This window comes from Phaseolus vulgaris, chromosome 7 (assembly GCF_051622355.1).
Source record: "Phaseolus vulgaris cultivar YP4 chromosome 7, ASM5162235v1, whole genome shotgun sequence".
Classification (NCBI taxonomy): domain Eukaryota; kingdom Viridiplantae; phylum Streptophyta; class Magnoliopsida; order Fabales; family Fabaceae; genus Phaseolus; species Phaseolus vulgaris.
In genome coordinates this window covers 45,330,179-45,391,126 of record NC_143504.1, presented here as the reverse complement: position 1 = coordinate 45,391,126, position 60,948 = coordinate 45,330,179, and the positions used below count along the sequence as shown (strand labels likewise).

Genomic DNA, 60,948 nt, shown 5'->3' with positions numbered 1-60,948 from the left:
TCTAATTTCTTTGTATGCTCCTTCTCTTTATTTCCCTTCCTTTTTAGTCTTTGTAGTAACTCCACTTCTTTGTGTTATAGATTCTTCTTGAATTGGGATCGTATCATTAAGGAGCCTAATGTATGCCATGATTTGCACAAGCCTAGATATTGCCCATACAATTGGTGTTGTAAGTCGATTCTTGTCCAATCCTGGCGAAGAGCACTGGAATGCAATAAAGTGGATATTGAGATATTTAAGGGAAAGTACCAAAAGATGTTTATGTTTTGGTAATGAAGATCCTATGTTGGTAAGATACACAGATGCAGACATGGCTGAAGATGTAGATTCTAGAAAATTCACATAAGGACATCTTACTACTTTTGCAGGGGGAGTTGTATCTTGGCAATCCAAGTTACAAAGATGTGTTGCTTTATCAACAACTGAAGCAGAGTACATTATCACATCTGAAGCTGGAAAAGAGGTAAAATATATCAAAAATCTCTTGCATGATTTGGGTCATGTTCAAGAAAGATATGTTCTCCATTGTGACAACCAAAGTGCAATTCACCTAACTAAGAATCCTACATTTCATTCTCGAACAAAGCACATTGATTATCGTTATCATTGGATACTAAATGCTTTAGAGGATGGAGAGTTGCAACTAGAGAAGGTTCATACAAATGATAATTGGTCTGACATGTTGACCAAGACAATTTCAGATAAGAAGCTAACAGACTATTGTATAGGAGTTTGATTATTGATACCCCTTAATTAAGTCAGGAAGGGAAAGGTTTGTTGGGAATCCCTTCTTAATTTAACGGGGACCATGACCAATGAATCTTGGTAATTGACCCATTGAATATATTCAATGATGGTCATTCCAAAGTCTTGAAATTATATATCTCTTGAAGACTATGAAGTTCAACCTAGAAAGTTCAAGATAGTATTTTCAAGATATCTTGAAAATGGGATAAACATTAATTATCTACTATTTCTTTATGAAGAAGTCTTCATCTCCTTCTCTATATAAAGGGAACTTGTGAGGAAGAGAAAGGAAAGTAAGGAGAAGAGCAAAATAGAGAGAAATGAGAGGATAAACATCCACCATAATGTGAGATTAGAAATCCTAGTAAGATGCTAGAAAGACTTTGTATTCAATCCTTCTTAGGTGGGATTAAGTGTTATCCTCAACAGTGAGAGAAAAAAATATTGTAATCCTATTTTCATAGTGGAGACATTTTTTGGACTATGTTAATAGAAAAAGGATAAACTACAATAGCTACCGTAACTAACAAATACTAGGATAAAAAATCTCTCTGCCTTTATTTCCAAAATATCTCACTTATATATGTGAGTTTTAGGTTAACAGAGATTGGGCTAACAGAGACCCATTTACTAACTGCATTGCCCCTATTACATTATGTAATTCTTCATCCATGAAGGTTGTTTTTGTTGTCTCTTGGGCCTCCCTATAACGTTAGGCCCTTCTCTATCAATGTCATATGCTAGAAAATCCACTTTGTCCTCAAAGTATGAAGAGACGTTGTTGCAAAATGGGTTTGCAAGAGTTGAGTCGTTATTAGGGTTTGTGTGTGAGTCAAGAGGAAGTGGAACGTTCTAGAGGCTAGGTAATGTGTTAGCAGTTGCAGGTGGCAAAGGTACGCGAATTAGGCTTGCAAGCTTTGGGCCGCAATTAGGATTTGAGTGTCCGTCGGGTTAGGTAGAACCTTCTAGAGGCTAGGTAGCGTGTTGGTGGAGGCAAGCGCGAGTGGTAGAGGCACGTGACTCTGCGTAAATGTTGGACCATGTGGCATTTCCTGATTGGTGGGCGCGTGCGATGGTGTCAGTGGGTTTGGTGAAGTAGGGTTTGTAGAAGATAGTAAGTTCAGAAGTGGAGTTAAGTTAAATACATTTTCTGGAGGTGTCCCTTTGAATTGGCGGAGGAGTGAAACATGAAATACAAGGTGGATTTGTGACGAGGGGGGAAGTCAGAGCTCGTAGGCGACCGTGCCTTTGTGGCGTTTGACGCGATAGGGGCTAGAGTAACGCGGGGACAACTTAGGTGAAGGACAACACTAGTGAAGTGTTGTCGGTGAGGTTGAAGACGAAGCCATACCCAATCGCCGACAACGAAAGAGTGATCTGTGCGGTGGTTGTTTGCTTGGTCTCTCATGTATTGGCGGTTGCGGAGGAGGTTCTGTTTCAAGAGGTGAATGACAAGGGTGTGCTCTTCTAAGAGTTCCGAGACCGTGGTGCCTGTTCGGGGTGTGTGGAGCATGTCTATGGTGGTGGGCGGTGATCTTCCATACACAACTTGGAAGGGAGAGGTTCCGATGGATGAATGGTACGATGTGTTGTACCATAACTTTGCGAGATAGAGAAATTTATACCATGAGTGAGGCTAGTTACTTGTGAAACACCGGAGGTAAGCTTCTAATCCTCTATTCAATTGTTTGACCATCGGTTTGAGGGTGGTAGGATGAACTGAAATGCAGTTTTGTAACTTGAACAAGGTGCACCAGAAAGTGCTAGTGAATAGTGGGTCTCGCTCCGAAACAATGCTAGAGGGAAGTCCGTGGAGATGACAAATTTTCGTGGAGAACCTGTGGGCGAGGCTTTTAGCTGTGTAATGGGTGGGTAAGGCCAAGAAGTGGGCGTATTTGGAAAGACGGTCGCAGATTACCCAGATCATCGTATGGCCAACAGACGTCAGTAAGTGGGTAATAAAATCCATAGAAATGTCTTCCCACACTTTATTGGGTATAGGGAGTGGTTGGAGTAATCCATGTGGTTTCTTTGGCAGATATTTATTTTGTTGGCAAATAGAGCAGTTTTGGATGAATTCCTTAGTATCTCAAGTCAAATCGGGCCAGTAAAAGGACGTGGCTACCTTTGTCACAGTGGAATTCAAACCAGAATGTCTCCCGATTGGGGAGTCGTGAAATTCCTTGATAATGAGGTGGAGGAAGTCATGGGCTAAAGGAAGAAAAATCTAGTTGCGAAAGAAGAGCAATCCTTGTTTGGTGGAAAATTCATTGGGCAGAGGTTGGTTGCTGGTGTGCAACAATATTAAGTGGCGCCCTTTAGAGGTGGTGAAGTAGTGCTACAATTCCTTGAAAATGGTGGGCAGCAGGGAGGAGATGGTTAGAAACAGGGATGGAGGTTGCAACTCCTGGCGGAAAAGGGAATTAACAACCGCATTAGTTTTTCAAGGTTTGTAAATTATTTGAAAATCATATCCTTGAAGCTTGGTTGTCCATTTCTGTTGGTCCGTGTTTGAATGGTTCAGGACAACAATGTGTTCAAACTCTTTTGGTCTGTGTAAATTTTGAATTGGTTGCCTAACAAGTACTGACGCCATTTTTTGATGGATTCTGTGATTGCATACATCTCCCTTAGATATACCGAGGTCGCTTGGAGGCGGAGACACATTTTTTGTTGTTGAAAAAGGCGATGGGGTGATTGGCCTGGCTAAGCACTGCTCTTATGGCAACCGCAAACGCGTCGGTGTCAATGACGAAAGGTTGGGAGAAATGAAGAAGACGTAGATTAGGTACCTTTGTTATTTCTGCTTTCAATGTTGTAAACGCCTATTGTGTTGTATGTGACCATGTAAATCTTGGATAATGTAATAAGTTGGTGAAAGGAGCGACGAGAGTGATGTAATTTTGAACGAGTTTTCTATAGAATCTGGTGAGGTCGAGGAATGCTCTTAAAGTTGTGAGGGAACGTGGCTCAGGTCATTCTTTGATTGCTATTATTTTTTCTGGGTCAGGGGTCACAACCGCTGGAGAAATGTTGTGGCCCAAGTACTTTACTTTTGTTGTGGCAAAACTGCATTTAGAAAGCTTAGCAAAAAATAATCTGGTTTCTAACAAGTTCATAATAAGCTCTAAATGAGTTAGATGGTCCTAAATTGTGGGGTTATAAATAAGAATGTCATAGAAAAAAACTAAAACAAATCGTCTAAGATAGGGCGTAGGAGGTCATTCATGACTGCTTGAAATGTCGAGGGAGCATTAGTCAAACTAAAAGGCATGACTAGGATTTCATATTAGGCATCGATAGTTCTGAAGGTTGTTTTGTGAGTTTCATCTGGGTTAAGCCTAATCTGGTGATAGCCTGAGTACAAGTCAATCTTAGTAAAAATTGTAGTTGATCCCAATTCATCTAGCAATCATCTGTAATGGATATGGGGAAGCGGTCACGTATGGTGACTGCATTGAGTGCTTTGTAATCTACATAGAAACGCCAAGTGCCATCCTTTTTTTATGAGAAGTACCGGGGAGGAAAAGAGGTTGGTACTGGGTTTGATGAACCCTTCTCTCAACATCTCTTCAATCAAGTGTGTGATAGTGAGGATAATGGTATGGACGCACATTAACAGGGAATGTGTTGGTAAGAGGGGAATATGATGATCATGGGGCCTTTCTGGGGTAGACCATGGTGTGTTTTGAAGATGGATTGATGTTGGTGTAAGATAGCTTGAATGGGTTGGGGTAACTGGTATAGTGGGGATGATGGTATTTGCAAGCTATCCTCCACGGATATGGGAGTTGGGGACGGTGTGTCAACTGATAACAAGTGTAGCGAAGCTATGGTGTTAGTGGAAATGTTATGGCAAACCTGGTGGTAAGTATCTTGAGTTGGGGTAGGTGGAGTTCTAGCAGTGAGGGTGATTTGTTTGTTGAGGTGAGTAAAGGAAATGTTGGGGATAGCAAAATCAGCTTGAATGGGAACCAATGTGCGCAACCACTTAATGCCCAGAACAACATTTGCTCCCTCTATAGGTAGGAGATAAAATGGAACAGTGAAAAGTGAGGTTTAGAGAGATATTTGCACTGAAAGAGAAATGCCTTGACATGTTATGAAGGCGTTGTTACCAACCATGACTATAAAAGGTGGGTTGGGTTGAATGGGGAGGCATAGGTGTTTGGCAATGCGAGGTTGGAGGATGTTGTGAGAGTTTCCGGAATCTATAAGAATTGTGACTGGAAAATTGTGGATGAGGCCTTGGAATTTTAAGGTTTTAGGTGAAATATTTCCTGTAAGGGCGTGAGAAGATAAATGGAAATGGACCATATCTGTAGTGTGAGTGAGATCAATAGGTTTTTTTTAGACCCTCGAGAAGTTGTTTTGTGTCATCTAAGAGTAGCAGAAACCGTGAGGTGGTGAATTTGTGACCTGAGATAAATTTTTCGTCACAATTATAACATAGGCCGAGAGCGCGACGCTCTTGCATTTGTGTGGGACTGAGGCATTTTATTGGTAGGGTTAAAAACATTGGTAAAGGTAGGTGGATGAGTTGGTCTAGGTTTGGAATCTTTGATTTTGTCTTCAATGAGTTTAGCTAGGCCAATAGCTTGGGAGATGGAGTAGGGTTGAGGATGGTAAGTTCTCTATAGATCTCAGAGATAAGACCAGAGATGAAACAACTAAGAATAGTTTATGGTGTCAAGCCATGGACACAATTGCATAGTTTTTCAAATTTGATTTGGTAGTCAGTAACTGTAGTGTGTTGGTGAAGCTTGAATAATTCAGCTTGGTGGTTTGTGTATGAGGAGGGGCCAAAGCATAAGTCAAGGGAACGGGTAAAGGAAGGTCAATCGATAATGAGATGATTGTGATGCATCCACTTAAACCAGCTAAGTGTTTCTCCTTTCATGTGGATAGTCTGTTTTATGGAGAAATATGGTAAAAGTCGAAATATTGTTCTACTTGGAATAACCAATCTAGTGGTTCTGGTCCTTAAAAAAAAGTGAGTTGTATTTTGGGTGGTTTAAGTGATGGGAGAGGGGGTGTTACATTGTGGGGTGGCTCATGTGAACTAGTAAATGGTGAAGACTGAGGGGGAGGTAAAGTAGAAACATGGTCTTGGAACATAGCAAAAAAGGACTGGAGGAGGTCATTGTGTGCCTCTAGATTGGTCTGGCGAGCTTCAGTAGCCTCCATCTGAGTCTGCATGGTAGTGAGGCGGTCTTGAATGGCCTGAAGAAGATCTTCAAGGTCTTTGGATTGAGGTTTGGGAGGCATGGAGCAAGATAATGAAAGCACCAATGATAGAAGAAGGATAAACTACAATAGCTACCGTAACTAACAAGTACTAGGGTAAAAATTCTCTGTCTTTATTTCCAAAATATCTCACTTATATATGTGAGTTTTAGGTTAACAGAGATTGAGCTAACAGAGACCCATCTACTAACTACATTGCTCCTATTACATTATGTAATCCTTCATCCATGAAGGTTGTTTTTGTTGTCTCTTGGGCCTCTTTATAACATTTGGCCCTTCTCTATCATAGGTCTTGTGGATTTTTATGTTTAAAGTTGATAAGATTTTTCCACGTTAAAATTTCCTAGTGTTATTATTCTATTTTTCTATTATTTATTTATTGTTTTATTTTCTATTATTTGTTTATTGTTTTCGTAAATACTCATTTTTTATCTGCACAAAAAAAATAATTAGTTTTGATTTTTCGAAAAGAAATGATCTCATTTCCGTAATAAACGAAAACCATGAAAAATACACACATGTATATATGTATCTTCTTACATTATATACAATAACATCAACTTTCCCGTAGACAACTTGCTATTTTGAAATACCAATATGCAAATTATGTATCTTACCACACCGGTAAGAACTCTGGCTTATGCGGAAAAGAGATGAAAAAAGGATATATAAAGGCAGAAAGAGCATTTGTCAGGTCTATTCAAAGCTTCAAGAATGAACAATGAACCTTTAGTGAACCAGATTCCCTTTAGAAAAACCTCACACCAGAGAAATTAAGTAAGAAAAATCCAAATGCAGCAGACCACACAAGTTGGTTGAAGAATAATAGGTTGAAGTGGAAAAGATATATAGGATGCTTCCACTTTCTGAAAACGTCCTTTCATTCATATATTTAATCCTATTATACCAATTGTGTTTGCGGTTGTTTTCATAGTTGGCTCTTTTCTGCACTTTACGTCATCAGAAAATAAAAAATCTGATTAAATTTCGTACATTAATGTGAACTGCATGTACATGGAATCCACTCTACAGACAAACTCATTACTCTATGAAAAGTGAATAATAAAAGTTCTCCATTATATTCTTCTTCCTCCAATGTCTTTATGTTATTATTCTACTACTTTCTGGTTTTCTCTAATGGCTTCTGGGGCCTACCAAACTTAGCGTGACTTTAATAGATAATTATTATTAATAGTTAACTCCTCGAACGAAATGATCAGATAATAATGAAAAAGGCATGCATGAAGATAAGGTAGTTTAATAGTAACAAACAACCAGCATTTTATTTTTATTTCCAAGTACTTTGTGGGTTGTGCGTTGCATGCTTTCTAGTTTGTCTCACGAGTAGTGAGAATGATCCTTATTAGGTTTGAATTAATCTAGAAATGTGAATTTGACATGTCTTTAAGTCATTACTCAATTTATATATAAAAGATCTAACATTACTTTAATTTAGTTTTAAATTATTAAATTTGTGGTTCTTTCTCCTTTTATATTATTCACCTCATTCATCACCATTCAATGTAAGACTCGTGATTCTACAACATAAATTCTTAGAATTTTCTCTTCGAGTATTGCAAACTTTCACTCCTCCTCAAAAGTGTTTGACACTTAAATCTTTTACTTGTATAACGCTTTCTACATACGTCAATGGTTGGGTTTCTCAAGTGGATGTACCAAAAATAATTATTACCTAACATGGAAGATGTGGATATGATGAGTTCCGACGTACAAGTCCGTTTATATATATGAATCCACATAAACACAATTTGAAGATATTGAATTTATGATTTTTTTCTCCTTATATATTATTTTCCTCACATCTCCATTAAGTATGAGACTCATGTATATAAGTGGGTGCAAATCTCACCTCATGAGCCGGTTTTATGGGGTTGAGTTAGGCTTAAAGTCCACTTTGTAATATGGTATCAGAGTCATTTAAAGTCTATCATAGCGAGTGTTTGTTGGACCTTTCGTGCCACCTGCTATCGGGTCGTTATCGAAACACCCATAATATGTTGTCTCACGCACGAGCTGGATAAGAATATTTGAGTTAGGCTTAAAGTCCACTTTGTAATATGGTATCAGAGTCATTTCGAACCTATCCTAGCGAGTATTTGTTGGACTTATTAGGCCACCCGTTATCGGGCGGACCACCCATAATATGTTATTTCACGCACGAGTTGTCACTCTCGGCGTGAGGGATGTGTGTTGGAGATCCCATATCGACTAGAAATGAGGACAATTCATTGTATATAAGTGAGTGCAAATCTCACATCATAAACCGATTTTATGGGGTTGAATTAGACATAAAATTCACTTCGTAGCTCACACTTAAATTTTTCTCAATTAAAGAATCAAATGTTTTGATAGGTTTGTACTCCGAACTTGAATTCTTCGTAATTGCATAATCAAACTTTTTCATTTGTATAGATTAAAATCAATTTTATTTTTTTAATTAGTTACAATTAGAGTTAGAGAAAATTAATAAAGAAAAATCCATATTTATTCTATCAATAACAAATAACGATTAATGAAAGAATTTAAGTTGAATGTTATATTATAATTGAACTTTCTTTTAGTATAAAGTTTAAAATAATGTGATATGAATGAAAACAAACTCAATTATTACTTAAATTATGTGACAAAAAATATTTCTGATTTATATGATATTTTAATCTGAATATATTTGCAGGGCAACTAGAGAGAGCATTAGCTTGGAGTTTGTTAAGACAAGTTTTAATCACCATTTTAGCTTTACATGGTCCCATGCTTTTTTTTGTTGAGAACATGAACTCAAACCTTATATTTGTGACAAAACAAAGCATATCAACTTTAATAGACACTTTAACTTTGTCAATTTCATTTTTCAGGTCAAACATGTGATTATTTTATTCGTATTTGAAAATATTGGGTCTCAAATGGTTTTTTATTATTAAAATATTTTTAGAGGACTATTCCTTAATTTTTTTTCTCTTATTATTTGTTGTTGAATTAGTTTCAGGAAAACTTTATTTTATGTAAGTAGAAATTTGATGATTATTTTTTTTATTATTATAATAAACCAATCACATACATGAATTAAATTATCAGGATTCAAATAGTTTACTATGCATTTTCAATCAATATGGGTGAATAATTTGAACTTATGAACGGATATTGGAAGTGACCTAAAAATACCATGATTATTTCTAAAAAGAAAAACAACCTTTTGATATAGTTTGATGAAAAACTCTAACTCCTTCACTACCTAAATGGAAATATGTTATTTTTTTTTTGCATAATAATGACAACATCAAACCCTTTTCTCTCAAGTTGATGACTTTTCCTTTAAGAGTTTCAAATTGATATTTGATAATCAAACACATTTTGTGTTTCCACCAAACACTCAAATGACTCATCTATAAACATTACAATTTATCAAATAATTTTTTTTCACATAGAGCTCCACTTGTTCTTGCACTTTCTCTAAGTCTACAATGACATCCTTTGATGCCTCTTTGATTTCCTCTAAGTCATATAGACATCACTGATGCTTACCTCAAAAGGTGACCAAACTTTGAATCCCTTCACTTTAACTCTAAATCCCACAAACACCTTGTTCCTAAATCTAGACTTAAACTTACCATCATCTATATAATAATAAACATGACAAACAAACACACTCAACATTGAGTAATCTTTCAACTTGACTAGTTGTACCTCAACTAGAGTTTTGAACTCTACGACAATAGACGAAGAACAATTCACCACAAAACAAAAATTATGATTGTCAAACTAGAGTGTGGTAACATGCTCCTTGTCCTCCCCAACAAGAATGTTCATCCTCTCAATGACTCTATTTTATTGTGGAGTATGAAAAATAGTCAAATGTCTCACAAGATCTTTATCTTTACAAAAGTTGTTAAATTCTTTAGAGCAAAATTTCAAACCATTGTTCTTACATGATTGATCATCTTTTCGATTTGGTTTAGAGAGCATGTAATTCTTAAATTTCTCGAAGGTCTTTGCTTTATGCTTAATCATGAATACCCACGTGAATCACGAGTAATCATCAATGATTAAGAGAAAAAAGTACACCCAAAGATGGAACTTTCATTTACTCCCAACAATATGCATGAAAACAATCCAATATGGTCTCATCTTATGCAAACCTATAGGAAATCCCTATATGTGATGCTTTCCAAACATATAGTGTTCACAAAAGGGAAATTTCTCCACCTTTTGGTCTTTATGCAACCCCCATTTGGAAAAATGTCCAACCCTCTAACACTCATGTGTCTTAGACACATGAGTCAAATTATAGTATCAAAAAAGGTATTATTAGACAAAGAGACAAATGTAACCTTAATAACGACAAAAAACTTTTAAGGAAATAGAGGTTCCTTTCCCTATATCACTACATCACCACAACATCACTCCTCACCCTTATCACTCCCACCATCCACACTACATATGTAACTTTTCATATCCAAGGCTCTAATGGACATAAAGTTCTTCCCAACTCTGGAACACGCATGATGTTGGTCAATGTAGGAATGTCACTAGCAAGCATCTTTATTTGCATAAAGCTTATACTAATTGTTTTGAAAGAAGCGTAATTGCCCATCAAAATGTTACCGTTTGTCTAACTCATTAAACATGGTAAGCAAGTCCTTTTAAGGACACATGTGAAAATAAACATTTATAATCCATCACTAACCTATCAAATATGCTTAGGTTCAACATTTATTTTCTTTGACTTCTTGACCATCTTGTCTTAGTTGAAGATGACTAACCTTAAAGACAATGCATCTTCAACACTCTTAGATGTCTTGTGGTGAAACTCCCTATAAAGGTTAGACTTAACATCTTCAAGTGTAATGCAAAATTTCCTTATGCTCAGAGAACTCATTATGATCTTGTAGGATGGTGGGAGAGAGGCCAACATAATTATTATTATGCCTCATCTTTCACCTTGATGCATATGTCCTGAAGCTCCATCAAAGATGAGACCTAAGTGGGATACCCTTCTTCATACACAACCTAAACAACCTCTTCTTCAATAGAAACTTGTTGCAAATTAACTTCGTTATGAACAACTTCTTCAACTTCAGCTACAATACTTTAGAGTCTTCTCATCCGCAACTTCATAAAGAACATCATGTGACAAAAGCAACTTAAGGATCATAAAATGAATCTTTTTCTCCATCTGCTATATAATTTGCTACTTTATGTGTGACATGTTTTTGGAAAGTAATGCCTAAACAAGATTCCCATCTTGATTCTGCATAGGTTGAAATTGTTTTTCTTCTTAAACTTCTCAATCTTGGATGTGATGCTCATCTTTCTTTCAAAAATCTCGATCACAAACGTGGAACAAGATCAAAACTAACTTTGATACAATTTGTTGAGCATCGAGTGTTGAAATGAGCCCAAAGAACAACAATAGAAATAATGCAATACTAATTGTGAATCACACAAAGAAAAACACTATATATGTGAATAAAACCATCTCGCTTATTAAACTTTACTCAAATACCATTGTGTTCTACACTAAATACAAATTAACCTTATATAAGATTACAAAATAGTTACATGATATACATATAACAACTAATTAAAATAACATAAAATAATATTTACAACGATTATTGATGAGATCTATATTAAGTCAATAAGTATTCATACTAACAAACCAATAACATAAAAGTGTTCATATTATAACAAACTAGTCTAATTAATCTAAAACTATCTTTTTACCCTAAACGCCCTTACATAACTACACGAATTACATAAAGTGCACTCACATAACTACTAAACAACTCTTCTAACTAACAACAACATGAATAATCATCACACTCTCAATACTAAAAAAAAGTTTAACACACTAAAATTTATCATATTTTTGTTTATAATTGATTAGGTTATCATACTTTTGATAATTGATTAACTTATTAGACTTGGAGAAATGGAATCATTCCATTTATTTTTCCCTCCAAATACTATTCTATAACAATAATCAAGAACAAGGCGTGAAGAAGAAAGTTAACTTACTTAAATAAAAGTATAAAAGTAGAAGTGACGTAAATTGATGTATGGAAATGCAACCGGGTAGTTATTCCACGTAGTTAGACAAACATTGTATGTAGAACAAGTACTTGAGAGTGTGAATATATTTAGTGAAGAAAAAGGGAAAATGGAAGATTAGATGGACCCACAGCACAGCACAGCACTGAAAACTAGACATTGGATGTTACCACTACATAGATCGCAAAGTTATTCTTTGCATTCGTATGGATGTCAATTTTCATGTGCTGAATGTATTGAACAAATATCTAGGGGACAAAAAAGTTACCCACACACAACCTTTTTCAAACCGTGTTTCGAACACAGTGACCACATTTCACGCCGCGACCCAGTCTCCATCACAACCAGCTCCCAACCAATCCAATCTCACTGCTCCAAAACGGTGATTTTCATTCTCCCCACGCTTGCCATAGAAACCACGCCATTTGGATTAAATTTACAAACCCTTACTATAATCTTATTCCGTTATTAACTAATATAATGAAGCAGATTACAGACCAAATGGAAAATTATTGTTTTTTTCTTCTTCTCATAATTGAGTGGGGTAGGCATGGAAAACAAGAGTAATTATTATTGCATATGGGAAAATTTGGCAATTAATTATTATTGCACAGAAATATGGGATTAATATGCAGTAAGTAGCCTCCAATTTTGTCTTTTAAGGAGGCACGCCATAGGGAGGATACATCGCCTTCAGGTATGATATCATAGAGCAACCTATAGGGATATTTAATTGTACAAAAACGTTAGCTTGGAATTAGAATAAAGTGCTTGTATCTAATCATCTCCACCTGTTTGGCTCAACATAAGACAAAGCGGCAGCGTTAAATAATAAGGGGTTGGGTTTGTGTTGGAGATCCGATCAACACTGTTTGTTACCTTACCACATATTGTTTCTACCCATCGCGTTGGAGGAGAGTGGAAAATAAGCTTAATTCGTTGGACCAAACAACCCTTATCTACCACTTCTTTTATTTTCTTTGCCTTCACCACCTACACACTTGACTTCATTTTCTTTCCTATTCTTTCACTTTCAAGGTACTCTTCTCTCTCTTCCTCTCTCTTTCTTTCTATTAAATTCGGTTATGGATTTGCGTAATGTGGAATCGCTTATCGTCATTAGTGTGTGACTACTCAGAATTTCATATTATCTTCTGCTTGTTCGTTGCTTGTGGCTATTTCCGTGTTCAGTTCAGGTTGCTATATGGATTTATTATTTCATAAAAGGTTTTGTTCCTTACGGAATCTGAACCGTCGAATTAAGCGCCTAATCGTCTGATTCTATTAACTATTTTTCGATTATTTTTTTTAGTGTTTGTATGTTTTGAAATTGAAGGTGTGCAGAATTTTTCAGAAACTGGTTGGTTGAGCTATGAGTTTGGGTGGTGTAGTAGGGATGTCTTGAGAAATTGGAATAGCACTTATTACTTGACTGTGCGATGATGTTTAAGGCTTCGGTTTTTCAATTAATTTCAGCAACTCTTTTCGGTTTTTGGCATTTTCTCTGCCTTTGTTAGGACTCGGCAACTTACAACCACTCTATTTTTTGTTGTACTTTGTATTGTTTTAATCGCTATGTATTTTGTGTAATAAACTTAATTTTCCCACGATGTGGCAAAATGTTCAGTTTCAAGACTTTCTGCAGTTTGAAAGTTTAGTTTCCTAGGCCAGCATTTGTCCTTCCGTTTTATGTATGCATATTTTGCATTTCATTTTTGTTTCGTTCTCTTAAATTTTATCTTCGATCTCTTCTTTTGAAGTTTATATTATTGTAGTGGTGGTGTCTGTTTAATTGCTTAATGTTTCCCGAATTAAGACTATTATAGCATGTTTTGGTCTGGCTATTTTTTGAAGGAAGTAGGGTATTTGTCTCTGCTTTTTAAAATTGAATTTGCTTCTTTCTATACTCTATTAAGCTCTCTCCTAGGCGCTTGATAATTATTGTTTGCCCCCCTTTTTACCGATCTTTTCAGGTTTGTTTGTTTATTAACATATATCTAATTTGTTTTATTTTTCTGACTCCTCTTCTCTAGTCAAAAGGACGAAGAGTTTCAAGGATCAAACTCTTGGTAAGATTTCCTATATGCAACCTCTTGTCTTGTAGCTGTTGAGAATTCGGGATAGTTATAATTCTATAAGGAAATATTCCTTTTGATCATTATGCATGTCTGGCCCTGTGGCCACAGTTGATAATTTGGATGGAGCACTTTCTTGTGCAGAGAGAACAAAATCTCTTGATGCCATTTCTGAAATAGACCGTTTATCTATATTGACAAATGGTGAAGCTGGTCATTCCTCTGAAGTTGCTGGATTTAGAGTTGGGGAACTCTCGCTTCCTAATGGAGAATCATATTTTGGGTCCCTTCTTGGTAACATTCCAGAGGGTCAGGGTAAGTATGTATGGTCAGATGGTTGTGTATATGATGGTGAGTGGAGACGGGGGATGACAAATGGATTTGGGAAAATACAATGGCCTTCTGGAGTAATGTATGAAGGTGAGTTCTCAGGTGGCTACATCCATGGTACAGGAACATATATTGGCCCGAATAATCTGACCTACAATGGTCGGTGGCGATTAAATCTTAAACATGGGTTGGGTTATCAAGTTTATCCAAATGGAGATATCTTTGAAGGCTCTTGGATCCAAGGAACACCGGAGGGTCCAGGCAAGTATACCTGGGCCAATGGAAATGTATATTTGGGAAATATGAAAGGTGGGAGAATGTCAGGAAAGGGAACTCTCACCTGGGTAAGTGGGGACGCATTTGAAGGGAGCTGGCTAAATGGGATGATGCATGGGCTTGGGGCATATACATGGAGTGATGGAGGCTGCTATGTTGGGACTTGGACACGGGGTCTAAAAGATGGCAAAGGAACCTTCTATCCAAAAGGTAGCTGTCTTCCATCAGCACAAGAAATATATCTCAATGCATTGAGAAAAAGAGGGCTGTTGCCAGATTTGAGAAAACAGAAACAGGTACATATTCATCATGCTGCTTCAGTTGATATGGGAGATGTCAAGGTTGGTGAGAGTCAGAGATTTTCATCTGATAAGCTAGCCAAAGGAAACCTGTTAAATCTGGAACAATCTCGCAGCAAAAATATTTCTCTTGAAAGGCGCTGGAGTCTTGAGGTATCTATTGAGAAAGTGATTGGACACGATTCAAAACTAGGATCAACAGATTCTATAGCCGAAAATGGAGATAAAGTCCCAATTTTGGAACGCGAGTACATGCAAGGTGTGTTAATAAGTGAGTTAGTTTTAAATAATAGTTTTTCATCAATGTCTAGAAGGGCAAAACAGCTTCAAAAAAAACTTGCCAAAGAAATTAAAAGACCTGGTGAAGCAATCATTAAAGGTCACAGGAGCTATGATCTGATGCTTAGTTTGCAGCTTGGAATAAGGTAAAGGGCACTATCTTGACTTTTTGCACACACATGAAGGTTTAGTTGTAATCAAATTTAACAATGCTCTGTGATTTTTATTTCTGCTTTTTTTTTTGTTATTCACACAAACAAATACAAGATGGATCCATGTTGGAAGGAGTCCCCGTAGGCATGAAGTCGTGTGATTAGAATTTTCATTTTCTTTTAAATGAGAATTTTCAAATGGATGGCGTTTTGTATTTATCAATCATATTAATGGTCAGTTTTGCCTATAAAATAAACATGATTATTGAAAATAAAATTACAAATATGTCATTTTGATAAAATATTTCTGTTTAGAAATGATTAAATGCTGAAATGGTTAATCATCAAAACCAAACACTCTTTGTATATCTGTAATTATTAGTAGTCAAGTGACAATTTTTTTAGTACTTGTCTAAATCAATAATAATTTTTTGCAATTTTCCCACACCAGAAAATAGGAATTCCATTTGATATTGGGAATAACTTGACGATTGAAAGATGTTTCCTCAGCAAAACAAATGTTTGCTTCTTAGTTATATTTCACAAATTTTCTATAGAACTTAGATGAATATTTTTTATTTCCTACTTCTATCAATGCATAATGACTCAAGCGGTAACCATATATAATAAAAGCACTTAATCTACGTACTTTAGAAGAAAAAAAAACGTTATACTGAACTATCCATTATTGCTGTTGCTTGGATTTTATAATAAGTAATGTCAAAACGGGTTCAATATGGCTAGGTATACCGTGGGAAAGATTACACCTATACAGAGGCGAGAAGTTCGAGCATCAGATTTTGGTCCTAGAGCCAGCTTTTGGATGAATTTTCCTAAAGAAGGTTCTCAATTGACACCTCCTCATCAGTCAGAGGGTTTTAAATGGAAAGACTACTGCCCTATGGTGTTCAGGTGAGTATATTGACACTTGTTTAGGCCTATTTCTTTTGCGAGGCCACTGTATCATTCTTGTATTCCCTAGGCATGCATATAACAAAATCTTGCTTTTCATGTGCAGATTTGGGTCTGGAATTACTCTATTATTAGTGTTTTGTATATCTATAGAGGAAGTGTTTATAATATTCATATCTTGAGCACCTAATTCAATAATCTGATAGGGATTTGAGTACTATGGGATGCCTAAGTGTCATATCGAGTAGTATAAGATATTCGATGTTCTTTAAGACCTTTTTTTAGGGTGGGCTATAAGTGTTAGGTGCTTATCAATTGGTAGTAGAACTGCTTGTCGGTGTCTTGAAAAGGGTTACCTACAAAGGGATTTTACCAATGAGGAAGTCGAGTGACGTGTTGGAGCATTAAGTGCTTGATTCTTCCCCCTTAATAGCTAGCTTTTAAGGGTGGGTTCCTCAAGTGCTTGGGTGCTTATCATAATCACTTCCCGCCACTGTAGGCTTTTGTGGAAAGCATCATCCTATTTGACTAGTTCCATTTTCATAAATTTTCCTTTATTCCTCTTGAAGTATCTAAATTTCAATAATTCTAGGGTGGGTATATGATGGAGTTCAAATATGCATTGGAGGCTTAGCATATAGAAGCATATAAGACTACAATTTCAAATATAGAGTTGAATCTCATATTTACTTCTTATTGTGTATTGAAATCACAAAAAGCCATATTCCTAGTTGATGTAGGATCTCCAAAATACCTCGTCTCACGCTGCAAAATGAACATCTTGAGTGTGAGATTAGATATTTATGGGTGGTCTAACGAGAGCCCAATAACGGTGACATAATAGCCCCAAAGAACTTGATTAGGTTAGACTCTTAATGACTCTGATACCATCTTTGTAAGTGAGTTTATGCCTAATTTTAACTCAATCTCACAAAACCGGCTTGTAAGGTGAGGATTGCACCCCACTTATATATTATAATTCGGCTTTATTCCTAGGCGACGTGGGATCTCTAACAATTACTAAGAAAATGAATTCTAAACATTCAAATCCAAGAAATACAAAATAAAGAAAATGAAGGTCTCTTTTGGTGAGCAAGAACATCTTGTCATGTCATGCTTCTAGTTACTCTTCCAGGAATGATGTGTTTTTGTTTTGCTCATTTTCTTCTTCCTTGTTCATGTTCTCATCAGTACGTGTACATCATACTTTTTTATGCACTTCTAAGTATCCATGTCAAATTGGCTAGTTGATAATTTTGACATGAATACTATCATTGAATAAATTTTATCTTGTGTAAGATCATAATCATGCATTTTTTTAATGATAAATATGAAAATAAAAGATAAGGAATAAAACAGAAAATCACTAATCATAATAGAAATTGCCCTCTAACTTTTTACTATTGTGTTTGTATACGTAGTATGGAACCATTGTAACAGCCGCCTTTTTCTCCTTTTTGTTTTCCTTTCATTTTACTTGTGATTCTTATATATGACCTTGTGGCCTGTTGCAGGAATTTGAGAGAGCTGTTCAAGATTGATGCTGCTGACTATATGATGTCCATTTGTGGAAATGATGCTCTGAGGGAACTTTCTTCCCCAGGGAAAAGTGGTAGTGTCTTTTTCCTGTCTCAGGATGATCGATTCATGATTAAGACACTGCGAAGATCTGAAGTGAAGGTACTTTTATTTTATCTGGATCTTCTTCATTGGCATTTATTGCAGTTACAAATATATATAACGGTCTTGGTGGGAGCTTGTTTCTACTGCTGTATTTTGTAGTTCAAAATACATTACACAGTTTGTACCTATACAAATATTGAGGTTGACGTTAATGGAAATCTGCATCTAATAGTATTTCAGATTTCCATACACCTGTTTGGCTTTGGCATCATTATCCCTTATCATTGACGCACTTGCAAAAGGGCTGATGATGACATCATTGTGCACTAGATGATGGTTAAAATGTGACAAATTATAGAAGTATACTAAGCTTGGGATTAAATATCAATAATAGGGTTCTAATAAAACAATATTATATCTACACACACACACACTCATAAAACATAAGTTACATAACAGTCTCATTAATTCAATTGCTATTTTGTTGACTGTTTGCAAGGAGTTACAGTTTCTGATATGTACAGAAACTTGACATACATTATTGTCATGTTGAATTCTCTCTTTTTGGTTTGATTGTATGATATTTTGTGCTTCTCCTAACACTTCTTGAATGTTGAATAAATTCTTGGAGCCTATGCTTTCTTTCTTATTAATGATATTTTAGTGTTCACTTTCTCTTTTCTACTTTTCGTTTTTACTGTATCGAGTGTTCACTTTCTCTTTCTTTTCTACTTTTCTTTTTTACTGTTTTGATTAAATTTTGAAATGTAGGTTCTTCTTAGAATGCTTCCAGACTATCATCATCATGTGAAGACATATGATAATACACTTGTCACAAAATTTTTTGGTCTGCACAGAATTATACCTTCCAGTGGTCAAAAGGTAATATGCATTTTTCTGCACCTGAATAATTTTTTGAGTATTTATCAATTACTATCACCTCAACTTTTATACAACTGGTACCAAAAATTAAAAGAATTCACACCACAATACACAGGTAGATGTCAATAGAGAGAATAGAGAGAGAAAATGAACTGTGAATTTGTATTGATTACTGATAATTGAGAATCTCATCACTCAATGAGTTTCTAAAACTTGCTACTGTAGAAATAACATTGCTATTTATGCACTATAATTTCCTAACTGACTAACTTGTGGGTCAGTTGGGTTTGTTTTATACTAATTTATTCTAGAATACATTTTAGTAATAATAGGCCTCATGTTCCAGACAAAACCCCTGGAAAAACATCCACCTTTTCCTCAAGGTGAAAATGAGGAAAGGCTTGTTGTAGAGTAGATGCTGCTTCCCAAGTATCTTCACAAGGAGGGAGGTTGAGTTACCTGATAAAAACTTCTAAATCACCCATTGCTGCCCTCCTGATATCCAACACTTTTGCTGGTTGAACCTGGAGCTCCATATCATCTGTTAAGGTCAGGGGTAGAGGTCGAATTAGCTGTTGTTAGCTGACTGCCTTCTTTAGGAGAGACACGTCAAAAACCAGGTGAATCCTACTATCCTTTGGTGAATTAAGCTTATAGGCTACTTGACCAATTCTATCCAAAATCTCAATAGGACCATAAAAATGAGGACAAAACTTTTAGTTAGGTCTTTTAGCCAACTAGATCATCTTATAGGGCTGTAATTTGAGAAAAACCCTATCTCCTACAGTATACTCCATTCCTCTCCTATGCTTATTATAGCTTGCATTCATTCTCATTCTTCTCGGGCCTTCAAAACATGATGACTTAAATCATTTGACAACTCATCACATTGTTGAGTTAACTTGTTGAGCTCTTCCACTTTTGAAGGAATGGTTGTCCCTTTCAACAAGGGTGGAGTGTGTCCATACAATGCTTCAAAGGTGTCATTGCACTGGACACATTGTATGTAGTGTTGAACCAAAACTTTGCCCAACTTAGCACATCTGACCAAACCTTTGGTTTAGTTTCTGCAGTACAACATAAATATGCATCTAAGCACCGATTGACCACTTTTGTCTAGTCATCTATTTGTGGATGGTATGTAGAACTGTAATTCAACTGTGTTCCTGATCTCTTGAAGAGTTTTCTCCCAAATTGGCTCATGAAGATTGAATCCCCATCTGATACAATAATAGAGGAGAATCCATGTAAACAAACCACTTCTTGAATAAAAGTGACAACAAATTAAGCTACATTAAAAGGGTGGCTGAGGGAAATAGAAGAGCATATCTAGTTAGTCTATCCACCATAACCAAAATAGTGTCCTTTCCCTTAGCTCTAGGCAGGTCTCAATGAAGTCTGTTGAAATATATAACCACACTTGTGAAGGTACCAACAAAGGATAAACCATTTGGAGATGATGCTTCATACTTGTTAGTTGGTAGACCTCACAACTGCTAACATTCTTTTATTTGCTTCCTTGTACTTTCCCAATACATAATTGAGGATAATCTCTTCAAGGTTCTAAAGAAACCAGAGTGCCCCCTGCATGGAGATCTATGAAATTCTTCTAGTAGAGAGGGGATGTGAACTGATAGCTTGAATAAAACTAATTTCCCGTAGAAAAATAATTGTCCTTTTAATATGAAACCTGCATGTCACTTAGGGTTTGCAATCAAATCATGCATAATAGCTTTTAATTGTTCATCTTGTTGAACCTCCTTGTCACGCTCTACCAATCATTAAATTGCAACCAAGTAATACCATTGGAATCTTCGAGAGAGTTCATCTGCTACCACATTATGTTTTATGGGTATCATACTCAATTAAGTTGGTGGCCCGTCTGAGCTGATCACCTGTCAGTAGCCTTTGATCCTGCAAAAATTTAATATGTAACAATAGTGAAATGATTGCCCAACAAATACTGCTTCCATTTTTGCATTTCTGGACATTAGTCCCTTTCATGCACAAATTTATCTTCGGATTGTGTGGAGATAAAGCTTTACTCCGAAAAGCTAAGGGTCTCCCCTCTTGTGATAATACTGCCCTATAATACACCATTTTCTGTCCATATAATTCAGGATCAATGATCATGTTCAATAAATATAAAATATACTCTCAGCTTATTAATCATTCTAATTGTCCTCTTAGTTATGGAATGTAATTAAAACTGTGCAAGAAAATATTATTTGCTGCATAAATCAAGGGATTCTGACCGTCTCAAAAAGCTTCTTGAGTCTCTGAATACCGTTTGAAGTTACCCTTTTCAGCAATTTAGTTAAAGGGTTTAGACATTCCCATATCCTTTCATGATGTGCCTATAGTAACCTATAAGGCCTAAGAAACCCCCCAAACTTATGATATCCTTAGGCTTAAGCCAACATCACATGGCCTCCAATTTCTTAGGATCTGCAGAAACTCTCATGTGCTAAAATAATATGCCCCGAGTACTCTAGACTTCTTTGACGAAAGGTGCTCTTATTGATCTTCAATTCATTATCACTCAATATTTGGAGCACTTGTATCACTCCACATGATCTATTTATATCAGAATATCATACAAAAAAACCAACATAAACCTATGCAAATAGGTTTTAAACATGTCATTTTCATCAAGTTTTGAAACATGGAGGGGGCATTAGTCAAACCAAATGACATGACCAGAAATTCATAATGTCCTTCATGTGTTCTAAATGCGGTCTTCTCCACATCTTTATGCCTCATCCTTATTTGATGATAGCCAATTTTGAGGTCAAGTTTTGAAAACACTGCAACCCTTAATAATTCATCCAACAACTCTTCTACAATAGGAATAGGGAACTTGTTTCCAATGGGAATCTTGTTCAAAGCTCTATAGTGAACATAAAACCTCCAAGCACCATCCTTCTTTTTTACTAATATAATGGGGCTAAAATATGGGCTTATGCTAGGCTTATGATTCCATTCCATCCTCTAGCATCTCATTGCCTAACTTTTTAATATCAGTCTTTTGATATTGAGGAGTCCTATATGGTTGTAAGTTAGAATTATTGATCCCTCCTTCATTTGGATTGCATGATCCTGCCTCCTTCTCGGTGGGAGTTCTTCAGAGAGGGTTGAAAAACTTCTCGACTGCAACACAAAATGCACATCTGTCCATAATGGAATTTTTGAATCTTAGGTTACAAGATTCTCATCATGTAACCAACTAAGTGCCATCCTTCCAAAGAAACCAACGGTGCTTCCATATTCCCGTCTCCTCTAATTCAGAAGTATCTCTCCAATTTATGGGCTCATCCATGCACACCTTCCTTTCTGCTAAAGGAAGGTATCTCCAATCTTTTCCAGTGATCTTGCAACTCCAATCTAGACTCGCTCTGCTCCTGAATCTGTTTTGTCACTTGTCTTTGATTTGTTGTTCTTCAAGCCTCCTTACCTTCTCAGCATCTGATTATCCATCTTATGAACTATGTTTTCCATCATTTTTTCAACCCTTGCAATGTCTCTGCTGGAATCTTGATTCAGATTCAGATTCTAGCATTTTCTCCACATTTCCATTCTTTCTTCCATTTTCTTTTCACTTATTGAAGTCCTTTACTTGCTTCACTTGCTTTAATTCTTGATGACCACAACTCCAAGATTGGAGCTTTGATACCAATTGATACAACTGGTACAAAAAAGTAAAAGAATTTATAACACAAAACAAAGGTACAGTTAAAGAGAATAGAGAGAAAAAAATGAATTGTTATTTTGTGTTGATTACTGAGAATTCAAGAGTCTCAACACTCTCCCAAAATGTGTTTCAAGAAACTTGCCATTACAGTAATAACATTGCTATTTATACACTAAATGTCTAATTGATTGAGTTGTCGGTCAATTGGGTTTGTTTTGTTTGTATTTCTTCTATACTACACTTTAGTAATAGGCCTTGCATTTTAATACTTGCAATCCCGGAATGCCATAAGGACAAGATTTTTCACGAAGCAAATATACCACATCAAATATATACCACATCAAATATTTGAACCTATCATGACTTAACGTCTTTCATGCAAAATGACTTAATAATCTAGATTTTATTTAATTAGAATGCTAATATTTATACATAATTCTTTATTTTGCAGTTTCGCTTTGTTGTGATGGGAAATATGTTTTGCACAGAATTAAGGATCCATAGGAGATATGATTTGAAAGGTTCATCGTGTGGACGTTCTTCGGACAAGATAGAAATTGATGAGAACACCACTCTTAAAGATTTGGATTTGAACTACTGCTTTTACTTGGAACCATCTTGGCGGGAGTCTTTATTGAAGTAAGTGATACTATATATTTTCTTTAATTTTGCATTAGCTCTATGTTTCTTCTTTATATAAAGATTTTTTATTGCTAGGATTATAAAGAAAATGGAGGATAAGTTGTTCACGACAAAGTAACAAAGGACAAAGAACAAAGAAAATAGACAAATTTGTATATCTTTTAATTTGTATACATGTAGGTTTATGAAGCAAATGTCTCTTTCGGTGCAGTTGAACCATTGACACATTCTAATATTATATAGAATGAATATATACAATGTTTAAGGAATAGGTCTTTTTTGTCCCCCCTCCCTATACAAATGTATTGTTGCTTAATAGAAATAGGAACTGCTTGTTTTTGTTTGAATTCCAAAATTTTGTTCAGTGAGTTTACTCAAATTTTATTATGTACCATGCTTTGTATCAAAATTAAATATTACCTCTTACAGTCTTGGTCATACTCATTGTGCAGGCAGATTGAGATTGACAGCAAGTTCCTGGAATTACAACAGATAATGGATTACAGCCTCCTTCTTGGTGTTCATTATCGAGCTCCCCAGCAGCTACGTCCATACAACCAAAGTAGGACTATAGATGGATTGCCGATTCTTGCAGAGGAAGGTGGGTATTTGATCCAGTCTAAAAAGATAATGATTTGTGATTTGTCTTTGTATGGTTGATATTTATTTTGGGCAGGTATTTTTAAGTATTTATATTGAGGTGTCTAAGATGTTTTCATGCATCATAATGAAACTAATGACCTGGAACAAAGAGACTATAAAGATAACGCCATTCCCCTAATTATTGATGTGACTAAAAGACGATATAAACATGGGTTGTTTTAGTTTCATTATGTAGGGTAGCTGATGAAAATGAGGGCTATTTCTGGAAACACTTTTTTCTTATCCCAAATTGGCTAATTTTTTCCATCTACCTTATTATTGACAATTTTATAGCCTAAAGGTTTTAAGTTGAAGGTGGTGTCAAATTCTCTTATGTTTTTAACTGGTGATTTATTGGTGAAAATCTCTCCATTGTTGCTCCCCTCAAATTGTCCTACAAGTGGTATCTGAGTTGAGGTTTTGTTTTGGTGACCACCTAAAATATGTACAATATAAGATGGGTGTTGGATCTTAGGTTTGTGGATCCCTTGCATCAAAAGTCTTTCTAATAAGGGTCTCAGGTAGTGTGTCTTGTTGTGGTAAATGACGGTACAGGGTAAGAGTCACTACTAAGGTATAAGTAAGAGTCACCACTAAGGTACCCATGAGTAGAAAATGTTTCCTCTTGAAGAGGAATGTACTATTGTGGAAAAGACTCATAAGAAAATGTTTCCTCTTGAAGAGGAATGTACTATTGTGGAAAAGACTCATAAGAAAATGTTTCCTCTTGAAGAGGAATGTACTATTGTGGAAAAGACTCATAAGAAAATGTTTCCTCTTGAAGAGGAATGTACTATTGTGGAAAAGACTCATAAGAAAATGTTTCCTCTTGAAGAGAAATGTACTATTGTGGAAAAGACTCATACTCGAGGGGAACTTGAGCTATGTAAGTAAATAAAAAGAATTATTTTATTGATAAAGATCCCACCAATTACATTTTCATTACCTCTATTTGTAACAATCAAACTTTTGGAAATAAGGAAATAAAAGTATGTTACCATGAATTAGAAGATTCTAAACATATTTTCTCCTAATCACTATGAAGATATTGGAGATATTTTGTCCTAATAATTTTCTATTTATAACACTCTCCCTTAAGTTGGTAAGTGAATATTGACCATTCCCAACTTGCCTGAAATATCCTAGAGTATGAGTTGATGAAGCCCCTTGGTGGAAATGTTTGATATTTGAAGTCCTATAGGAACAAGGGTTGTAACCACAACACCTCTGTCAAGATTATCTTTGCTGAAGTGTGTGCCAATTTCAATATGTTTCATCCTATCATGTTGTACCGGATTATGGGCGATGCTCATGGATTGCATAAGGATGTCATCTTTTATTTTAAGTTTATCTAGTATGATTTCATCTAGAGTCCTTCACACACACCTTGAGCAAAGACTCGAAATTCAGTTTAGGCACTAAAGCAAGATAAATGTATCATGTATTTTGCTTCTTGAGGTTACCATACTTCCTCAAAAAACATACATACTCAAAGGTTCATTTTCTATCAATAACAAAACTTGCATGGTCTGCATCAATGTATCATTAGGGTTAATATCTCTTCTTTCTTGAACAATAGTTCCTTTCCTAGGATTGACTACAAGTATTGAGGAATTTTGTCAACTGGTTGTGTATATCTTTCTCTTAGATCATGCATAAATTGCCTTACCACACTAATTGCATAAACAATGTTTTGTCTCATAATAAATAAGTTTTTCTACTAATATCCCATATTGAATCTTTTCAATAGGAGAACTCTCTTCACTTCCAATTTTATGATTTTATTCAATAGAAACTTCTAAGGTTCTGCAGCTTTACTTACCTGTTTCTTTGAGGAGACCAATTACATATTTTCTTTGGAAGAGGAAAATCTCCAGTTTAGAATATTTTTTCCTAACCTCCAAGTTAAACAACTCTTGCTCCGAGATCAAAGTGGGTTCTTACCTTTTTTGATATTTTTCGCCATAGAATTTGTATTCTTCTTCCTCAATGTGGGTTGGTTTGGTCCTATTTGTGGTGGTCATCACTTAGATCTTGAACATCTTGCAAAGATAGATAATGATAGGAAGAAGAGCTCCTCCGCTTCAAGTGCTTTTTCTATCTAAAGCAGATATAGACAAAAAAGATTTTGTTTCATGAAATGTGACATCCATGATAACTCCAATGATGATAATATTCGTATTCCTTTTTGTTAGAAGGATAACCAATAAATACACATTTAAGAGCTTTAAGATTTAATTTATTGCGAATAGGATTATGAGAGTTAACAAAAGTAACACATCCAAAGACTCGACAAGGTAAACTTGACAATAGAGGAGGAGAAGGAATAAAAGACATTAGAGACTCAATAGGACTAATGTCATTTAAGAAACAAGAAGGTAACTTGGTGATAGGGTATCTTACAATTAACACAACTTCTCCCCTATAAGTTTTGAAAACAAACATTTTGGGCTCTAGCTACTTCTAAAAGATTATGATTTTTCCTTTTTGCAACCCCATTTTATTATAGTGTTTACACATTTTAGTTCATGAATAATACCATTATGAGATTTTTTTTGGAAAATTCATGATTCACATATTCTTTTGATGATTTTTCCAAATTGATTTTAGACCAAAATGAAAAAATTAACCAAGATTTGAAAGACCTCAAAACTTTTCATAATGCATGTCCATGTGACATGAGTACCATCGTCAATAAAAGTAACACTATTTTGTCTAAAAGTAGATTCTAAATCGGTCCTCAAACATCAGAGTGAGTTAAGTCAAATGAGAAATTACTTTTATTATCACAAATGAGATGATGCTTTGACTATTGACAAATATCACATTTACTCAACAATATCTTTGGTAAACAAACAAGAGAACAAGGATTTATTAAGGTTGAATGAGAGACATCTCTAAGTCTTCTATGATGAAATCATATTTGTGAACTTGTCCATGTTTTAAATGTTGCTTGTTGGCTTATAGCCTTTTGTTTTGTTTTGGTCCTTGGACTTCAATAGATATAACCTACTTTGCTCCTCTTAGTAATTAAAATCGTTTTCTTCATGATAAGGTCCTGAAACATTTGTTTCAAGAAGAGAGAAAAAAATTACTTAAATATTCAAATCTTTTATTAGATCCTGTACAGAAATAAAACTATTGGACAGATGTGGGATATATAAAACATTCTTTAATACAGTAGATGATTTTAAAGTTATATTCTTGTACATGCATATGGATACAATATCACCATTTGCAATTGTATTGAGTTGTTGTCTAGTGATTTTGACATACAAATTGAAGAGTATAAAAAATAGAGTCATGTGATCAATCTTTCTTGAATCAAGAATCCAAACTCCTAAGACACAGGTCCAACAATATCGAATGTATTCTTGCCTTTCATGGATAGGATATATAATCTAGACGACTCACTCATTGATTTAACCATTGTTCCACTTTCCTCCTTGTAGGCTTCATACTAGACATTGAAAAAAAAAACACGAAACAAAGAAGTTAAAAAAGGAACCTGTTTGGTAAAAGAACAAAAAACTCCGATGTACTCAATCGGAGCCAAATAGGGCGTTACCATCCCTTGAATTAGGAGGTCCTGACGACATTGTTCGTAGCGGCGAGGCGAGTGGGCTTCATTGCATAACAATGTGTGACAATTCTATTGACAATGCAATTATCGACGTGAGACAAACCTTTCTGGCCTACCATTGATCTCAACGGCAGCAATGCTGGCTGTTTACGTGGTAAGGAAGTAGGGCTCTGTAGGTCCGGAGCTGACACCACCAACTTGAATTATGTAAAGAAATTAAGAATTATTTTTTTTATAAAATCACACCAATCACATTCTTATCACCTCTATTTCTAATACTCAAACTTTAAAGTAAGGAAATAAAAATATTGTTAAAATAAATTTGAAGATTCTAAAAATATTTTCTCTTTATCACTATAGAGGTATTATGTATATTTTTATCCTAATAATCCCATATTTAGAATAATAGGTTTGGCTTATGTTTGGGTTTTCTTCTTAAACTGTAAGTCACGATTATTAGCAGTGTATTAAAACTAGGTCTGGACTGGCTGATCTGAAAGGAACCAAGTCCTTGGCCAGTCCAGTTGAACACGCTGTCTCGTTTTCAGTCAACTCTTAACCCAGTGACTGTTTCTTCCTTCTTTTTTCCTCTCAACTTTATGGTGTTATCCAGGTGCTTCATTTGGTTGACATATGATCGGAGTTTTACTCTACTATGGTTAGGCACCGTAGCATTTTAGAATATTTGTTTATCTTGTCATTATGCTTTCAAGTTTCAACATGATTTATATTCTTGTTTTTTCTACTAGAATTATTAATCATGGAACTGATTAATTTAAAATTTTCATTGATGGTCAACTAACAGACCCTCTAGAGGATGAATCATCCAACTATCCGCAAGGTCTTGTTCTGGTCCCTCGAGGTGCAGATGATAATAGCGTTGTTGTAGGGTCACACATTAGGGGTAGCAGATTGAGAGCTTCAGCTGCTGGTGACGAGGAGGTGGATCTACTTCTACCTGGTACAGCAAGGTATTTTCTTCAATATTTTTACTGGTTTATTTAATGTTATGTATAATGTATCATTTTCAACATCGTAGTGGTCCTTCTATCCTATTTTTATGTTTGATCCATGCACCTCCCAATTCGTTATCATTTGTATGTTCTCAAATATAAACAAATTTGGGATGTTTGACACTTCAACCTTCAAGGATAATTGTGGTGGGACAGAGAGATGATGTACTCATTGCCAATGAACTTTTTTGTTATCATCAAAGAATTAATTAAATTAAGTTTGGAGCAGTTGAGGGCTCCAACCCTTGTAAAAAAACACTATTCCTTACACAAAATCAGATAGTAACAGTTTGAAGACATACTAAGGCAAACATAACAACCCCAAATGAGTCTTAACCTGATGAATCAAGCCAAAAAAGCATTGCTGTCACACCTAAATGTTTACAGCCAAAGGATGCATGCGTGCTCCTGTTTGAAAATTAATTCTCGTTAATCTATCTCAATCGCGTATGAAAAGTGATTTTTGAAAAGCTAAAAGCTGATTGATAAATTTGATGCTGGAGAAAATACATGTACACTGCCACAAATTAAAAATGTTTGCAATTCTTGATCTTTATTAACACACTTCGGTGCTGGAATCTTTATGAATCCTAAACCTCTGTCATGCTCATTGCACATTGATGGATGGACTTGTTAAATACTAGAATATTATGGGATGAGGGTTTTTCCTACTTTTGAATTTGTTATGCAGACTACAAATCCAGCTTGGTGTAAACATGCCAGCTAGGGCAGAGCAGATTCCAGGGAAAGAGGAAGTGCAAATGTTCCATGAGGCTTACGACGTCGTACTTTACCTGGGTATAATTGACATATTGCAAGCGTACAACATGACTAAGAAGATTGAACATGCATATAAATCTATTCAGTTTGATTCATTGTCTATCTCGGCGGTGGACCCTACATTCTACTCACGTCGCTTCCTAGATTTTATTCAGAAAGTGTTCCCACCACATGAAATGGCAGGATAACTGTGGAGGGTTAAAATTCAACCATTCTGTTTAGAGGGTGAACATTCCCACATTTCCTCCATTTCTGCATGCTGCATAATTCACTTTTTTTTTACACTCTGTATAATTTACTTGAATATGTTTATTATAAATATGCTAAGTTTTAATTTTAATCTTTTTTGTTTATTTTTAATTTAGTCTTTTTTAAATTTGATATTGACTAATTCTTGTGCCCTTCACTTAACACCAATTTAGTTATATGATCTAAGAGTATTCAAGTAGAGGATGTTTAACCCGTTGCTTAACAAAAGAGAAATTGTAGTGGAATACATCTTTGTGGCAACAAGAGTTCCTCAAATTTTAGCAGCATTGCTTCTACCAGGAACGGGTGGTTAACTCACTCCGTGGGGACCAAACCTATTATATTTAGCTAAATTAATATTTAATTATAATAATTAAATTATTTTAAAGCTGTCAAAAGGTGAAGTGTAAATAAGATATTATAAAAGTTTGACTGCTTTTATGGTTAATTTTAAGTTTAATTTAATTTTATAAAACTCTCTTAATATTTAATATAGATATTTAATATCTAGTGAATGTTTGATCTTCAATTATGTAAGAACTCTAGTGTGTTGCTTGTAAGAACTAGTTCAGAGATGTTCTAAAAACATATCACATATTTCACCATTGTCTTGTGTTTTGAGATTAAATGGTTTGTGGGTTACAACAATGTCTTGGTTACGGTAACAAATAATTTATCTTGTCACTATTATTCAAATATGTTTTAATTTCACGGAAAATTCTGATATTGACTAGATATGAGTATGAGTATGAGTATGAATTCTCAAACTTATTTTTGTTTTAAATTATTAAAATATTTTCAATTTATTAAGTAAATTAAAAAAAAATATTTTTATTATTCTCTTTAGTCTTTCATTTTGTTTCATTTGAAAAAAATCTTTTTTTCTTTACATAATTTTTCACTAGCTCTCTAAATTATTTGACTCATCGTGTATATATTAAATTCACTAAAAAGGTATTTTATTTCTCATCACAATCTGAATTACACATTGTTTTCCTTCTTTGTGGGTTTTCTTCAAACCTATATTTCATTTCAAGAAACATTAATATCAATTTTATCCAATCAAATTATTTTTAGGGTACATTTGATCAATTTTCTTTTTTTTAATATTTTTATTTGTTATTTTTTTGTCATGTGTCGAAATAAGTTTAAATCTATGAGCCAACTTGACTCACCATGGACTCAAATTGGATTAAGTGAGCTAAATTAAACATGATTCAATTAACTCATGAGTTAAACAAGTTGGAGGTGAGTTAACCCATAACCCAACAACAACAATCCTTTATAATTTTTTTCATATTTTTTATTATAATTATTTACTACTTTTAATTGTGTAGGTTGAGACTTTAGTTTTTTTAAGATCCAAATGTTCAATAGTGTTTGAATGACTTGTGTGCTTACTTTATTTGTTAAATTATATAATTCAATACTTTGACTTTTATTCACTATCCTCATTTTGTTAATTATGGTAAATGTCTAGTGAGATAGGTGAACACTCTCTTTATACTACAATGAATATGTAGGTTGAGTCCATCCACTTTGATGGTATTACAATATAAATATATGAAACAAATTGGGAGAACAAAACATGTTTACATAAACCAACTCACTTATTCCACCAATCCCTGATGATCGAGCCGAGTTACAAAGTTTCTAACCAACAAAAAAATGTGTCAAATGTTAAATTGTGTAAATTCTTAGTTTTTAAGTAATATAAAAAAAATAAGTTTTTCTTCTCTCTTTAGTTCTTAATTTCATTTCACTTGAATAACTTTTTTTACACCATTTTTCATTCTCACTTTCAATAGTTCAACTCATTAAATATCTACTAAATTCACTTAAATTTTCAAAGTAATTTCCGCTAAGTATTTACAAAAATAATAAATATTATAATTATCATTTCAATTATATATAAGTTATTTTTATTTTTGATAAGAAAGTTGTTTAATTAATATTTAAAATAGTATAAAAATTTATACTCAACAAAAAAATTAATATAAATTTATACTTTAAAAACATAAATGGGTATAATCAAACTCCTCTCCTGCCTACCCCCATTGTGATCACTAAAATTGGTGCGTGGCATTGTTGACACAACAGATAAACATTGGAGCAAAGTAAGAAACATTCAGAGGGTACAAGTCTCATTTAAAGGGTGATAGCACATTAAATTTGGATTATAATGCGAGATAAATGTAATTACTGAAAAATATCAATATCAGAAAAGGAATAGTAATAAAATATTTTTCACTTTTATTATTTTAATTAACTTATTTACTAATTTGAAATCCTTACCTACGGATTAATTTGCACGAACACATAACATTGATTTTAGGCAAACTATTTTTTTTTTTAAATACTGAATTTCTTGAATTCATAGGTACAATTAATATGAACACATACGAGGACTTACTTACGAATTACATTAACCTTACCTACCTACTATTTAAATCCTTCAAAATAATTCCTATCTCAAGGCCAAAATTTCTAACAAAGGGAAATTATTTTATAGTTACATATACATAAATTAATACATAGTATGAATTTAGATATGGAACATAAACATTCATACATATATTAATTTTGGTTCGTAACTAAATATTTGTGGATAAACTATCAATTTCTTGTATTGTTAGAGATGGAAACATGTTTAGATCGATTTCATGATCTCATAAATCTAAAATTTAAACCAAAAGTAATAGTTGAATTCATTCAACTTTCTTTAATATAGACTTTGATATATCAACCTAATATTGAAGATGAGCATATAAAACATAAAGCTCATACTCTTCTATTTTACTGAATAATCTTTATGTAATGAAATTTTATAAATGTACATTTTTATTTTGGATGATTGTGTGATTATGAATTTTGATACTATTTAATAATTTGATTTTATTATTTTTTGGATAAATAGTAGGTTTCTTTTAATGTTAAGTGTACATTAACCCTAGTTTTTCCTTTAATAAATACACGTAATAATTATTAAAACTAAACAAACACGTGCTCACTTGTATTAATCATTAATATTCAAACAAAATAATAGAATTAAAGTTGTTGACTAAAAAGTGTATTTTTTGTATTATATTAAAAACAAAATATATTAATATTTATTATACTGATTTTTTATCTTTATTTTTTTAATTCAATATAATTACAATCAATTACCTTCTATAAGGGATATTGTCCTAAAATTGGTCTTAATTTAAAAATTGTGACTATGTCTTTCACCCTCATGCAACTACCATTGTCCAAAGGCCACATAATTGAAAAAAATATCTAGATGAAATTTCATATAAAGTCTAACTATTTGGATATAGATTAAGTGAATTATTTTAAAATTGGACTGATTATTGAATTATTAAATGACATGTGCATGATCTTGACTCAATTGTCTCTATTAAATATTATAAATATGTATATTTTTATTATTAAATAAAATTTTAAAAGTCATCACTATTAAAGATAATTTGGTACACTAATATTTATTTAAAAATTCAGAAAAATGATCATTTTTATTAGTATATATGATTATATTAGAAGTACCTTAAATTAATGACACAAGAGAGTATATGAAAGTTTTCAGGGTTAAACTTTAACAAAAATACAACCATATCCCTCAACGAAAAATTATATTTAGACTGAAAATAAAATGAAAAATACTTATTTTATTTTTAAAAATAATAAATGGCATCATATTGATAATTTTATATTGATATGTTATCAAATATTTTGGTAGGCTATATATATATGTATGTATATAATTTTTTTAACTAAATTTTTTATTTCAACTGGATATTAATCAATTCATACTTCTCGATTTTATTTCAGAACACTGGCTTAAATTACAATTGTAATATTTAAACCATTTTAAATTTTATAAGTTGAGTTATCTAAATTTATAAATAATGTTTAATTGAGTTTTTGTACTGTGTGTTGACCTTTTATCAAAGTAAAATAACATACTAATGACCCATGTTATTTTATTTTATTTTAAATCTTTGTATTTTTATCTGAGTAAAAATATTTCATGCAATGTTAAACAAATGCAAGTATAAGATCCAGATAGTAAATTTATAAATTTAAGGATAACATTACAATTTTCTGAAATGTGAAAAATTCAAATAACTAATCGATCATTTTTACCATTAATATTTGTTTTGTAAGAAAATCAGTTAAAATTTAACACATTTTGTAAATAACTATGTTTCTTAAATAAATTGTTAGATGTTTGATTCTTAATTATGCGTAGAAAAAAATTGTTGAAAAGGAAACATATACTTTAATGATTTTTATACTTGGAAAGAAATTAGTTGCACTATCTATCAACCTTTTTCGGTAACTCCTTAAATATACCTAATGTGAGAAAAAAGAAGAAGCAAGAACTAGAAATTTGGATAAACTCTTCCTTAAATTGAAGAATGGCTTTAAATTTCATGGTGAAGTAAACCATTCCAATCCCTTAGTGGGACACATACTTTGGACAAGATCCCATAATTCCCCAAAATGGCACCCAAAGGGTTGGAATTTCAAATAATAAAACTAAATATCACACATTAATATTAAGTAATTCCATCATGTATGAAATTTTTTTAAATTTAACTAAATTTTAAAAATTAGTTCATATGGAATTTATACTCATTTATATACACTATAAAACGTTCTTAATTTTTATTTAATGTTTATATAATGTTAAATATCCTTATTTTTAGATGAGATATTTGAAAACTATTATTGCATTTTTTTGTGTTTTTTTTCATTATATAATTAACTACATCAAATATTAATCTCTTTCTTCTGAATTATTCCATGATGATTGAATAAGGATTTCTTGTTATATGATTTATCTCTACAATATGTAAACATAAAATGTCTCACTACTAATCATCCAATACAATATGTAATTATAAACAATCATTTATTTTAATATTAATCACAGTTAATATATAATTTTGTGGTAAAGTGTTGTTAAGGAATTTTAAAGCAATTCTAAGTCTTGGTAATGTGTATTGGTAAACAAAATGAATTGTAGGTTGAGTTTGATTCTTTCTTCAAAACTCTTTATTGTGATACTTGTTTCTCATTCTAAATTGTTTGCCTTAAAGTTTACTATGTTGTCAAAAGAATTTTTTACCGTGACAGAAGAGGTTGATAATAGTAGTATAGAATAGGTGTACTGAGACATTGAAACAAATTTCATTCCACTACTGCACTTTGTTCAGGAAAATTACAATTGCTAATACAATAAAGAACATTTCAATCTACAACTTTCATTGACACTAATATAACAAAGAATCCAGTATACAACTTTTAATGATACTAACACAACAAAGAACATTACAATCTACAACTTTTAATCATACTAATACAACAAAGAACAATCCAGTCCAATGTTAAACATCACAGGTACTGTCCATGCAGAGGAATTGACCATGCCTTTCATTCTTCTAAAGGCAGATGCCAACCGTGGCATTTTTTATGGTCGAGCCATGTTCACCGACCTAGACCATATGTCTTAGTCGGTCTCCCACCGAGTCGTCCTTTTTTTACATGTACTCGTTTCTTTTTTCAGACATACCTGTTTCTTTGCCGTTTGATAACTTCACGATGGGTGTCCTTAAGGCGCTCAACGTGGCTCTTACTCAACTTCATCCCAACTCTTGGGCGTCCATTCAGGCCTTTCTCCTGATATGCGATGTTCTGTTCTTTCATCCCACCCCTTTTTTTTTTAAGTTATTATACCTCTCACCCGGTCGAGCCGTCGAGCCTGCTCTGTGGCATTCATTGATCAGTCGGTCGGGCAACATCCTATTCAACTCCTTAACCACTTCGTACAAAAAATTCAAAGAGTGATTTTTCAAAATCTTCGTCTATCTAGAAGTCATGCCGTACTTCTTTGACGAAGCCAGTCGGTCGAGGTTTCCTATGTCTTGGACTAGGAAGCCTCAGAAGTTTAAGGAGTGGCCTTGTCCGACCATGAGTACCGAGAAGCTAGAGATTCTTTCTCTCTTCGACGAGCTCCTGAGGAAACTCCCTATACGGAAGCTCATAGCCGTGTACACAAAAATGGCTCCTTGGGCGGCCTTCAAGGATATGCTGGATTTTTCTAGTCCCGGTTGGATGTTATCTTTCAGACTAACTTGTTTTTTTCATTGTTGTAGAGATCATGGACCAAGACGCTCATCGGGCAAAGGGTTTGTTGGATGCTTTCAAGGAAAGGGTCGCCCGGCGTAAGGGCAGGTCGAGCATCGAGTCTTTGGCGGTCGGGAAAGGGTCGACCAGTGTTGTCCCTTCTAGAAGGAGCAAGAAGAGGTCGAGGGAGGGGCGTTACATAGTCATGACCACCCGCTCCCCCAGGGTGATGTCGACACCACCCACTCCTTGTCGAGCGACGATCAACATTGACTCGCCGCCAACAGATGACTTCAACTGGTCGATCCCCCTGTTAGAATACATAGCCTTAAACAAGATAGGGGGGGTGAACTTTTTATAAGAGATTTTCGAAAACTTTTGAAGGTTCAATGAAATTCTGTGTAGAAATCCAAAAGATGAATCAAGTTAGCCAAGAACACAAACTGTTTTAAAGCAAACCACAGAAAAACAATCGATTGTTTCTTCGAATCAACCGGTTGTCAGTTAAAACTTAAACAACTTAAAAACAGAATTTAAAGGAGTTTAAGAGAAAGAGAAATGCACACAAACAGTTTATACTGGTTCAATCTTACAACAAGAGCTACATCTAGTTCCCAGAAACCACTAGGTAATCCACTAAGCAATCAAACCAGATTACAAAACACCACACACCAAAGTAGTGACCTTGAACCCTTCAAGAAACACACTACCTTTGGCAAACCACACAAGAGTATTGATCTTGAACACCTTAAGAACACACAACACTCCTTGGCAATACAACAACAGAAATACAGAAGGTTGAGAAAGGATTACACTTGATCATAGTACAATCTAAAAAGAATACAATTGCAATCCTATTCCACTCTCACTTGAAAATCCAAAGCTTGATGTGAATCTTGAAATCTTAAGATCAATTCTCTCAAACTAAATTTCTCAAAATTGTTTCTTACTTATTTGAAAACATAAACAAACTATTTATATTTTTCAAAGATTGGTCAAAGTATTTAATGAAGGAGCGTATTCAGTTAGAAATCATTTAAAAAGATTCACCAATCAAAAATTGAATTCTGTTAGGATTTTCAAAGAAACAATTGGTTGAAACCACGAATCAATCAATTGATTTGGTTTGACAATTAAGTCAACCAAGTCAAACAACTTTCAACTTTTTTCAAAACTCCTAAGAGTAAAACAACCGGTTGATTCGATAAAGAACATGTTATTTTTCACTTAGTTGGATAAACACTTAAAAAGGTTTTAATTCACATAAGTTTTAGATTCAACAAAAGAGTGGATCACACTTTAATCTATCCAGATCCCACCCACACACAACAACAACACCAGCCTTTCATCAAACACCTTGGATTTGGATTCTTCAAAGCACTTGATCAACAATCTCCCCCTATTTGATGAAGACAAATCCCTGGTTGCTTGTGTTGATCTTTTTGAATCTGAAACAACACCTAAAAAACAGAAACTATACAATGCAGAGCATCTCTAATAGCAGGTTATGGTTACACATCAACTAGTTTTCTGCATGAACACAAAAGCAGAAAAACCAGCCATGAACTATGCCAAAACACACCAAAACTACAACACCAAACCAAACCAGTATGCAGCAGTTAAATTAGAGTTATAACAGGTTATAGCAGTTTTTAAGACAACACATAAACCATATTCTTCCCCTATTTGTCTTCACAAATAGAATTAGGAAGTGATAAAAACAGAATAGTTCAAAATAAAGCAATACAAGCATAGAAAAAAAATAACAAAACTTGGCTTCAATCTTCTTTCCCATACTGCAGCTTAAAAAGTTGGTTTTGAACAACTTCAATCTGTTCATCAAGGGTCTGAAAACGTGTATCCATGCTTTGAAATCTGTTGTCAAAGTTCTGGAAGTTTGTAGCACAAAGATCATGAAGATTCCTTTGATTTCCATCACTTGTTCCAGCACCTATGTCAGCAGCAGGTTGGTCTTCATCTTGAGCATCATCATCAGCCCCTTCAGCAGCTTCTTGATCTTCTTCATCATGTTCACCAGGTGCACCACTTGAGGAACCACCATGTTCACCATCCTTGCTTACCCATTTTCCACTAATCTTGGTAAAACTCATCTTGCTTAGTGAACCATTGTTCACTTCTTGTGTTGATTTCACCAATTCAGATGTTTCTTCTTCAAGATCTACTTCAAAATAGTTTAAGAATTTAGAAATCAAGGTAGCATAAGGATAATGATAGTCACTTAACCTCATAGATTTTTGCATGTGTTCCTTGATGATATGGATCCAATTGATCTTGACTTTGCTCATAATTCAGTATATGTAGACAACAGCTTCCTCAGTGAGAACAAAATGATTGCTTCCTCTTGGTGTTAGAATCCAAGTTACAATGAGAGCTAACAACCTTTCATTCAACTTCAACCCTCCAACAGAGCAAGTTCTTACTTGTGCTTGAGGATTCTTCAAACAACTTTTATAATACTGAATCTTGTTGAAATCTTCCAGCACACCAATATTCCCTTTGCTGATTCTCAGTCTAACATACTTTAAACTAGTTACAGCAGTCCAAACCTCATGAATAATCTCCATATCCACACATTTGACATGAGAGACAAGGTTATTTACACCAAACTTCAAGTTGGTGTAGAAAACCCGAATAAGATCAGGATAAATGTTCCCTTTCATATCCAAGAACCTCTTTAGCAGTTGTCCTTTGAGAAGATTTCTCACATCATCCAGCTTTTGAATTTTCAACCAGCTGAAAGAGACAACTTTAGGGTTGTTTATCACTTTTCTACTTGTTTCAAAGCGATATTTTTCAATCAACTCATTATCTCCTGAAAAACAGCCTCCAAGATGTCCTCATGTTCTTACAACCCTGGTTTTAATCCTTTTTGATGATGGAGGAGTGGAATCCATGATAACAGAATGAGAGAAAAGGAAAATAGAGAAGAATATGAGATCCAACAAGAGATGTGCCAATGAGTTGTTTTTGTGTAGAAAAACAGTTGCAGAGGGTTTTATAGCAAAACATAAACCCTATTTGATCCTTTGGTTGCAGTGGGTTCCAGTCTTCAAGAAGAGGAATCTGGTCAAGCTTGCACAGTAACCACGTCAGCCCATACCAGAAAAACACATGGTCAACACATGTAGATTTGACTAGTCATAAAGGCACTTGAATTTCCAAGATATTGAATATATTCCTTTTATGACAAGAAGTAACTTCCTCCTGAACCAAATCAGACTCTTATAACTGCTTTATTGACTCATAATTCCTTTAAGATTGAAATCTGTAAAAGATAGAATGCATAAAGAAATTAAGTCAATTTTATGCAGTGTTGTCAGAGAAGAAACAATCGGTTGTTTCGAGAAAACAATCGGTTGTTTCGAGAAAACAATCGGTTGTTTTTCTGAAGCAGCAACAAATTGGAATTTTCAATAGCAGAAAAAAAATGTATTTGCACCACATATATTACAGTTTAGATGAAGGTTTAACACATATTTAGAAAAGAAAAAAAAAAACAGCAGAAACAAGGAAAGCCTTATCCTTTTTTCATGGAGCCTCTTCAATGAGTCATAGTGCATGATCAAGAGAACTTCTTTTGGCTTTTAAGAAGACTTAAGCTGGTACAGAATCCTTAGTACAATTCTAGACAGGATCTTTTCCTTCCATAAGCTTGATCTGATGATTCAAGAGTCCATGCTTCTCTCAGTATTCAACATCTTCCTTTTGGTCATCAAACATAGATTGACTCTTTTTTTATTTTTCTTTCTTTTCCTTCTTGCTTGACTTCTTGTCCTTGCTTTCTTTGCTTCATTGATGCTCTCATGAGCTACTTTAAGTGTATCCCACATCTCCTTAGCAAATTCACATTTTGGGACCCTAAAAAACTCTTTAGAATTTAAGGCAGAGGTGATAATATTTTATGCAATGCAATCAAACCTTGCTCTTTTATTTTCATCGTCATTCCATTGGGACCAAGGTTTTTCAATAAAAACATCATCTTTTTCAAGCTTAGGCATAAAAGGGCCATTTTCAATAGCATCCCATATTCCTCTATCTAGAGATTCAACAAAGATTTTCATTCTAACCTTCTAAAACTGATAGTTCAAACCACAAAACAAAGGTGGTTTGTTAATTGAGGCACCTCCCCAAAAGGTAGTTCTTCAGCCATAGAAAAAAGATTTAGGATCGAAAACTCGAGTAACTACAAGAACTTAACTCTTGATGTCAATTGTTAAAATATATGGCTTTAAACAAGGTGAATTGTTTATAAGAGATTTTCGAAAACTTTTGAAAGTTCAATGAAATTCTGTGTAGAAATCCAGAAGAGGCATCAAGTTAGCCAAGAACACAAACTGTTTTAAAGCAAACCACAGAAAAACAATCGGTTGTTTCTTCGAATCAATAGGTTGTTTATACCGGTTAAAACTTAAACAGCTTAAAAACATAATTTAAAGGAGTTTAAAAGAAAGAGAAATGCACACAAACAGTTTATACTGGTTCACTCTTACAACAAGATCTACATCCAGTTCCCAGAAACCATTGGGTAATCCACTAAGCAATCAAACCAGATTACAAAACACCACACACCAAAGTAGTGACCTTGAACCCTTCAAGAAACACAGTACCTTTGGCAAACCACACCAAGAGTATTGATCTTGAACACCTCAAGAACACATAACACTCATTGGCAATACAACAACAGAAATACAGAAGGTTGAGAAAGGATTACACCTAATCACAGTACAATCTAAAAAGAATACAATTGCAATCCTATTCCACTCTCACTTGAAAATCCAAAGCTTGATGTGAATCTTGAAATCTTAAGATCAATTCTCTCAAACTGAATTTCTCAAAACTGTTTCTTACTTATTTGAAAGCATAAACAAACTATTTATATTTTCCAAAGATTGGTCAAAGTATTTAATGAAGGAGCGTATTCAATTAGAAATCATTCAAAAAAAGATTCACCAATCAAAAATTGAATTCTGTTAGGATTTTCAAAGAAACAATTGGTTGAAACCACGAATCAACCTATTGATTTGGTTTGACAGTTAAGTAAACCAAGTCAAACAACTTTCAACCTTTTTCAAAACTCCTAAGAGTAAAACAACTGGTTGATTCGACATAGAACATGTTGTTTTTCACTTAGTTGGAAAAACACTTAATTTCAAAAAGGTTTTAATTCACATTAGTTTTAGATTCAATAAAAGAGTGGATCACACTTTAATCTATCCAGATCCCATCCACACACAGCAGCAACACCATCCTTTCATCAAACACCTTGGATTTGGATTCTTCAAAGCACTTGATCACTCTTGATCAACAATCTCCCCCTATTCGATGAAGACAAGGGCTTATCTGGGGGGTCCCCTAAGAGAACTTGTTGCACGGTAGCATCAAAATGAGGACCGGGGCCATCATGCCGAGGAGATCTCTTGGCTCGAGCATGAGCTTTTAGAGGCTCCGAGCAACCTAAAACAGTCTCTTGTGGATAACACTGAGTATGCAGAGAGGCTTCCTCGGGCAGACGCCGAGCGAGAGCGTCAGGTCGTGAAAATCGACTGAGAATGCCTTCATGAAGAAAGTTGTGGAGGAGGTGGACAACAAGAACTCGGTGATGCATGCCGAGAATTCTGAGCTGAAGGCCGAGAAGGGAGCGGTCGAGGTGGAGCTGGATAGGAACATCAATGAGACTTTGGAGCTACTCAACCAAAGTTTCTTCCAGGTCGTTCGACAGGCTCACATCCTTTACAACGGTCCACCACCGTCCGGTGAGTTCGACTTGGAAAGCGAAGTGTTTGAGGGTTGGATCTTGTCGAGGAACGAGGTTAGGGCCTTGGAGAGCGCAGTTCAACCCGCAACAACCAAAGGTGCTGAAGGCGAAGATCAATAGGTCTTAGGCTTTTAGTGTTTTGTTTCCTTCGGTCGGGATGTGGCCTTTTATCGCTTTTCCTCTGAGGCCGAGGTGTGGCCTCCTCCTATCTTTCTTTATGAATGTAGTGCTCACTTCTTTTCATATTGTGGCTTTTTTTATTAAGTTAAGTAGAAAGTCAGATAACTTAATTGAACAAAGAAGATTGAACAAGTTAAGTAAGCGATCAGATGACTTAATTGAACAAGTTAAGTAATTGGCCTGATTGTGCTTGTAATGCGTTTTAAGTTTTCGGTAGGGTGTGCCGATTTAGGCTTCGCCTTTAGGGTGTCAGTAGGGTATGCTGGTAAAAGCTTCATCCTTAACCGCACCATGTATTTCGGTGTCAGTAGGGTATGTCAGTTAGGGTTTCGTCCAGACCGAACAAAGGTTTTGCAATACTAGTAGGGTATGCCGATTAGGACTCCATCGAGACTGAACCGAGCTTTGTACGGTGTCGGCAGGGTATGCCAGTTAAGGGTTCATCCAGACCAAACCGAGTTTGTGAGGTACGACAGGGTATGCCGATTAAAGCTTCATCCATATCGAATCGAGCTTTGTGTGGTGTTGGCAGGGTATGCCTAGTTAAGGCTTCATCCAGATCGAACCGAGCTTTGAAAGATACGTGAGCTTTAAATTGCAAATAGTTTGAAGGAAAACACCTCGTTAAAACCTGTCCGATCGAAAACTCTCCTTAGGGAAAAAAGGTCGGATGAGGAAAGAGTGCGCAAATTTTATTGATTAACTATAGTAAAATTTGAGGTGCGTGACATTTCACGTCCTTGGTACAGATTTGCCCGATAATCACTTTAGGTGATACGTCCCCCCAATTGCTACCTCTCGGATGCGGAAGGACCCTTCCCAGTTGGATGAGAACTTGCCTTCATTCTTCCTCGCATTGTTCCTCATTCTCTAAACGTGGTCTCCCTTCTGGAAGCTCCTCGGTCGGACCTTGGTACTGTAACGTCTTGTCGCCCAAAGTTTACATGCTGCCTCACAGTCTTGCTTTTGTCGCGGAGCTCGCTGACCAAATCTAGGATGATCGAAAGACTCTCTTCGTTCAGAGTTTGATCAAACATCTACCCTCGGAAGGTGGGCTCGCCTACCTCAAACGGGATCATTGCCTCGGTTCCGTACGTTAAGTTGTACGGTGTCTCTTGGGTGGACGTTTAGGGGGTGCAGCGATATGCCCACAAGACTTATAATAGTTCTTTAGTTCATCGACCCTTTACTTTTCCGAGCCGCTTCTTCAGTTCGTTTAAGATGACCTTGTTGGCAGCCTCGGCCTACCCGTTGGTCTAGGGGTGTTCAACCGGGGTTGATATGGACTTGATACCAAGGTCATCGTAGAAAGATTAGAGTCCTCGATCGATGAACTGTCGGCCATTGTCGATTATTATTGTGTGCGACACGCCGAACCAACACACGATACTTCACCATACAAAGTTTTGCACGTTCTTGGCGGAGATGGATGCGAGTGGCTCAACCTCGATCCATTTGGTGAAGTAATAGACTCCGACTAGGAGGAATTTTGTCTGTCCTTTTCTTGGAGTAAAGGGACCGATGATATTCATCCCCCATATGGTGAACGACCATGAGGATGTCATGTTGTGTAACACTTCTGGCTTCAGGAGGTGCAAGGGACTGAACTCCTGACACTTGGTGCATTTCTTCACATATTTTACGCAGTCTCCTTGGAGGGTCGACAAATAGTAATCGACCCTGAGGACTTTGGCAGCCATTGTTCGGGCGCCTGAGTGACTGCTAAATACCCCCTCGTGGATCTCCTTGAGGACAAACTTGGCCTGGTCCTTGGTGATGCACTTCAACAACGATGTCGAGTAGCCCTTTCGGTATAGATCTCGGTTGATCATGGTGTACCTCAAACACTGCTGCTTCATGGCTTTCTCCTCTTCGAGCTTGCACGTTCTGTGTTCAAGGTATTGGACGATCGGGGTCATCCAGGTCTCGGTCTTGGCGTTTATGACCGCTAGGCATTCGACCTCTGTCACGCTAGGTTGTCTTAGCCAGATTTGCATGACAGACCTATGGTGACTCTTCTTCTTGGTTGTTGATAACCGAGACAATGCATTGGCACGCTTGTTCTCTAGTCGATGGATGTGCTCTAGCGTTTCCTTCTGAACCGAGTGATGTTGTTGTGGACCAGTGATGGTACCTTTGGAGCAAAGGCTCATTCACTTCAAATTCCCCTTTGATCTGACTGATCATAACTTGGGAGTCGCTCTTGCAAGTTATCTCGCAAGCTCCCATGTTATACGTCAGGTTTAGCCCGGCAAGAAGAGCTTCGTACTCGGCTTGGTTATTGGTGCCTTGAACCCAAACTGGGGGGCTTGCTCTAAGAGGAGGTCCCTCAAGGACGACTCCTACTCCACATGCGGTCTTGTTTGAGGAGTCGTCCACGTACAACGTCCATCCAACCGAGATGTCCAACAAAGGTGTGAGCTCGGTGGAGAAGTCAGCCAAGCATTGGGATTTTATGGCACCTCTCGGCTCATACCGGATGTCGAACTTCGAAAGCTCAATTGACCACCCTATCATTCGTCCTACAAGGTCGGGTTTAGATAAAATTTTTAAATCAGGTAGTTAGTTCTTACCGTGATGGAGTGATTCTGAAAGTATGAGCGCATCTGCCTGGCCGTTAGGACTAGGGAGAGGGCCACCTTCTCGATCATCTAACATCTCGTTTCGACTGCATGGAGCGTCCGACTGACGAAGTATATTGGTCGTTCTTCAGAGACCGTCAAGTACACCATAATGGGTTGGTCACGTCTCGGCTTCTGGATGACTGCCGGTGATGACAAGAAATTATTCAACTATTGGAAGATTTCTTCACACTTCTCGTCCCAATTGAACTTAGCTGCTTTGCGGAGCAGCTACACCATCGGCCTGGTTCTCTCGGCCAGCCGGGGGACAAACTTGGAGAGGGTAGTAAGACACCCTATCAGCTGTTGAACCTCCTTTATGTTCTTGGGGCTCCGTATTTCGGCGATCGTTTGACACTTTCTCGGGTTGGCCTCAATCCCCTAGTGGGTTAGCATGAAACACAAGAATTTTCCTGCCTTAATCCTGAACATGCACTTCTCGAGGTTGAGCATAGTGTTCGTACGCCTGAGGGATTCGAAGACCTCCTAAGGTCTTTGATGTGTCGAACTTCACTATGAAGTCGTCCACGTATACCTTAATGCATCGGCTGCTAAGACCCTTGAAGATCTTATTTATGAGCTGCTGATAGGTAGCTCCAACGTTCTTTAGACCGATTGACATTACCTTATAGTAGTAGTTGGCGTCGTCATCGTGAAGGTTGTCTTCTCCTTGTCCCAAGGATGCATGCTTATCTAGTTGTAGCCAGAGTAAACATCTAGGAAACTAAGGATTTTGTGGCCGACCGCATCATCTACTAGTCGGTCGATGTTAGAAAGTGGATACGAATCCTTCGGGAAGGCCCTTTTAGGTTCGTGTAGTCCACACATATTCTCCATTTTCTGTTGGGTTTGGTGACCATCACCACGTTGGCCAGCCATGTTGTATAACGAGCCTTTCAGATGAAGTTGACCGAGAGTAGCTTCTTGGTTTCTTCCTTGGTTGCGAGACTCTTCTCCTCGCCATGGTTTCTCTTCTTCTGCGCGATCGGGCACGCTTCCTTGAACACTGAAATCTTGTGGGTCATAATATCTGGGCTTACCATTGGCATATCGGATGTCGTCCATGCAAAAAGGTCTACATTCTTCTTCAGCGTGGCGTGCATCAACTCGGCTTCGGCAACTGCTATGGTCATGCCGACACAGGTACTGTGTTCTTCGTCAAGAAGGGTCATTCGGCGCAACTCTTCTCTGGCTTCTAGCCTCTCCTCGGTCGTTCGGGGATTTAGATCCACCAAAGCGACTGTATGCTCCATCGGTATAGGTTGGTCTTCTCTTTGAGGAGACTCTTGTCCTCGAAAGGATTTGCACTTAGAGGATCGATCGTTACGCAACGACTCCACCCTAAAGCTCTCGGCATAACATTCTCGTGCGACCTTCTGACCAACGTGCACCATGACAATGTCTCCTAACGATGAAGGGAACTTCATTGCCAGGTGGAGTGTTGAGATGATCGCCATCAACCGGTTGATGGACAGACATCTGAGGAGGATGTTGTACGAGGTGTTAGCGTCAATCACCAAGTATCTGATCTTGATGGTCTTGTTGTTCTTCCCATTACCGAAGGTGGTGTAAAGCTCAATGTAGCCTTTAGTACCGACCTTCTCACCTGCGAAGCTGACCACATTGTCGTCGTACAACACCATCTCTGCCTCAAGTATCCTCATTGCCCTGAAGGTTTCCAGGAGAGGATATCTACTAAACTTCCTTGGTCCACCAACGTTTTCATGATGGTGAATTTATTGATGTCGATCGATATCACCATCGGGTCGTCTTGCCGATAATCCACACCTTTGAAATCATCATCGGTGAAGGTGATGGGCGATATTCTCGGTTAGAACGACACCACATTCACCTGGTGCACCGCTCTGAGGTGCTTCTTCCGGGCATTGTTGGAGCTCCCACCGCCGGCGAACCCTTCGACGATAGTGTTGATGACTTCCCGATCACCTCTCCTTTCTTTTTCCCACGGGGGTCTTCTTTGTGTGGAGGGTATCCCTAGGCCGACGCTCCGGTCAGCGGTCGTCCCTTACCTTTGGGGGAGTAGTTTCTTCGCTTCGCGGGCTCGTCTCGCTTGGGGATCGTCTCGTGCCTCGGACATCCTGGACAAATCCCTGCAGTTGCCCAACTTGGATAAGTTCTTCTATCTTATCCTTAAGGGCTTGACATTCATCGGTGGAATATCTACTATTCTTGTAGTATCGACACCGCTTCCTACGGTCGGCGTTTTCTGGGCTTGATGACTTCCTAGGTGGAGGAATCAACTCGGCGTTGAGAGCCTCGTCCAGGATTTTACCCCTATCGGTTGTCAGGGGGTGTATCTTGAGAACCAGCTGCCCTGGTTCCCTTCTTCTGTCCCCACGGTTGGCCGATCAGCCATAACACTCCTTCTCCTCTTCCCTCTGCTGGCCTTTGCCCGGGCCTGGTTGCAGAACTCTCTCAGTTCCTCCAACTGCATGTACTTGACAACTCTCTTCCTGAGCTCGTCCAAGCTTGCGGTGGACTGCATACAAAGGCTGTCAGCAAACAGTCCCGGTCATAAGGCCGACAACATATGGTGCGTGGCCACTTCCGGTCTAAGGTTCCGAATGCTCATTTCTACCTTCCCGAATGACAAAGGTTCTCAAAGACTCTCCCTTCTCCTGGTGGATACCAACCAGGGAAATGGAGGTCAGGTGGTGTGGTCCACTAGTGGCAAACTGTGTCTCAAACTTGGACATTAGCGTCGCAAAGATGTCAACAGAGTTGGGAGGGAGCTTTGTGAACTAGGCAAGAGCTCCTCCTTTCAATGATGTGGGAAACACTCGGCACAGGATTGCATCGTCCGAGGTATACAGGCTCATGTGCATAGTGTACGCATCTATGTGCTCATTTGGATCGGTCGTGCCATCATAGCGATCCCTGTTGAAGCCTTTCCACTTGTCTGGTAGTGGAATCTTGATGATAGAATCGGTGAAAGGGTGTCAACGCACTGAATCCATGGTACCGGTCGTGTGGACAGACTTGTTAGGACATGACTCTCCATCCATCTCCTGCGTGGGGACGTTGTCCAATCGCTCTCAGGTTGGGAAGGGAGGTGAACAACCTACCAACAAGATTAGTCGGCACAATGAACGGTCCTTCCTCGATCAACTTCCTCTTCATATCCTCGTCCTTCCTGCGAAGAGCTTAGATCTCTTGCTCGTTCTTTCTGCTCACTTCTTCATTACTTTTTCTCAGCTCGACCATCTCTCTCTGCAAAGAAAACAACAACGTGGTCTGGTCAGCTTCGGTCATCCTCTCGCTTGCCATGCTTTTGGTTGATACCATCTACTAGTGTTCAAAACTTGATTTCTCTCGGCCCCATGGTGGGCGCCAATTTTTCTCGTGTGAGGGTTGGGGCCTGGAGAACTATTGAGAGGATTCTTCTATCTCCTTCTGTCCTTTGGTCATACTGTCCTCAAGTTCCCTTCCTTCGCTTTTCCTTCTTGGTCATATCTCTGACGCTCAAGTCAACAAAGACGTTTGGTACTCGGTTCTCAGAGCATTGTATATGATGACATACTTGATTCTTGGAATAATGTTATTTATATTACCTTTGGTGGGCTTTCCTTATTGGGTCAGGCTAAGGAGTTGGATCGTGCTTAGGGCTGCATTACCTACCTCCTAATCACCGATTAGCTTCGCTCACCTTGACTGAACGTAATTAGATTTGAGTTGTCGATCAGCCCAACGAACGTGGGCCTTGATTATCTTCGGTCGGCCCAATAATGAAAACCGAGACGTAATATCAGTCGTACTACCTTCATCAGTACAACAATATACATTTCAATAAACTAAATAAACTGATAAAAACAAAAATATATTATGATTTCAAAAATGCAGAATCACAATTATTGATACCTAATAGAACAGAGCCATATTCATTCTTCTTGCCATTCATGGAAGAAAAAACACCGAATGTAGAAATGTTGGCCTCAATAAGAGTCTTATGCACATATAAATGCTATAGAAAAGGCTCCAAACTTCACCAAATTTTAAATGACATTTCAAATTTAAAAATTGAATACACTTATCTTCTTTAACTCAATGCTATTTCTGTCCATTGCTGCAGATTTTTCACCATTACACTTTTGGCTAAAAAATGAAATTTGCAGACTTGGCGTGAGAAAATAATGGTTTACCTTCTTTCATTGGTTTTTTTTACCACGCTGGTGATTTTTCAACACTCCAATTTTGACTTGAGTGAGAAAAGAATGAAGGAACCACGTCTGTGTTTACATTTTGAAAACCTGATGTACATGTGTCTTCGTTACAACCAAGCACGCAACAGTATTTACACGATTAAAATTATGTAATTATGATATATAAAGACTGAATTGACAAGTAAAATATAAAAATTTCACGGTTAAAAAATACAAGGAATAAAAAAAGCACTTTAGTATCTAATAACTTAATTGATATCTTTAAATTTGAGGAATTAAAACCGTAGCATACACACGAACGAACCAAAAGTTGCTAAAATATTACAACCTCACAATATGTTAATCAATACCTACTAAATTAATTTGACAATTGATTAATTAACTAATTTCCGTTAAATGATTTTTTTAAAAATTGTTCACAATTTACGTCAGCATTAACAAAAGTGACAGAAGAATAATTCCAAAAACAAAAAGGTTGTAGTATAAAAAGAAATTAAGAAAAGAATATATACGTTGTTGTTTTGTTGTGGTGTTGTTGTGGCGTGCCATCTGATTATTGTTCGTTAACTCAGGCAAAGGTAGCCGTTTTCTTTAGCTTCTCTTTCACTCTCTCTCTCTCTCTCTCTCTCTCAAATGGGAAAACATCAATGAAAGATGCTGCTAAAGTTGTACCCTGTTGTATAATTACAGGCTACCTTTTCTCCTTTCTTTTCTCTCACCCCATTTTGTTCTCTCCCTCTCTCTCCCCACTTCCATAATATAGGTTCCTTTCTTTCTACTTTTCACTCACAAAGATATACATATATACAAACACAAACACTTTTTTGAGAAGCACTTCATTGTTGTCATCGTAATCATTGAGAGAAAGAGAGAGAGAGAGAGCAGAGAATGAGTTCTTCTTCTGGTCAGAGCAGTGGCTATGATCTCTCCTTCAAGATCTTGTTGATCGGTGACTCTGCTGTGGGAAAAAGTAGCCTCCTTGTTAGCTTCATCTCCAACTCGGTTGAAGATATTGCCCCCACAATCGGTATTTCATTAAAGCCTCTAAAAAAACATTTTTTTTCTCACGCTTGATCCCTCCCACCTACGTTTTTGGACTTAACCATACAAATATAACGATTTTTTGTTTAAAAGAATAAAAAACGGAGAATTGTGAACTTCTCATGTGGGTTTCATGTGTGAGGTTGGGGACCACTTATGACCGTTTTGAGTAGCTGTTTTTTTACCCTTTTGAGTGAGAGTTCTTCTATGTACTATGTTTTCACTCTGTTATTACCCTTTTGCTTAATACTTTGGTTATCTGATATCATTCTGTACAAAATAACTGTTCAATTTACTTTTTGTATCTGCTTTTATCAAGATATTATAGTTATGATGTGATGTAATGCTATTTGTTCTTCTTCTGTTGTTCTGTGTTACGTAGGTGTTGATTTTAAGATCAAGGTGTTCACAGTAGGTGGGAAGAGATTGAAACTGACTATTTGGGACACAGGTAATAATTACTTGAATATTTAGGTGCTACACTTGTTCATATGAATGTTACCATTTTTAAGTTTCTGGCTTCATGTGAATTGATGCAAACTAGTATATGAAATGTTCCTTTTATTGTCTTTCTGTTGAATGATTTGTCCATTGACATGTATGGTTGATTGAAGTGGTAATTTCATGCCTAATAATATTACATCTATATTGCAGCTGGACAGGAAAGGTTCAGAACGCTAACTAGTTCTTACTATAGAGGAGCGCAAGGAATCATTCTTGGTATGTTAAAAAGGTTTATGTACACTTTTTTTTTCTGTATCGGACTCATTGTAGTGGTTCCAACTAGGACTGAACTCTTTTTTAACGCTTAATTTTATAGATCCAATAGGGACAATATAATTTTTCACTCGGGGCATATATGACAAGCATTTTTTTAAGGAATTATAACATTTGTTGTAAACCTTGTTTTAGAGCAGTTTCAGTAACTCGATTGGTTTTCAATTTGAGATAAGGGTAGTAAATGGTTTTTCAAGACTTCCCCTGATAGTTATTGTCTTTGTAAGCCACCAGTTTGTGATGAGTAAGATGACTAATGTATGTTTTTGAGCCATTGCTAGTAACATGTTTAATCCAACCTTTCAACTTTTATATATATAAATAAATATTTATTTTTTTCTTTTAGTTTATGATGTAACGAGAAGAGACACCTTCACAAACTTATCAGAAGTGTGGTCTAAAGAAGTGGAACTATATTCAACTAATCAGAATTGCGTGAAGATGCTAGTTGGAAATAAAGTTGACAGAGTAAGTTGTGTTTTATTCTTGTGCTATAATATATGATCCAAGGAAATGAATCAGCCGGTGATTACTGTGAAATCTTTACACAATGAAGTGTTTGAAAATAAAAATTATGAAATACAATGAAATATGTGGCTCTGAGCTAGTCTTCACTCTGCATTAAGAAAATGAAACACTGCTCAAGTTCGGTCTTCCACATATGTCTGCATGTAGCATGTTTTTTACTGAACTCCGCGTCAATTCAGTAAATATTGGGATGATGCATGTACTTTAGACAGAAATAAGTGCCATGTAGAACCTTTCATGTAGTCAAAACAACATGAACCTGTCATTAACAGCAATTTTACTGGAAACAATCTTACTTTGATAAACTTTTTCAGAGAAGAAAATATGGAGATAAAATAAATTGAACTTCTTTATACATTATGATCAACTTAAGTACTTAGCTTTTGTAGAAGTTCTCCGATCTAAGTTATCTAAAAATGGAGATACATAAATTGATTTTAACTTATGAAAGGAGTTCAATTCATTTTACCCTTTAATTTTCTTCAACTGGAAGTGCTAATGAAGAAGTTTACCATAACAAGGTCTAAACTTGAATGTAGTGGTAGGAGTAAGACCTTGGACAAACGCTGGCATGTCAATTCTCAAATATGAGGCTCCTTACATACAAAAACTTTATAATTTTTTTGCAATAAACTTTAAGAACATATACTTCTCATGATTTCCAGTTCTTGTTATGATGTATTCTGTTGAATAATTTCTTTAATACTTGATTTCTTTCTAAGGATTCTGAAAGGGTTGTGACTAAAGAAGAGGGTTTAACACTTGCGGAAGAGTTGGGATGTCTGTTTTTTGAATGCAGTGCCAAAACTAGAGAAAACGTGGACCGATGCTTCGAAGAACTTGCACAAAAGGTATTAGTTGAAGCATACTATTTATCAATTGATGTTTGTTCCATGTATACAAACTTTTTTTCTACATAACTTTGTTGTAGGGGAACACAGAATACAGTAACTTAAGTGTAAAACGCATTTACATAATAATAAGAATAAATGAAAATCAATGCTTTGTTATGGCAATTATAATTCTCGCATAGAGAGATTTTGCAGGTTATAGATTATTTAATAATGCTCAATCTTGAGTTGCACAGAGAAGGGAAGCTTTATTAACTCTGTTGAGTTTTTGTCTAATAACATCTCAGCATGTTCAAAAAGATATCAGTAAGAATATTATTTGTCTAATAGCATCCTAACATGTTACAAATGGTCTATTGCTAGTGCTTTATTGTGAGACAATCCACAGATAAATAAGTACCTAATTTTTGTTTAGGGGATCAGTAAGACTGGGCTCTGGAGGGTGAATTCTTCATCTGGGTTCAAGAAATAAAGCTAATATTCTAAAAAATTTAAAATTTATATTGGAAAATCAAAATAATGTTGGAAGATTGGAAATGTTATTTGTGATATGTGGATGGAAGTGAAGTGGTGATATTCTTGCATGTAAATTATTTGCTGTGCATTGCTTTTTCATTTTCTATAGTGACAAATATGGCACCATTTCATAGATAATGGAAGTTCCCAGTCTTCTGGAAGAAGGATCTACAGCAGTGAAAAGGAATGTTCTAAAGCAACAACAGGAACCCCAAGCATCCGAAATTGGTGGTTGTTGCTCTTAATTGCTGCAATGTGTAAATTGAGTCATAATTGGTCCTATTGTTGTAATTTCTCTGTATACAATAGCTTCTTATGTAATTTCTCTTATTGTTGTATTTTCTTTACTGAATTAATGGGCAATTGACAACAATAGTGCCTAGTAGCTGGTGTAAATTTCTGTGTATTCTGTTATTGTTTCTGCCCTAAAATTGATCTAAATCCCAATATTATGCAGTTGCTGCTTTGTGTGTACCTCTCATTTTACATTATATATCATGAAAATTCTCTCATTTTAATGTTTTGATTGGATTGGAGAGAGAGTTGAAGATTGATTGAAAATGAGAGACTTGTGAGAATAGGAATTAACTGAATATTAAGACCTTTTCTACAACAGCTGGTTAATATGTGAAGCTGAGATATGAAGCAGAGATAACCAAAAGAAAATGAAAATGGAAAAGAAGTGTGAGGAGTAAGCAACTGAATAAATTAAAGGGGGAAAAGACCATTCCAGAATAAATTCTAATTTGTTCTTGAAAACTCCTTTTTTAATGATAAATCTCATTACATATTGTTCTGGAATAGTCTTTATATGTAAGAATACTAAATTGCTTTAGGAATATTTTTGAATGAGTATTAATTCATTTTGGAATGGTTTTCCTATAAACGATAACAAAAAATTAAGAGATCGCATCAAAATTTGAAAAGCCATTAAAAACAAATATGATAAAGGCTGTTTTTCCGGTAACTCCGTATATTTTTCTCATCTCTATAAATTTTCAAATTTCAAAAAATATGCTTATGTAATATTTTGAATTACGTCCTCTAGAAATATTTTTTTAAATTTCTAATTAATCCAATCTATAATCAAGAAGTTTTTTTTTAAATTTTTAATTGACTTTTAGATTACATAATTCAATCCATAATCTATAAGTCTTTTTTTAGATGCATGATTAGTTTTCAAATTATGTAATAAGTTTTTTTTAACTTTCGAATTACATAATCAGGACAACTTTTTTCAAATGCGTGTCCGGATTACATAATCTAAAAGCTACTCTATAGAAGAAGGATAAAAATGTATTTTTACGTTTTGTAGGGGGTGGCAGAAGAACCTAAAGAGGTGCAGGAAGAAACAGTCGATAACAAAAAATTAAGAGAGCCCATCAAAATTTGAAAATCCCTTAAAAACAATATGATGATTCCACATTTTGGGAGGTAGAAGATGATATTTTCACAGACTCTTTCTTCATGCACCTCCATATGTTCTTCTGTCACCTTCATAAAGTAGCTTTTGAATTATGTAATCCGGACACGCATTTGAAAAAAGACTTCCGGATTACATAATCTGGAAGCTAAAAAAGATTTTCAGATTATGTAATCCGAAAACTAATCATGCATCTTAGAAAAGACTTCCAAATTATGTAATCTAGAAGTTGATTACGAATTTGAAAAAAGATTTTCAGATTATGAATCCAAAATATTACAGAAGGATATTTTTAGAAATACGAAAATTTATGAAGGTGGAAGAAGAAGATATAGAGGTGTAGGAATAAACAGTCATTTTCACGGTGCAGGAATAAGAGATCATTTTTCTTTTGTTGTAACTTATTTATGGCAATTACTTCCTGCACTCGATCATTTGCTTCCTGCACCCGACGAAATTTTAAAAACCCAACTATGCCCTTGTCTTCTTTAATTAGAAAAGCTGTGAAGGTTTCTTTGGAAAAGTTGTGACGGTGGTGCTTTGAGTTGGTTTTCTTCATTGGTGGTGCTTTGAGTTGCGTAGGAGGTGGATTTACAGTGGTGGTGGTGCATTGTTGTGAGGTAAGAACCGATTTAAGCTTCTTTATTGCATTTTGTTCGAGCTCAGCTAGTGACGGATACCGATATCTGGAAGTGTTTTTTAACGTTATGGATGTAAGCGTCCGTAAGTGAGTAACATTTTCTGCACCATATCACTGCATTACAGATATAATTATCCATAGTTGTATTTTGAATTATGGATATCCATATCCGTAGTTGTATTTTGAATTATGGATATCCATATCCGTAGTTTATTTTTGAATTATGGATATCCATATCCGGAATAGATGATTATTTTATCCAAGCTAAGTTTTTTTTTTTTTTTCAGCATTGTGAATGGATACACAAGACTCATACATGGGAATTTCAGGAGAGATTGATTTGTGAGATGTATTAGACGATGTTGATATGGAGCAGTCAATAACTTACAATCGTTAGATAATGAAGATATGACACATAAGTGTAGTGAGGCATTTACTACAAATGAGGTAATGTAAATGTTGGGGTTTTGAATTTTATTGTTTATGAATGATTTTAAAATTTGGCATATGTTATTGTAGGTATTTCGTGATCGAGATGAGCTGTTAGAGTGGGCGAGAAGTGTTGGTTATAGTTGTGGGTTTGTTATTGTTATATTAAGATCGGATACATGGACGGGCCAACGAGGAAGGATGACATTCGCATTATTAGGTTGTGAGAGAGGAGGTAAATACAAGCGGTATAAAAAAGACGTAGATATAAGTGGAACGGGAAGTAGGAAGTGTGAGTGTCCTTTCAGATTGCGAGGCAAACCAGTCAAAGGTGGTCAAGGGTGGATGGTTGAATTAATTTGTGGATCTCACAATCATGATTTGGCAGAGACAATGGTAGGTCATCCGTATGCTGGAAGGTTAAGTGTAGAGGAAAAGGTTATGGTGGAGGATATGACTAAAACTTCAGTGAAGGCAAGAAATATTTTACTAACAATGAAAGAGAGAAATGAGAAGAATGTGACGACGATAAAACAAGTTTATAATGCAATGTGTGTTCACCGAAGATCACAACGAGGTCACAAAACAGAAATGCAACAATTCATGTTGTTACTGGAGCGAGACATGTACGTGCATTGGTGTAGGTGTGAAGAGGTGTCAAATGTTGTGCATGATATATTTTGGACACACCCAGATTCAGTAAAGCTAGTGAACTCATTTAATATTGTCATATTGATGGATAGTACGTACAAAACGAACAAGTATATGATGCCTTTACTTGAGGTTGTTGGGATTACATCAACTGGTTTCACTTTTTCCGTTGCATTTTGTTTACTAGCAGCAAAAAAGAAAAACAATTTTTTGTGGGCCCTTGATACACTTAAAGGATTGTTTTTGAGAATTGATTCTTACCCTAGGGTGGTAGTATGTGATAGAGATATTGCCTTAATGAATGCAGTGAGAATCGTGTTTCCTGAAGCTTATAATTTGCTATGTCGATTTCACATTGATAAAAATGTGAAAGCAAAACGTAAAATGTTGGTGCATCCAAGGGAGGCTTGGGATCAAGTAATGCAAGCTTGGGGATCTGTTGTGGATTGTGATATTGTTGAGGCCTTTGAAGATCGTGTCAACGCTTTTCAAGTTGTTTGTTCTCCATGACCTATATTTGTTGATTATGTGATGGATACATGGTTACGTCCACACAAAGAAAAATTTGTGAAGTCATGAACAAATAAGGTAATGCATTTAGGAAACACAACAAGTAACAAGGTTGAGGCGGCACACTGGAGCCTAAAGAGAATTCTTCAAAATTCTATGGGGGATTTATGTTTCTGTTGGGATTCGATCAATAAGATGATTATTTTACAACATAATGCAATCAAAGCTTCATTCCAAAAAAGTCTTCATGTGGTGGGACATCGATTTAAGGTTACAGCTTACAAAAAATTGTTAGGTTTTGTGTCAAAATATGCTTTGAACCTTATTTCTGAAGAGCTTGATAGGGTCAAATTAGTGGGGTTTGATAAAAATCGGTGTAGATGTGCTCTTACATGTACTCATGGTCTTCCGTGTGCGTGTCAATTGGCTTCATTTGGTGTGGGTAGCATACCACTTAAATCAGTACATGTCATGTGGACTCGATTAAGCTTTGAAGATATTGCAAGTGAACAATGTTCATCTGAGTTGTCAATTGACAAAGAGTTTGAGATGATCGAGAAACGGTTCAAAGAGTTGGATGTTGCAGGTAAGGTTAACATCAAAACTAAATTGCAAGAGATAGCCTTTCCAAAGAAGACATCTATTAACGCACCACATGCTAAGGTGAAAACAAAAGGTGCTGTAAAGATGGCTCGTCCTACGAAATTCATGAGATCAACTAAGCAAATGCCTTCTTATTTTGAACATGTGGATTTCTTACACTCGTAAGAGGATAGTTGTTCGACTAAAAAATCTATGGAAGGACACTTACCACAAATTCTACCACCAAAATTCATTCCTTTCTTTGATCAGTTCCCTGCAGGGTATCATCCATACATTCTTGATGTTGTGGACGTTAAGGCTGATGGCCATTGTGGGTACCGTGTTGTTGCTGCCGAATTGGGCATGGGAGAGGAGTCATGGGTTGTTGTTCGAATGAATTTGTTAAAAGAACTAAGTGAATGGAGACAAGAATATGTTGAATTGTTTGGTGGTGATGAACGATATGAATACTTGAAGAAGTCACTTCCATAAGTCATTAAAATATCCGCACAACAATTACATATACCGAATAAAAATATCCGCGAGTCAAACTATAATTCCGAAAAAAAAAATATCTGCAAGTCACTTATCTTGTTTTCTCCGACGTTCTCTCCGGGCTTCCTCTCCATTCAAGGGCTCCTTCGCCGTCGCAGTTGATGGTCTGTCGTCGAAATCAAATGGAACGAAAGGCTTGTTGTGCTTCCCTGCGAAAACCAAGAGGAAGCTGGTGCAGATGAGTTGCGGCTGCGGATTGGGTGCAAAAGTGAGGGTTGGGTGTAGGTTTTTCATTCACATTCTTCACTTAACCTAATTTAATATTCATTAAGGGCACTTTTGTCTTTTCACGTCAATGATCAGGTGTCCGTTTGAATTGATCAGGTGCAGGGAGAATGTGCCCTTATTTATTTGGCAAAAGCCCAACTCAGGTTTATATATTGGTCTGCAGAGTGCTTCTTCCTGCACCTCCATCCCTTTTTCAGCCACCCCCATAGTAAACTTGATTTTACTATTATGCCCCTCAGTAAAATAATATTAAAAATTTAAAAGTAAACCTAATTTTACCCCTTTTCACTTTGTTTTAGCACTTTGCTTCCTTTCACCACCACCAGCAGAAGCGCGGTGGCACCCACCCCTCTCCTTCAAAGAACCAACAGTTCACCTCCTTTTCTTCAAACGACCAACAAACCTTCATCCTCTCCCAGCAGCCCCCATCCTCGCCTTCAAAGGAGCACCATTCACTTCCATTGTAACTCCAAATCACTGTTCATTGAGCCTCTTCATCCCACACTGAAAAGCTAAATTCCGGATTCTTTGTAGAGGAATTGTTTTAAAGCATGCACTGTCTTTGTTCCGCATCACAAAGATTTTTGAATCCGGTAGTGTGTAGTTAGGTTCCGTATTTAATAATCCGGTAGTCTTTTTCAATAGTTCCAAATCCGGTAGTCTTTTTGAATAGTTCCGGATTACATAGGTTTTCAAATTAAATAATCTGGTAGTGTTTAATTAGTTCCGGATTATATAATCCGGTATGTGTTTTTTAATGTTTCGGATTACGTACTAGTGTTGTTGGTTAAGTTGGTTTCAGATTAGATAATCCGGTAGTATTAATTTTAGGATTTCGGATTAGCTAATCCGGAAGTGACTTTTTTTGGAGTTTCGCGTATGCAATCTTGTTTAGTTTATTTTGTTTCTCATTGAAGAACTTTTTTTTAGATTATGTGCCATGGTTCACCTATGACAGATATGCCTAAAACAAGAGGTGATGGATCTCAAGGTCATGATCGAACAAGACCAACGGCATCCGTCCGTAGAAGAGATCGAGGTGTTGTGGAGGAAAGAATTGGTGTTGATGTTAATATTGATAATGACAATCAACAAGAATTACATGATGATGGGCAAGTGGACCAGGGAGAAGGGTTTCCTGGAGGACCTTCTGATATGTCTTTGCTGGTAAATTTTGCTGACCATGTTGTTGTTAAGCTTTGGGATGGTGAGGTAAGAACGAAAAAACCTTCAATTAAATTGTTTTTGTTAATTACTGTTTAAATTGATTTAATTATATTAAATATATACAAATTTTGTATTAGGATCGGGGAGAACTTAAATTGGTATCCCACGGTAGGAAATTACGTAAATTTGGGATGCCAAATTATAGGAAATTACAAATTTCTTATAAAAAAATTCTAGATTATTTAGTTTGTGCAATATAAGTTATAAGGTGGGGGGACAGGGGGTTGTTTTCAGCCTTTGTTGAAAGGTGGCATGCTGAGACAAACTCCTTCCACCTTCCCATAGGTGAGATGACCATCACACTTGATGATGTGTCATCTCTTTTACACCTCCCCATTTTGGGTCAATTCCCTACGTATGTGCCCTTAGAGTACAACGGAGCTGCAACTATTTTAACTGAGTTATTAGGGGTGGAGGAGGCTCGTGGGAAGGCTGAGATGATGCAGTGTCGAGGCGTCCACGTACGATTGAGTTGACTTCGAGATATATATTCGGAATGTTGCGCTCAAGAGGCTTGGGAGTGTGCTACTAGAGCTTACTTGTTGCATGTGGTTGGATGCACTATTTTTGCAGATAAAAGTGCCACATCTGTATCTGTTTCGTACTTGTTGTTATTCAACAATCTTCGTATGTGCGGTTGATAGGCATGGGGAGCAGCAGCACTTACACATCTATATGAGCAGTTGAGGGATGCCTCCTACTTTAACACAAAGCAGTTGGGCAGTTATGTGACACTTGTTCAAGTATGAAACCATACAAATAATTAGCAATCACATGTTACATTCCATAATTTTTTGTATTAAATATTTTATAATTAATATGATCAAATTACGCAGGCATGAATTTATGAGCACTTCTCGGGCATGGGAAGAAGGGATATTAATCCCTCATATGACGAGGTACATCCGCGGGCAGCACGATACATTGTTGCCCATCAGATTTGTCCGGTTGGTGATGTGCGGGTGCAGTTGGATGGGCTCACACACGATGACGTCATCTGGACTCCATATGAGGACCACAGATTGAGCAGGCCATTTGAGACCATTTATTTATTCTCGGGTCACCTACGATTGGGCAGCTTATCACAGAGACATATGCCCGAGCGTGTGTTGCGCCAATTTGGCTACGAGCAGAGCATTCCACCATCATCGATGCCGACTGAGAGTCCTGGTGCACATGTCATTGATCAAAGGTGGTTGCAAATTGATCATCACTTGGTGACAGGTTTGACAGCTGCTTCTAGTCCATCTGCATGTGTTCCTGAGTACATGTCTTGGTTCAGGACGGTGTCACACCCATACATTCGCAGAGGTGAGCTTGGAGATCGACCCAATGTTGTACCACGTCGTCGCCTTCGTAGTCCAAATGTTGAGCAGGCAGGTCTCTCGTCTCAAGATGAGCGTGCACATTCGGTAAGTTTTTTTTATTGTTATGTGATTAAACAATATATTTGAGAAGTTTAATTTATTTTGAAGTTGGTGCAGGGTATATTTAGGCGCATTGTTAGTATTCTCCAACGCATGATAGATTGTCGTCAGGTCACTGAAGGCACTGATGCATATGAGAGTACAGAGGCAGCACTGCATTTAGCCCGAAGCGTGACAGATGACGGAGCGGTGTACACTAGACGATCACGTAATGTTCGTGGACGTCGTTGATATTTTTTTTTATTACATGATTGTAATAATAATAACTTTGTTGCAGTGTTTGCTATTTTATTTTTATCTGACATAAACACGAATTCATTATGAATCGGAACTGAAGTAATAAATTATGAATCAGAAGTTAAGTAATAAATTATGAATCAGAACCCCACATGATAAATTATGTCTACATCAATCGTCTCCAAGGTTCACATATGTCGGACTAATACTAATTAATTGGGTAAAAGATTGCATCTTACCAACGTAATATGATTACCATAACCTTGTCTGTGGGTAACAATGTGTACACCATAAAATGTCAGCAGTAGGTATGGGACAATCATCAACCATTTTTACCTGCACAAAGTGTGAATCATATACATGACCAATACATAGTAATCGGTGTAGACCAACATCGGTAGGGGGTGCAGTACGCAATGGGAAAATAGTAATATTTTGTTTCAAAGACAAACAGACTAAGATAATATTGTATCTGCTTGCTATTAAGTATCCCATATTCGGTATTGTCATGCATTTGTCAACACTAGTCTGCAAAATACAATAATGAAATTAGATAGCATACAAGTTCAATTAATCAATGCACATGACTCTTATGAATATACACTTACCACTGACAACTCATCCTCTAGTAGGTATCTCTTGATATGTTCTACCCGTTGATGACCACCTAACAATGTTGCTTATTCTTCACGCCACTGAGATATTTCTTTGAATAAATCCATTCTGATAAGTGGCCATGACTTTTCACCCATCCCCAACAAGGAGGCAATAGCACGAAACTCACAATGTCCATCCGCTTTAACATTTATTACATCCAAAATATAAAGGTGACATTTCAGATGAAATTGATTAAGCATGGGAATTGCATTGGTGTTGGCTGTCACCTTAACCTTTCCCTTAGGAGTCTTCAAAGATGATAAGCTATCATTTACTATATGGATGCGA

At 36.1% G+C, this 60,948-nt stretch overlaps 4 protein-coding genes across 6 annotated transcripts; all 4 read left to right on the top strand.

Moving 5' to 3' along the window:
- The first annotated feature begins 12,333 nt into the window (after positions 1-12,333).
- Positions 12,334-29,602, top strand: PIP5K9 (phosphatidyl inositol monophosphate 5 kinase). Of its 3 annotated transcripts, none has more exons than XM_068635683.2 (10): positions 12,334-13,101; positions 14,097-14,132; positions 14,283-15,468; positions 16,219-16,386; positions 17,901-18,066; positions 18,781-18,891; positions 23,034-23,221; positions 23,677-23,825; positions 28,255-28,420; positions 29,154-29,602. In XM_068635683.2, exons 3-10 carry the CDS (start codon positions 14,507-14,509, stop codon positions 29,428-29,430), a joined length of 2,187 nt encoding a protein of 728 aa, XP_068491784.1. In that variant the 5' UTR covers positions 12,334-13,101; positions 14,097-14,132; positions 14,283-14,506; the 3' UTR covers positions 29,431-29,602. The 3 variants fall into 3 exon arrangements, with proteins under 3 accessions (XP_068491784.1, XP_068491785.1, XP_090160559.1); XM_068635684.2 differs by lacking the exon at positions 12,334-13,101 and adding an exon at positions 13,168-13,259; XM_090304433.1 differs by lacking the exon at positions 12,334-13,101 and having other exon boundaries at positions 14,098-15,468.
- A 19,289-nt stretch (positions 29,603-48,891) lies between these two features.
- LOC137828923 (ras-related protein RABC2a) lies at positions 48,892-52,568 on the top strand. Its single transcript, XM_068635677.1, has 6 exons — positions 48,892-49,408; positions 49,805-49,873; positions 50,077-50,142; positions 50,546-50,667; positions 51,450-51,578; positions 52,229-52,568. Exons 1-6 carry the CDS (start codon positions 49,270-49,272, stop codon positions 52,337-52,339), a joined length of 636 nt encoding a protein of 211 aa, XP_068491778.1. The 5' UTR covers positions 48,892-49,269; the 3' UTR covers positions 52,340-52,568.
- Positions 52,569-54,565: 1,997 nt separating this feature from the next.
- On the top strand, positions 54,566-55,747 carry LOC137829313 (putative protein FAR1-RELATED SEQUENCE 10). The gene is made up of 2 exons (XM_068636119.2): positions 54,566-54,604; positions 54,677-55,747. The coding sequence occupies exons 1-2, from the start codon at positions 54,566-54,568 to the stop codon at positions 55,745-55,747; spliced, it is 1,110 nt and encodes a 369-aa protein (XP_068492220.1).
- Positions 55,748-59,202: 3,455 nt separating this feature from the next.
- Positions 59,203-59,997, top strand: LOC137829312 (uncharacterized). Its single transcript, XM_068636118.2, has 2 exons — positions 59,203-59,751; positions 59,824-59,997. Exons 1-2 carry the CDS (start codon positions 59,203-59,205, stop codon positions 59,995-59,997), a joined length of 723 nt encoding a protein of 240 aa, XP_068492219.2.
- The last annotated feature ends 951 nt before the right edge of the window (positions 59,998-60,948 follow it).

Excerpts from the sequence above, each read along its gene's own strand:
- LOC137829312 (XM_068636118.2), top strand. The coding sequence starts at position 59,203 with ATGGGAAGAAGGGATATTAATCCCTCATATGACGAGGTACATCCGCGG. Across the intron at positions 59,752-59,823 it reads AAGATGAGCGTGCACATTCG|GGTATATTTAGGCGCATTGT; the intron begins GTAAGTTTTTTT and ends AAGTTGGTGCAG.
- LOC137828923 (XM_068635677.1), top strand. The coding sequence starts at position 49,270 with ATGAGTTCTTCTTCTGGTCAGAGCAGTGGCTATGATCTCTCCTTCAAG. Across the intron at positions 49,874-50,076 it reads ACTGACTATTTGGGACACAG|CTGGACAGGAAAGGTTCAGA; the intron begins GTAATAATTACT and ends TCTATATTGCAG. Across the intron at positions 50,143-50,545 it reads AGCGCAAGGAATCATTCTTG|TTTATGATGTAACGAGAAGA; the intron begins GTATGTTAAAAA and ends TTTTTCTTTTAG.
- LOC137829313 (XM_068636119.2), top strand. The coding sequence starts at position 54,566 with ATGACACATAAGTGTAGTGAGGCATTTACTACAAATGAG. Across the intron at positions 54,605-54,676 it reads AGGCATTTACTACAAATGAG|GTATTTCGTGATCGAGATGA; the intron begins GTAATGTAAATG and ends ATGTTATTGTAG.
- PIP5K9 (XM_090304433.1), top strand. The coding sequence starts at position 14,228 with ATGTCTGGCCCTGTGGCCACAGTTGATAATTTGGATGGAGCACTTTCT. Across the intron at positions 16,387-17,900 it reads TACTGCCCTATGGTGTTCAG|GAATTTGAGAGAGCTGTTCA; the intron begins GTGAGTATATTG and ends GGCCTGTTGCAG. Across the intron at positions 28,421-29,153 it reads CTTCTACCTGGTACAGCAAG|ACTACAAATCCAGCTTGGTG; the intron begins GTATTTTCTTCA and ends TTTGTTATGCAG.